The sequence below is a fragment of the Dasypus novemcinctus genome, chromosome 30 (genome assembly GCF_030445035.2).
Source record: "Dasypus novemcinctus isolate mDasNov1 chromosome 30, mDasNov1.1.hap2, whole genome shotgun sequence".
In the NCBI taxonomy this organism is placed as follows: Eukaryota; Metazoa; Chordata; class Mammalia; order Cingulata; family Dasypodidae; genus Dasypus; species Dasypus novemcinctus.
Window position 1 is genome coordinate 18,263,292 of NC_080702.1, and position 72,089 is coordinate 18,335,380.

The 72,089-nt window shown below is 36.4% G+C and overlaps 2 protein-coding genes and 2 pseudogenes across 2 annotated transcripts; 3 read left to right on the top strand and 1 right to left on the bottom strand.

Annotated features, from left to right (window-relative positions):
• Nucleotides 1–10,273: 10,273 nt before the first annotated feature.
• LOC101440423 (olfactory receptor 11L1-like) lies at nt 10,274–11,244 on the bottom strand. The gene is given in 2 exon segments (XM_012525792.2): nt 10,274–10,311; nt 10,314–11,244. Coding segments are annotated over 2 exon segments (969 nt in total).
• Nucleotides 11,245–16,535: 5,291 nt separating this feature from the next.
• LOC105746269 (E3 ubiquitin-protein ligase TRIM58-like) lies at nt 16,536–28,322 on the top strand (annotated as a pseudogene).
• Nucleotides 28,323–31,046: 2,724 nt separating this feature from the next.
• LOC131276684 (inhibitor of growth protein 1-like) lies at nt 31,047–37,939 on the top strand (annotated as a pseudogene).
• A 3,953-nt stretch (nt 37,940–41,892) lies between these two features.
• LOC131276924 (olfactory receptor 2W3-like) lies at nt 41,893–42,833 on the top strand. Its single transcript, XM_058290536.1, is given in 2 exon segments — nt 41,893–42,292; nt 42,295–42,833. Coding segments are annotated over 2 exon segments (939 nt in total).
• The last annotated feature ends 29,256 nt before the right edge of the window (nt 42,834–72,089 follow it).

Here is a 72,089-nt window from a genome sequence, read left to right on the forward strand (position 1 = left end):
TTCTAAGAATGTGCTGTTTAATTTCCTTATCTTGGTGTGAAATCTGGGCTTCTGGCTCTTGTAGTTTTCCAGCATCACTCTACTGTGGTCAAGAAATTATTTTGTATGATTTTGATCTTTCTGAATTTATTGATCCTTTCTTTGTGGCCTATCTTGGGGAATGATCCATGTGCACTTGAGAAAAATGTATATCCTGCCATATTCGGATGTAGTGATCTGTATATGTCTATTAAGTCCAGCTCCTCTTATATACTGTTGAAAGTTTTTGTTTCTTTATTGATTCTCTTTTGAAATGTTCTGTCCAAAAGTTGATAGTGGTGTATTAACGTCTTCCACTATAGTTGTCGAGGCATCTATTGTTTCACCTAATTTTTCCAGTGTTTGCCTCATGTACTTGGAGGCGGCTTTGTTAGGAGCACAAATATTTATGATTGTTCATTCTTCTTGAAAGATTGTCCCTTTCACTAATATGTAGTATCTGTCTTTGTCTCTCACAATGGTTTTGCATTTAAAGTCTATTTTGTCTGATATTTATATAGCTACCCCTGTCTTTTTTTTGGTTATTGTTTTCTTGTAAGATTGTTTTCCAGCCATTCACTTTCAACCTCCATGAATCTCTGGATCTAAGAAGTGTTTCTTGTAGACAGCATATAAATGGGTCATATTTCCTTAACCAATCTTCCAGTCTGAATCTTTTGACAGGTGAGTTTAATCCATTGAAATTCAGTGTTAATCCTTTCAAGGAATTATTGATGCTAGCCATATTTTCTTCGGACATGTGTTTGTGATATTTTGTTTTGTTTTGTTTTTTTCCTTCTCTTTTTGTCTTTTGTTGCTCTTACACTCTCCTCTAACTCTGCCTTTCCTGTTTTTTTCTTTCTTCCTGCAGAACTCCCTTTAGTATTTCTTGAAGGGCAGGGTTCTTATCAGCTTACTCTTTTAATTTCTGTTTATCTGTGAATATTTTGAACTCTCCATCATTTTTAATGCTAGCTTAGCTGGATAGAGTATTCTTGGTTGGAAATTTTTTTCTTTTAGTACTTTGACTATATCATACCACTGCCTTCTTGCCTCCATGATTTCAGATGAGAAATCAGCACTTAATCTTATGAAGCCTATCTTGTATGTGATGGTTCTCTTTTCTCTTGTTGCTTTTAAAATCTTCTCTTTGTCTTGAGCCCTGGATAATTTGACAAGTATATGTCTTGGGGTAGGCCCGTTGGGATTTATGGTGTTTGGGGTGCGTTGTGCTTTCTGGACATGTACACCTATCTCTCTCAGTAGATTTAGGAAGTTTTCAGCCATTATTTCCTGCAACACCACTTCTGTCCCCTTTCCCTTATTTTCTCCTTCTGGGATGCCTATAATACATATGCTTGTGCATTTTGCATTGTCATTCAGGTCCCTAAGCCCCAGCTGGATTTTGTCTACCTTTTTATTGATCAGTTCTACTATCTGTTTGATTTCAGATGTACTGTCTTCCACGTCACCAATTCTCTCCTCTGCCTCTTCTAATGTGCTGGTATTTGCTGAGTGTGTACTTTTTATTTCTTGAACTGTGATATTCATCACCATCATATCTGTTATCTTTTTGTGGATGGCTGCAATTTCTTCTGAATTCTCTCCAAGTATTTTCTTCATATTGTTAATTTCTTCCTTTACTTCATTAAGTTGGTCTGTAATATATGCTTTGAGAGCTTAATTACTTGTCTGATGTTCTGCTCTTCTTACTGGTTTTTAGTTTGTTCATTGGATTCGGCCATGGTTTCCTGATTATTGGTTTGTTTTGTAGTTTTTTTTGCTGTCTGGTCATCTTGTTATCTTCACAGGTTTAATCAGTTCCTTAGCTTCTTTGTCTAGTGTTGCGGATTAATTAATTGTTGTTCATGCATAAGTGTTATGTCTTCTCTTTGACACTTTGTTCTTCTTAATCTATTTTCTTGTTGCTGGCTAAGTTCACTTTGAAGGAAAATATTAGGGCCAGGAAAAGCAAAATGAGTAAGAAAAGAAAATGTATAAAGTAGTATTGTTAATAAATGTTAACAGGGCAACAATGTGAGATCTAGGAGAATAGCTATTAGACTCATATAAGTTGTGCAGAGTTATAGCAGTAAGTAGAGTACCTATAATAATACTGTCAACTGAATATGGGGAAGAATGTAGTATGAATTAAAAGGCCTGTGTTTTCATGAGAGAGGGAAAGAGGAAAGAAAGACAATAATATCAAGAGCAGATAAAAGACAGAAAACAGAACATAGGTATTAGAAATTAAAAGTCAGACAATTTGGTGACCAAAGAAAGGGGGTGGAATGTAAGAGAAATAGTAGATGATGGAGTATAGAAAGATGTGGGGGAAAGGGGATAGTGTAGGTGGCCAAAATCAATTCACACAGAAAAGAGGAAATGGAGGTATGTGGGAACACAGCAAATGTGAATCGTTCCCTGCAGCACTTATTAAATAAAGAAAAGAAAAGAAAAAAGAAGAAAAAGAGAGAGAAAAGGGGGGCAAAGAAAAAAGGGGGAAAGCAAGAAAAAGATAAAAGAGAAAAAAACTAAATAAATGAAAAAGGACCTTGGGGATAAAACGGGAGAAAAGACCAGGAGACAATGCAATATTAGACCAAAAAAAAAAAAAAAGAACCAAAGTTTCAAGCTAGGAATCCTCTTTGCAGTTAAATAAAATGCTTAGGGATCTGACATTCCCCCTTTCTCCCTTCCTCACTTCTCTCTCTCCTAGGGCAGAAGGAAAGCTGGATGAGGGGTCCAGTAGGAGATTCAAGTGGGTCCTTGTTGAACCAACTCAGCACTGAATACAATTACTCTTTATTTCCAGAGTGAGCACACTTACACCTCACCAGAAACCCCAAATATGCTATTGGAAGCTGGGATAGCACCTCCTACAGTCCCTCCCCCTTAGGTTTGCTAGGGGAGATCTAATTGATTTTCTGACTCCACCTTCTCCCAGACCAAGTTTCCTATCCCAGGACACTTAGGTAAATTGGGCTTTCTCAGCAGATTGACCTCTCCTTTCTTCCCAGACTCTCCCCAAGTCAGCTAGTACACTCCTCCAAAGTCAAGGAGAAAAAAAACAAAAAACACAGAGGGCTAGGGTAATCAAGGACCTCAGATGGACCTCAGGGCATGGTGGATTTGGGAATGGGAAGTCCATAATATTGCAGACTCAAGGTGTGTGAGTCTCTGAAGCATGGGCTACCAGGGTTTAGGGGATACAGACGTGGGAACCATGCATCTGGTAAACATGGGTTTGGGAACACTGCAACACAACAAAGTTTTCAGGGATTGCCACAGCCAGGCCGCCAGCTGTAGGGGGAGGGGTCACACCCACAACTTCTGACCTCCATGTCAGAAACCCAAAATTCTACCTCTTCCAAGAATCTCTTCTGTCACTGTCTCCCCAAATTGACATCAAGACACCTTCTGCCCTGCAAGCCTCCAAAACAGACTGCTCAGGGTTTGGGAACACCACAGCACAACAAAGTTTTCAGGGATCACCATAGCTGGGCCGCCAGCCCTAGGGGGAAGGGTCCCACCCACAACTTCTGACCTCCATGTCAGAAACCCAAAATTCTACCTCTTGTAAGAAACTCTTCTGTCACTGTCTCACCAAATCAACGTCCAGACACCTCCTGCCCTGCAAGCCCCCAAAACAGTCCAGTCTAGGAGGACTCTGACCCTACTCAGCTACTTCTTTGCAGGAGAGATTATGAGGTGCACTTACTCAATCACCATCCTGCCCCACCTCCCGCCTTTCTTCTTTTTTAATGTAAGTTTCTGAGGTCTATAAATTTCACTCCTAGCAATGTCTTTGTGGTATTCTATTCACTTTGATATGTTTTGTTCTCATTTTCATTGTCACAAGATATTTACTGAATTATCTTGCAATTTCCTCTTTTACCCATTGATTTTTTAAGTGCATTTTTGTTAATCCTCACATATTTATGATTTTTCCCTATTTCCATCCATTATTGATTTCCAGCTTCATTTTGTTACAGTGAAAGAAAGTGTATTTACAATTTCAAACTTTTCAAATTTATTTAGCCCTTCTTGTGGTCCAACATATGATATATCCTGGGGAAGCATCCACAAGCACTTGAAAAGAATGTATATCCTGATGTTTTGGGTTACAGTACTCTATAAATACCTGTTATGTTCAGTTCATTTATCACATTTTATTCAAACTCTGTGCCTTTATTTATCTTCTGTGCAGATGTTCTATCCCATACTCATAGTGGTATATTGAATCTCCAAAAAATTTTGTAGTGGCATCTATATCTTCCTTCAGTTTTGCCAATATGTACCACATTTATCTTAGAGCACCCAGATTAGGTACATAAGTATGTATTATAGTCATTTATGCTTGGTGAATTCCTCCTTTTATTAATCTACAATGACCTTCTATATCGCTTTTAAGAGCTTTGCATTGAAAATCTATTTTGTTTGTTATTGGTAATCACTATTTAAACTTATTTTGGGTTACTATTTGCATGGATTAACTTTTCCCAACCTTTCACTTTCAACCTGGTTGTGTCTTTGCATCTGAAATGAGTGTCTTGTAGACACCATATATATGACTTATATTATTTTAGTCATCCTGTCAGTCTATGTCTTTTATTGGGAAGTTCAAGATATTAACATTCAATGTTACTACTGTAAAGTCATATCTTAGTTCATCCATTTTGTCCTTCTTTTCATTGTCATGTCTTCCTATTATCTATTTTTTAGCCTGTAATTTATCCATTCTAATAATCTTCCTTCCTACACTCTACTCCAGGTTTCTTGCCCATATTTTGTTTTGTTTTGTTTTGTTTTGTTTTGTTTTCCTTTCAGGGTGCAGCACTCCTTTTAGTATATCTTATAATTCTGGTGTTTTGTAATATAGTCTCAGTATTTGTTTGTTTGTTAAGACTTTAAACTCTCTCTATTGTTTTTGAAAGACAATTCTGCCACATGCACAATTCTTGGCTGGAAATTTTTCTTTTTCACTACCTTAAATACATCATACCATTTTCTTCTTGCTTCCATGTTTTCTGATGAGAGGCCTGCATTACTAGTATTGAGGTTCCCTTTTATATGATGCTTTTCTTTTCTTTTGCTGCTTTCAGAATCCTCTCTTTGTCTCTGATATTTGACATTTGGAATAGGTGTCTCAGAGTACATATATTCATAATTATTCTTTTTGTGTAAATTGTCCTTTCTGGATATTGAAATCTATGTATTTCATAAGGATTGGGAAGATTTCAGTCATTATTTCCTCAAATATTCTTTCTGCCCCTTTTCTATTCTCTTCTCCTTCTGGAATGTTGATAGTGTGTATGATTGTGCATTTTGCATTGTCATTCAATTATCTGAAACTCAATTTCTTTTTTACCCATTCATTTCTTTTTCTGTTTGCATATATTTTCCCTTTCAGGTGTTCTGTCCTAGAAATCACTTAATCTGTCTTCAAGCCATTCAGATATGTTGTTTTTTTTGTTCTAATGTGTTTTTTGTTTTGTTTTGTTTTTTAAGATTTTATTATTTATTTATTTATCCACCCCTTGTGACTTGCTTGCTGTCTGCTCTCTATGTCCATTCACTGTGCATTCTTCTGTGTCTGCTTATCTGCCTTTGTTATGTCATCTTGCTGTACCAGCTCCCTGTGGGCATGGCTGGTCAGCTTTCTGTGGGATTGGGCTAGTTTACCTTCACAAGGAGGCCCTGGGAAATGCACCCAGGATCTCCCATATGGTAGACAGGAGCCCAATTGATTGAGCCACAGCTGCTTCCCTCTTAATGTGTTTTTAATTTCATTCATCATGTCTTTCATTTCCATAAATTGTTACTTTTCCCTACAGGCTTTCAAATTGTTCTTTATGCTCACCCAGTGTCTTCTTAATATCCTTTATCTCTTTTGTCATAATTTCCTTCAAGTCTTTGAATTTATTAGGAGATTTGTGAGACTATCATTAATTGTTTTTTTAAATCCTGTATCTTATCAGGATATTTGTTTTGTTTCTTTGGTTGCACCATCACTTATTGTTTCTTATTATGGCTTGTATTTTTTGTTGATGTTTAGGCAACTGAATAGCTGGTGAATTTACTCTGCTGGTCAATTTCTTTCCCTTGCTTAGTGTTGTTTTTTTCCTCACAGTTCTTTAATATTTTGTTCAACTTATTCTAAGTCTTTAAAATTGGCCTACTTAAGTTGTCAAAATTGGGCCAGGGACTTACTAATGGAGTGCAGATTTTCTCCCAGTCATGGGGTAAAGAGGAACCTAAAATATTCTTCTCCTTGCAATAATATCCTGGCCAGCCAACAGAAGTCACTTTTTGGTAAGCACTTCCAAAGAGACATTTATTTCAATCTCTGCTTTCATTTGTTTCTGGGCTGTCCAGAGCCAAGATTCAAAGTGGGCTCTGCTGGCCAAGTTCACTTAAGGGAAGCCCTCTGACTCACCCTTCCTCTTGTAACTGCTGACAGGAAAGAAGACATAAGATCCCTTCTCAGTCAGCTTCTGTGAGGCAGGATTTTATCTGACTTGATATCTTGAGGCTGGAAGATGGGATATCTTTTTGGCCACCACAGGAGTTTAGTAATTCACCTTGGTTGTTTCAGGTTTTTTGTCTCTCTGCCCCTCACCTTTCTGGGATTTGCACAACACTATCCTGGGCTGCTGACCATCAGAGCTGGTCCCTTGAAAATCTTTTGGCCCTTTCTCTTGTTTTTGTGAAAGAGTTGAGTCTTGTCTTCCTACTTTGATGCCATCTTCCTGGATCTCTTCTACAAATAGATTTTTTAATTACATTCCTCATATCCAAATACATAAAAGAAGCAAACAAAAAACCAAACCAATAACAACAACAACAACAACAACAAAATCTGTGAATAAGATAAAAACTTTAGGAGCCCAACAGAAAATTTGGATTTCAGTCCCATTTACTGTCTGTAAGATCTGAAGCAAATATTGCCACTATGATAGTTGTATAATGTCATGTCCTGGTTGAGAAGATTAAATGTAAATCACCCATGCTTTTCTCAATCTGCATTAAAATGCTGTTTTCTCCATTGCATGACAAATGAAAATTAATTTCCTTTTCTTTATTATCATTAAATTGACTTTATATCTTTACAAATGTGATTTTTTTCATTTTGCACACTTAATAGACACATCAACCTCGTGATTCAATTTGTTAAACTAAATGATATATTATTTATTTCTATTGGTAAATCATGCAGTCCTAGGCTACTTTTCCCAGCTGTGACAATGTACTTTATTGTGACTTCCGTGCAATTTTTCTTTTTTAACAAAAACATTTAAAAATTCTGAAATCATTCCATAAGAAAATAGTACACTTAGTTCTTATCACACAAGAGAATAAAATAACCAATAAAACATGTAATGTTGTCTCCTATAACACTATAACCCAGTAGTCTAGACATTCTTTTTAACAAAACTAAGAATAAAATTCTGTTTAACTTAAACAACATTCAATCCATCATCAAAATCAGGAGTACTCTAATATTCACTAGAGGATGGTGTGAAACCTTTAGAAAGCAGTGACATTTCCAGGCCCCAGCGACGTCTTTGAAAATTCTGACAGCACTGAGTAGATCATATAAATACCTACCTTTGGAGCTCTTGTTCCAAGTTCTGTTATCACTTCTTTATTTTCTGTAATCCTATGGGTTTTACTCTATCTCCTTGCCTTAATGAATTCTTTCAGGTAGAATTGCTTAACATCTCATTCCCCTTGTATTTTCAGGGTCAATTTGTGGACCTAACATACTTCTTGCTATTTAAAGCTTTGCTCAGAATATTAGTTTCACATTCCCTTATAAAACATCTTTTTTAAAAGACTTATGTTATCAATGTACAAAATCCACTCTCCAAGATTCAAGACTACTCCCTTAATCAGTGGCTACTCTTCCTCATATATAGATGAAATTAAGATCATGACTTTCTTTTCTTCTGGTATTCATACCCTCAGCCAGGCTTCCAACCCATCCAGGCATCTTTATTCCTCAGGTCTTTGGCTATCTTTCCTCCTCTAGTTTGTTTATTTCAGTCATCTTTATAGCCATACTTTTCATTTGGTAGAACCCCAAACTGAACCATGTCTTAAATTACTAATTCAAACAACCAAACCCATAAAGATCCATATAACTCACAAGCCCTATATCAACTGCATTTTTTGAACTTTTTAAAAATTTCACCTATCTCTTCACTTACCTCTACATGCATTGTTTTAATGACAATCCAAGACTCTACAGAACACTCCCTTGCTTCTCTATCCAGCCATGCTCACAGCTAAGTGCCTAACCCAAATGATCTCCATCATTCTCCATATGTCTCTGAACCCACAAGTCTAAGTGATCTTAAATGAAAGGGCACAGCCAGGAAGTTCAGTATTGTGACAAGTTGATGATACCCTATTTCCACTAGGAACTCAATATTGCTCTTAAATCCAAGTATTAGTGAACTCTCTCTAATACTTCACAATATGAGTTTTGCACACTTTTGGCAATTTCTTCAAACTAACTTCTCTTATCTATGGCCAAGTAATTCCAGTTTTCCAGCCAGTCTAAAGGTATAGACTCCAGGAGAAAACAAGTCTTCTACACTTCTGATAGCATGAAGCTAATAAATTCCTGTTGTTAAGCCAACCTATTATATGGAATTTGTTTTACCAGGTAGGAAACTAAAACAATCTGATTTCCTGAAGTCTCTCCAATGTTAATCAATAATCTTTTTGTCCTGTGCATATCACATCACCTCTCAAATTTAACACATTAAAAAGAAGCTTTGGTAAGATAATTTAAGTCTGATTAAATGGAAGGCACAAACAAAATACCAATCAGAGATAAACTTTTGCAGTGTAAGGTAGCTGATTCTACCCAAAATCGCAGACATGTAAGCAATTCCCTCCTTATTTCTGATTCCAAAGCATTACTCTTCTATCTAAAGTTCAAGTTAGATGAATTAAGGAAAGAATAACAACACTCCTCAGAGGCCAAGACCAAGAAGGAAAGCAAAATGTGATAATACAAAGATCTGTTTGGAGGAATGTGTGTGAGCTAAAGGATCAAATCATACTTACCCCTGAAGTTCAAGGACTCATGTGGAACATGTCTGTGAAGAGGGTAAAAACTGACATCACTGCAAGGGAAAGATTGAGCAATACCAGAATTTCCAGTCCTGATTTCCTCATGTATGAGGCTTTTCCTCTAAGGGACTACAGCACTTAAACCTAAATTCAAGCTGGACTCCTCTTGCACATGTACTATAGCAATGGCCTAACTAACTCTCCCTGTCTTCCATTCTACTCTATAAACATCAATTAGATTTCAATATTACATAAAGGATTAATACGCTTCCATAATCATCCATTTCTCTTAGTGTAAAATCCAAAAACCCAGTAAATATTGACTGAATAAAGTAAAACAGGTAAGGTGTTTCAGCCTTTAATAAACATTCTTTGATTCTCACTGTTTACAAATAGCATATGGTACTTTAGTGTTCTCCTATTTTCCTTTCTCCCTCCCTCTCTTTTCCCTCCCTCTCTTTTCCCTCCCTCCCTTTGTCCCTTCCTCCCTTCCTCCCTTCCTTCCTTCCTTCCTTCCTTCCTTCCTTCCTTCCTTCCTTCCTTCCTTCCTTCCTTCCTTCCTTCCTTCCTTCCTTCCTTCCCAGAATAATATTAAAGAAAAATCGCTAAAAAGTCCAAGTTATTGTGAATAAATGTTTGGCACTTCACAAATCATTATATGTTTTTCTTACCACTAGAAGATCATTTTGGTTAACATGCACTTCAAATATACCTTATCTCTTTTCATTTCTTCATTACACAAATATTTAAAGAGCAGCAATGGTATCAGGAATTGGATCTAGAACCACTTAATCTACTAGCAGTAGTTAAAATATGTGTAGCTTTCTGTGATAAGGCTACATGAATACAAGAGAATGCTTATAGTAGAATCTTAAAATAATGTTTGTGTAGTCCAATGCACTGGAATTCTACAATAACATTGTCTCAAGAGATGGAAGCAAATGTATAAGGACTAAATTGTCCCATTAATGTTTTTATAGAAGCAATTAATCTTTCTGATTAGGCAAAGAAGCATAAAGTAACTGTTTCCTTAAGCATTTTGGAAATAAATTTGGTACTGAACATGGGATCCATCTTTAAAGACACTGAATCTGCCATAACTTTTCATAGTAGTTAATCCACTGTGTCATCTCTGGACTTTCTCTGGGTTAGGTAAGATTTTCTTTACCTAATAAAGAAAGTTCTTCCTTTCACTTTTCCTCCATCTATACCAAAGCACCTTCTCATGGTTTTTCTAACTGCCTCTTTGAAGTCTTTATTCCTTAAACTGTAGATAATAGGGTTCAGTAGTGGAGTGACAACAGTATAGAAGACTGAAATTAACTTGTTGATTTCTGGTGATGGGTGTGCATTGGGGCGAACATACATTGAGATCATGGTTCCATAGTAGATAGTAACAACAACCAAATGTGAGCCACATGTAGAAAAAGTCTTCACCCTGCCAGAGGTTGAAGAAATTCTCAATATGGAGGACACAATAAAAACATAGGAAATAAGTGTAAGAAAAAAACAAATGCACAGCACAGCAATTGACAAGATAAAGATTGCCATCTCAGTGATATAAACCCTAGAACATGAAAGTTGCATGAGAGGAGGGAGGTCACAAAAGAAATGATTGATCTGATTGGATCCACAGAAATCCAATTTGGAAATCATCAGGGAAGGTAGAAAACCTATTCCAACCCCTGTCAACCAAGAGATTGCCACCAACTTGTTGCAGAACTCAGGACTCATCAGGAAGGAGTAGTGGAGTGGAGTACAGATGGCCAGATACCGGTCATAGGCCATCATAGCCAGAAGGAAGCACTCAGTAGCTCCAAAGAACACAAAGAAATAAATTTGTGCCATACAGGCAGAGAATGAGATAGATTGGCCCTTTGAAAGCAGGTTGGATAAGAGAAGTGGCACAATGGTAGAGGTATACCAGATCTCCAGAAAGGAGAGGTGTTTGAGGAATGTGTACATAGGTGAGTGCAGCCGTTGGTCTTGATTCACCACCACAATGATAATGATGTTCCCTATGACTGTGAGAAAGTAGATGAACAGGAAAATAGCAAAGAGCAAAGTCTGCCATTCAAGGAGGTTCTGGAATCCAAGCAACTGAAACTCAATGACAGTGGACACATTCTGGGGCTCCATTTTCTGTGGAGAAAAATATTTCTGAAAAAGATAACATGCAATGCTTAAAAATCTTCACAAGTATTTCCCATCAATGATTGAAAATTCAGAGATTTATTTTTAATAGATTAGAATTTTATATCCATCTTTTTAGAGTACCAAAGATCCTGGTACAGGAATAGCTTCCTTGATTAAGCATAATTTCATCTCACTTTCATTAGCATACATTCAAAAATCACAAGCCGAATGTGAATATCAGCTCATGGACTCTAATTTGCATATATTTTACTAAGGATATAATGACATAGGCAAAAATAAGAACTGTGATTAACACTTAATACAGAAACTGTGGTAGATTAAATTATGTACCTCAGTTTAGACATGCTTTTAATCTTAATCCATATTTATGTGGGTATGAACCCATGGAAAATAGGACTTCTTGAAGATGTTATTTGTAGATAAGGTGTGCCCACATCAATCAGGTGAGTCTTAATCCAGATTACCAGAGTCCTTATGAAAAGTCAGAAGCTGGGATTCAGCTGGAAACCAAAACGGCAGGAGAAAGGGAAATGCTTTGCATTTGAACATAAAGCCAAGGAACTGCAAATATTGCTAGCAGGCCACAACAGAATGCTGAAGTCTTAGGGAAGAAAGCAAGCCTTGCAGATATCTTAATGTTGAATTTATGGTCTTGAAACTTTGAGTCAATAAATGCTTGGTGTTTAAACCAACTCATTGTGTGGATTTGTGACAGCACTTCATGCAAACAAAGACTGAAACTAATAACAATTACAAAGCCATAAAAACTGAGACATAAAAAGAAACAAATACCTTTCTTTTCTCACAGGTGGTCTTTCTCTGTAAAAGAAGACAGAAACACCATATGCCCTATTGAAATCTTGAGCAATTTCATTCATTCTTACCTCAACTGTTTGTCAAAACCTTGTTGTGTATGTGTATGTGTGGGTGTTTGCGTGTGTGTGTGAAGACTTGTGCTAGGCTAAATTCTTCCTACTCCACTTGTGTCCTTTCTTAGCAAATTAGATAGCACAGTCAGCCAATGTATTCACATTCTCATTTGCACATTAGAATGTTTCCCTTCCTTGCTTTCATTTAATTCAGTCATGAAACCCAGCTCTGATTAAAGTCAACATCAAAAATAAAAGGAAAAAGACCTTAAATGTATCCTTAATGCTGCAGAGCAATCCTCCTACATTTCCCTCATCTATTCAATCTTATGGATTCCTCAGTAACACTGCAACAATTGCAAGAATTCCAGTACTTTCAGCAAAGTAATATTTTATTGAAAAATTGAAATACTTTGATGACAGCAATCTCAAGTTCTGTAAATCCACCTACCACTATTTTTTCTTGTGTGCCCTATGTTTTCCTCTGAGAAAACTATGTCAGGTCTAAGACAAAGCCCTTTAGTTGTAAGCTGATTTTTGCACCTTACTGTGAACTAGAAGGTACTACAAATATTACACTCTCTTGCTCTCCTGAATCAGGAAAGACCCCCTATAGGTGATCATTCCATCAGCAGGCATACATGCTGGTTTTCTCTCCCTGTTAAAAAAAATTTACAAAACGTCTTGCTACTCCAGTCTCCAGCATTCCAAAATACTCAGGATTGGAGAATGAACAATATACTTAATTAGACATTACTATTCTATTACAGATTTATTACTATGCTATGCTAGCAATAGAAAAACTTTTATCATTGATATAAAGGCAGTAGCCATGAGAGGTTCTGATGGGAGGGAGTGGAAAGAATAGTGCAAATGGGGGCATTTTGGGGAAATTGGAATTGTTCTGTATGACATTGCAATGATGGATGGAGGTCACTATACATTTAAAATTGTGCAGGGCTGAGTAAAAACTATAATGTAAACTATAGTCTCTGGTTAGTAGCAATGCTTCAGTATGGGATCATCAGTTTTAGAAAATGTACCACACTAATGAAGGTTGTTTTTGATATGGGAAACTATAAAGGGAGAGGGTGGGGAATGAATACTCCCATATATATAACATATATGTAACATTTCTGTAATCTAAAGCTTCTTTTTAAAAAAAATTACAAAAAATGAACAGTGAGTACCTACTTTTAACATAAGGAAAAATAGGAGCCTGGTTTCGGATATAACAATGAACGCAAAATTGCAGTATGTTACCACAGATTAAACTCTAAAGACTTTTGGCCATGTATCCTAGTTATCTAAAGTCTTTCCATGATACATGTTCAAAGGCACAAATAACCTAAAATTTGATACTCACCATTCTTTGCTTAAATAATTTCAGCAATGAGGTAATCACCAACTCTTGAAACATTAATTATTAGTATTATTTAAATACTAGTTACTTCCAAGTGTTAGAGCTATTGAAATTACAAAGAGCTAAAGATTCATAAAGTACTGAGTCTGTATCACTTACACCTAGTATAATTGCAACCAGTATAATTACATTTAAATTTTATTTTCTTCAAAATTATATGAAAATAAACATACTCAAGGATGTTATTCCCTTGGTCTCTCAAGATCTCTTTATTGGTTACTTTCCACTTATTACAGTTTTACATATCATCCAATTTAGGCAACACTGTTTTTGTTTCTGCATAGAGGGGACATATACAAAGGCTGAATTTGCTGGATAATGAAGAACAATTTATCGAGGTCTAATTAATTTTAGGCTTTAACAACCACCCACCACAACCACCAAATAAGAAAGACATAGCTTTTTTCACTAAGACACTCACACGTTGACTTCCTGCTTAAAGAACACTCCTTGACTATGTTTCATCACCTATCTGTTCACTCCACCTGAACCAGCACAGGTGCTGGATCACTTCCCAAACAATAGGGCCAGAGAAGGCTGTGCAGAGCCATGTGTCTTTCCATACAGTACAGCCCAGAGCTTCATTGCTTTCCTCTGACCCAAACATGGATTGTGCTTTCTTTACTTGAAATGCAATTTGACAATATCTGCTGATGTGAGGCACTGGGTAACACCATTGTCTGCTTTAAAAATTGCAGGTTTCTTAGGGATCTTGCCCTTTTGAGAATTCTGCTCCCAAATATTCTTATGTAATTTTCCAATCAAGTTACTAAACAATGAAGCCAGTCTTCCGAGATTCAATTTTGTACACTGAGGTTTAGATGTTGATAAAACACTAAGAAGATGGGATTTAATTTTATATTAACAATTACCAATCTATACCTAAGTTAATTGTGTGACGGTCAATTTACCAAAAATAACACATCTGAATTTGTCTAAGAATCTGTCTTAGATTTAGTTTTAGAAGATTAGCCAGCAATGAAAAAGTTCACATTGCATCAGTAATATTTCAGTATTGGGGAAAAATAATCCAAGTGTATGGGACTCTCTCTAATTAAGATGAGCTTATCTATTAATATTTCTATTTAAATTAAAATTTTGGTTTTAAAGAAGATATTAAATAAATAAATAAATAAACAAAACGTGTACTTTTTTATTGTTGAATGATTTATTTTATTTTATTTTTAAAGATGCTTTAGATTCCTTAAATGATACATTGATAATATAGGGGATTTCCATATACCCAACACACTTACCTTCCTACCTTAACAGCATCTTTCATTTGTATGATATATTTGCTAAAATTGAGAACACATATTGAAGCACTGCTACTAACCATGGTCTATAGTTCATAGTTTACACTTTGCACCCGCAATTTTTATAGGTTTTTAAAAATGTATAATGGTTTATTCTGAGGGGTGGAAAAGGATAGAATAGTTGAAACATGGGGAATTTTGGGGACATTGGAATTATTCTGAATGACGTTGTGATTTTTGTTTTTAATCATTCATTTCTTTAGCACTTGCTTTGAACCAGGTGCTTTTCCATGCATTTGTATGCACCTGTGATTAACATAAACTTGATTGGGATACATCAGTGACTCACATTTATGCTGATTGGATTATACCAGTAAATCACACAAAAGGTATAGTCTGATGGGATGAGCTGATAACATTCGTTGTTCATTGATGTTTGATTTAACTAATATATGTTTGTCAAAACAATATGATTCATGTGTTTATTTTGTAGAAAACTTGGAGAGGGAAAAAATACAAATATATAAGGTAAACAATTGTATTATTATTATACATAGCTTCTATCCCATTGCTTTGAGAAAATTTCCATCATAAGCATTTTCTTGCATCATGAAATTTTGCAAAACATATTTAAAACACCATTTAAAGACTGCAAAATAGAATCGTATTAGGGGTAAGCTCTTCAGCTCTGATTCTGAATAAATCTTTTAACTTCTATATCTCGACAGAAAAATAGAGAAAAAAATATGATAGCTCTTGCAAAGCAGATTATGGTTTCACTATCTCTGGTAGCCGCAGAAGAGAAATAACTTTTATATGCATCAGCTATAGCTGGATAGATGGAGATGAGAAGGTTTCCAAAGAAAATTCCAGTCTATACCTTCGGGGAACAAGGCAGAGAGCACATGGAGGATGAGCAAAATACATAGGCAGAAGCCAAAGCTTCACAAGTCAGCAAGTCTACCGGAGTAAGAGGAGCTACAGGGCATGGGAGGAAATCAAGGAGTTCCCCTCCAATATTCAATTGTTTCATGAAAGGTGGGGTCTGTTCTCTGTGGCAAGAAGATTCTAGAAGTCAGGTGGATAAATATCCCCTTTGAGAGTGAGGTGCAAATTGATCATTAAAAGCATACATTATGAAATATAAGTTACAATTAATAGTATAAATTGGAGGTTTCAGTTGGTAATAACATCAGAGATAATATTCATAACATAAACTCTCATCTATCCATGATCTATGAAATGACATAATTTTTGAAGGTCTCATTCTGCAGCCTCATCCTATAGATCAACTCTTCTTCACCCAATTTCCAGATGTAACTCAAGTTATGTTTCTAATAGTCATTTATTTCTCAGAAGAACTGTCTTCAGATAATATATTTTATAATATACCCCAAGGAATATTCAACTGTGGCCATTACTATGTATTTTCTTTCATGAAGGAATGGGAATCTAGCACTGGTTCTTATTCTGAATATAAGATTATTTTCATCATATCTCTTCCATATTAATTAACTATTATATTGTCGAGTTAAAAAATAATTGTCCATTTATGTGTATTACCCTTTTAAAATATATTAAAGTTAAACCTAATGGTCAAACAACTGTCTATGCTTTTCAGGTACTGTTTAATTTGATTTTGTATTTCCTGAAATATCTGGCTGGACCTTAGCTACCCGAATACAGGCATATGTACAGATTTCAGCATTCATTCCCAGACAGGTAAAGCTCCAAATGGCTCTGGAAATTGTGAGGAAGGAGATCGAGGAAACTTTGACTCAGGAAGCCAATGTGGGGAAGAAGACTGTTAAATGGAAGGTAATGAGACATTGGGCTTTCAAGAAGCTTGCTCATCCCATTCACCCACTGTCTTCTCCACTCTTCTAACACTCTTGAGCTCCACACACTGAAGAACAAAATATCTCAGTATCATTCTGGATCATCCTTATTCCTAAAATTATATTGTGCGTGTGGTTCTTCTTTTTATCTTTATTTTAATTTTTAGCAAATTTTTAGTGTCTTTTTAAAAAAGATACATAGATCACAGAAAATGTTACATTACAAAATATAAGATGTTCCCATATACCCCACTCACCATCCCCCACCCCACTCCTCCCACATCAACAACCTCTTTCATCATTGTGTCACCTTAATTGCATTTGGTGAATACATTTTGGAGCACAGCTACACAGCAAGGATTATAGTTTACATTGTGGTTTACACTCTCTCCTTGCTACTATCATATCCAATTGATCAATAAATGGCTTTACTGGTTTTAATCTTACTTTAAAATTCACTGTTGTACTCTTAATTTCATGCAAGAGATCATTATGCTGTCACTGTTCAAAAACAATATTTATTGGATCAAAGAAATAATGAACATTTCACAACATTATGACCAATGATATATGCATAATTTTGACAATTTTACGTAGGAGAAGATAATCTGAATTTTCAGCCTCTTTTCTCGGCAATGTGCCTTGAGATTCATATTTCTTCTTTTCTACACCCTCCATTTTCCTTTACCCACCATTTTCATTTATGCATGTGTATGTACAACACATGCATAAATGAAAATGAGATTTATCCCCAAAAGTACGTTTTCAATGGCTGGATATATCTTTGGTTGTCATATTAGCAACAGATTGTCATACTAGCAACACTAGCAACATCTAGTTTTAAACATCTTACATTGTATAAGGGCAGTCCTGCAAAACAAAGAAATATATGGTAAAAAAAAAAAGCCAATAGTGCTTAGTTTGAGAAACTATATATATTTCTAGAAACTGTAATTCCATATATTTATAGAACGTATAATACATATGTTCAATATATTATATAGACTATCCATGTTCTTTCTTCTCCAAATAACTATTCTTCCCTGCTTAATTTTGTTATTCTTTTTCCCTTCTCTTTGAAAATTGTCTCTTGTACTATATCCTCACACAGATATTTCCAGAAGAATCATTTTTGTTTCACTTTTCTTTCATAAAGCTTAGTCCTTTCCAATTGTTATGCACATTGTATGTAAAGTTAAACATTGCTAAACAATTTTTGTTCTTCCCAGCCTTATAACCTAAATCAAGTGTTTCCAACCTTGGCCTCACTAGAGGATTATAAAATAAGAATCTCCATATCCATGATCTGGAATGCCACATTTTTAAAACCTCTTCTAATTAAAGTAGAGAAGTAAAGTTAGGATCCCTGTTTTATGCCAAGTAAGCTTCCACGAACTCTGCCATCAAGAATGTATCCTTGTGAGCCAAATACAAGAAGCACCAGTCATGATAAAAATGGACTCTAAATTCTAATACAAACCTTCTTTCTGTATCTGTGCATATAATTGTATTACTCAAAAAGATGGTGTCAAAAAAGGATGAACTGCAACCAAATCCTTTCCCACTGCACCTTGCTTCTCTTCTCAAATATAAATCCCAATCCTTTCCAATGACTGAATAGAAAACCTACTCTTTAATAACACAATCTTTAATATGGGGTGGGGGGTGAATTGGTCATATTTGCAAGAGTTATGTCTTTCAGAAATCAGAATAAGGAATTTTGAGTTGCTCAATTTTAGAAGAAAGCCAGGAACATATGCATCTAGTAGTTTAGAGTGTGGTCAGAAGAACGTGGCAATGGAAAATTCAAGAAAGGAGTTGAAAGTTCTTTGGGATTGGGGAGAACCATTATTAGAGGTTAAAAAAGATTAATAGTTTACATCCTTTAATCTAATGAAAAATTATAGTATTTAGTAATGGGAGATGGATATGAGAGTTAGAGAAACTGAGAGGATAATTTCACAATGTTTGAAGATACTTTCTGACATATATCAATCTCAAGAGAATAATATTTAGATGCTATAATACTGCATGCTTGTATGTTCCTTAGTCTATTAATAAATTATAGATGTGAGCTTCAGACTAGAAACCAGAATTAATTCCCTGAAGTGAACGACAATAAATCACCTGGGGAACATTTACTATTTTATTTTACTTAGGCAGAGAACCTTTGCCTTTACAGTATGATGATTACCAAATTTCAAAGGGAAGTTTATGTTTTCTAATGTCTAAATCTTTTCTTATTCATTTTATAAAGCTGGTCTTTCTAATCTAATCATAATTCAGATGTTTCTACATATTTCTCACTCTATTGACTAGTCTAACAGCAAATAGTAATATTTATTGTATGATTGTCCTATTCTAGTCACATACTCACTTGACATTTAGCTCTAATTCTCTTACTACTTCTTTTCCACATTTCACATGTAGAACTAATGTACCAATGTTAAAGTGCATTGTCCCCAAGGGTATGGTAAAATGAGCACAAAAATCCATCAGTCTTTCTCAAACTCTGGCTTACAAACGGTTACTAGGCCACATCTTTTATGAATGGTCTATTGTTTCTACATGTTAGAATGTAGTCAAGCTGTCCTCAGAAGTATGGAGTGTAGTGGACTCCAGATGTTGACTTTTCCTGCTACATCATCCAATACATGAGGCTGAGCCTTTTTCCTGTCACACAGGTGCCAATCACTGATGATTTGACATATTATGTCTCTGTAGGAGAAAGTGGAAATGCAGGGGCACTGCTTCAGGTCAGAGTTTGAGAAGCATGGTGGCTTCCTGACCCAAGAGGTGCAACTTCAGCTGAGGTGGCTGGGAGAGGAGGAAGAGACAACGCTGCAGAGGCTGCAGGAGAGCAAGAACAGACTGTTTCAGCAAAGCAAGGTTTGGCAGAGGAGTTGGAGGAGAGGTGTCAGCATCCTGCCCTGGGTCTACTGGAGGTGAGGCCAGAGTTAGAGGGAAGACTGTGAGATTGTGAAGATAAATACAATGACTGTGACATTTAGAGATGGGCCACTTATGCATTTACTTTCTTTTGGAAAAAGTCATTCTGTAATTTATTGGACTGCATTATAATCCCAAATCCTAGCATCAGAATCAGAAGGGACCTTAAAAAATCACATAGCTCATTTTAAAAGATGAAAAGTTCAAATATTTCAGTTAATTAACATCAACTTAATGATTTGCATAATTTCTTTTTTTCTATACTAAGTCAGCTCTTGAACACTTCTTAAAACTTCACAATTGGCCAATGATATTGTCACTTTCCAGTGATGGACATTTTGAAGTCATCCTTACTAACCCATTTCAGGACAAAGAACTAAGTTTGAATCATATTTTAAATTGTCTAGCTTGAAATTTTTACATTAAAATTTAAGGTCAATGCTAATTTCCTAGCCCATATTTCATGAGCATTCCAGGTACATAAGGAGGAATTAATATGGGCTTCTGTCAAGTGTTCAGTCTATTTAGGATAATATAAGAAGCATACGTATAACAAGGAGACGGTCATATTTGTTTGAAATTTTTACATTAAAATTTAAGGTCAATGCTAATTTCCTAGCCCATATTTCATGAGCATTCCAAGTGCATAAGGAGGAATTAATATGGGCTTCTGTCAATGTGTTCAGTCTATTTAGGATAATATAAGAAGCATACGTATAACAAGGAGACGGTCATATTTGTTCTTAATCCTCCTGAGAAGATAATAAGCTTCAAATGAGCTGGGAAAGCTATAGGTATTGATGAATATGTGTTATTGTTACAATGTATCTGTTCTTCTGGACATTCTTTATTCTATCTCATCCCCAAATATTCCTTTGGTGAATTCTGAACTATTCATAGTTTCATTTAGGAACTGACCCACAAATTTCACCTTTTCAGGTATAGATCTGGACACTGAAAGTGACTTGGATATTAATATTTACATATACAATGACTAAATAGTATCTGGCACATAGTGAAAGATTATCAAATGAATGAATATATAAAACATTTTTAAAAATTTTGTTTGTCTCAATACGTCTTCAAAAAATATATATATAGACTAAATCAGGTATAAATCAGAGTCAAACTGGAATTTTCTAAATATTAGACAGTAAATAAATGCAAAAACTTAGCTATTTTCTTTTTTTGAATATATATATGTAAATTTTTAATGAAGCTTCAGATTACAAAAATGTTACATCAAAAATATAGGGGCTTCCCATATGCTCCAACCCCTCCACCTCCCATACTTTCCCACAGGAACAGCATCTTCGTTAGTGTGGTACATTTGTTACAATTGATAAACACATATTGAATTAGCTATTTTAAATATCACATTCATCACCTTACTTTATCTCAAATATCAACTTATTTAAAGTCAGTATTTGTTAGCCCCAAACGTGTGTTCAAAATAATGCATAATACAAATCTTAGGGAGAATATATTCTCAAAAATTTATGTTCATATTTATGTTTTCCTTTTCCTTTCTTCCCCAGAACCAATAAGCTACATTTTACCTCTATTGCCAAGACTAGGTTCTATCATTCCCATAAAGGATAAGGCTTTTATGCTTTGTCAAAATTTAAGCAATAAATATCTTTTTAAATAATCTGTTTTGAGATAAAACATTAATACATATGACTTCCATTTTATCCATTAAGTACCTTACTCACATATTAGTTAATAGCTATGGTGAGTTGGTTCAAAAAATTAGGAATTTATGGTTCTTTTACAGAGATATTTGGGATAACAGTTTATGATTATAACTTTACCTGTTCCACAAATAAATTATGAGTATATTTAGAATCTATTTTTACTCTAATTTTATTTGCAATAGGTACGTAATGTCACTCATTATTAAAATAACAAAGTGTCAAAATTTTCAGTTTGGAAAATATAATAAATGGATAGATGTCAGGGACTTAATCTAGACTTTGTGTATTCTGGTTGTATTCTAACAGAAAAGAACTGATATATTTATCTCAAATTGATGAGAAAATGAAATGACAGTTTATCTTTGGTTTTAGTTTTCTAAAAAAGGAGAATGTTCATTGTTCTCCATAATTTTGTCTTAATAGTTAACAATTTCCAATAATTTCCAAAGAGATTTTTATGTTGAATGTCCACAATCTTACTGTAAGGAAAAAAAAAAAAAAGAAGATACACAGATGGCAATTAAGCCCAGAAAATCATTTTCATTACCATTCATCATTAGGTAAAACCACATTGAGTTCTCATGCACATATCCATTTTAAAATGGATAAAAAAAGGAATAATAACTGATAATACAGAGCACTTACAGGTATGTAGAGGAACTGAAACTCTCATCTGTTGCTGGAAAGCACTCACTTACCCTATGACCTAGTGATCTAGCTCTTTTTTATTTACTGAAAGAAATGAAAACATATATTCACATAAAGAACTATATGATAATGTTTATATTCCATTAATGAAAATAATCATATGTCCATCCACAAGTGAATGGAAAAGATAATTGTGGTATATGTGTTCAAAAGACTACAACTAACCAATAGATAGGGGGAAAACTACTGAATTATTCAACGATACAGATGGATATAAAATACATTATGCTGAGTGGAAGAAGCCAAACTCAGAAAGCTGCATACATTGTTATTCCACTTATATCACCTGCTGGCTCCCCAGACTGGAAGTATATAGAAGTTACTGACTTCAGAGTGGCTGAGGGAACTTTTGAGCATGATGGGAATGTTCTATAGTTTAATTAAGGTTACAAAATTGTATGCATTTGTCAAGTTTATATAACTTGACACATGGAAATGGTAGATTTTTATGCATATATATATTAAAATAACCATAACTTTACAACTACTGTGTAAGGAAATCAATCTTAGCTTCAAAATAGTCATTATCATTATAGGAAAGATTGTGACTAGAAAACAGTGGAACACTGTCCTCTGTAGTATTGGCAATGTTCTGTTTCCTCCTGTTTATTGGTTTATTTTCAGGCCATGAAAATTCATTAAGCTTCACACTCATCATATCTAGACTTGTTTTTATGCATATTATCTATAATGAAACTTAAAAAAAGGAAGAAAATGTTAAAAAAAAATAAAAGCAATTCGGGGGTCTAATTGACACATGGCTGTGTTTTCCTTTCACTTTCAGGGTGTGAGAGAAGTCTTGAGCAGCTTTGTTTACTTTTCAAATCAGTGAGGACGTTGAGAGAGACCTAGGAGGTCAGTGAATAACCCTAGACCTCAGGAGCAACACTGTGCATTTTTCATAAGTAACAGTGTCACACTATTGGAACCAGAGATCATCACTATGGAACTGAGAACAAGATGTCATGTCCCTGGAATGAGGGAAATGCTAAGGAAGTTCCAACATATGTTGGAAAACTGCCATATCTCTGACAGGGTGTTATTGCAGTTTGTTAATGCATCAGTAATGCTGCTTTAACAAAAAGATCCCAGAGGATTAGTGTCTCAAATCAGCAAGGGTTTATTTTTAGATCTTGTATCTGTTTATTACTGGGGTTTCTGGTCCACATCCTCGCACAATGAGGGCCTCACTGTGCATCCCTGGCTGGTAGAGGCTCCATTTCTGTTATGGTGCTGGTTGCCATAGAAAAGAACAAGCTTAGGATGAATCACACACCGCTTCTTTTTTATTTTTTCTGTTTATGTTTATTCTTATGATCCCCAGAAGTTCTTTTATTATTAATTTTTTAAAGAGGCTTTAGATTACATAAATATTACATTAAAAATATAGGGGATTCCTATATGACCCAAACCCTCCCCTTCCTACACTTTTCCACATCGACTGCACTGCTGCTTGAAGGCATCCCTGCTGAAGTGGTGCACATCTTTCCAGGTGATTTCAGTGGCCAAATTCAGTCACAGGACCATGCCGAACTATGAAGTGGAATGGCCTCCTGTGTTCAGAAAGATGAGCACAGGGATATTTGTGAATATTCCTAAAGACAATCAGTCACTGGCATCCATGTAAGCACAATGGACTTGAAACTCTTATCAGCTATAGCATTAAGGACAATAGTAACAATTGCTCTGCATTTCCGTGTTAGTAAATATGGGAGAATATAATTGTTTAGAAGACTAAATAAACCATATTTGAAAACACACGTGCAAAAATCATCAATGTGAAAATGTTACAAAATATGAATTAGGAAGGGGATTGATTTTTTGATTGTCAATTTGAGGAGTGACTTGAATTCTCCAATCCATAAAACCAGGAGTAATCAATTATTTTGATTTGGGAATAAGTGTAATGTCATAAACTAATTGGTTCCATTTGATTTTATTATTCTTTAAAACAGTATAGTACCAATATTTTAAATTTTCAGTTCTTAATCCAGTTCATGCCATGAAATAAAAACAGACTGTTGCTTAATAAGAGCTGTACTATTACAGCAATACAGTTTTGTCCTATAATGAGAAAACCCATCTTAGCATTACTGTTTAATGATTCAACCCATGTTCTAAATGGCAGATAAAATGTACTAACAGTATGCCTTGATGCAAGTCATCAAAACATCCAGATTCAGTGTCTTAATATTTTACATTTCTTTTTACCATATTATGTAAATAATAAATTAATGCAACAAATAATTGCCTATTTAACACCATTCACTCTTCTAAGCCCTGAAGTATATCACTGAAAAAAACAAAAATTTGCACTAATCCACAGCTCCATGTTTAAATTTTTAATTAAATTTAAGTTATACAGAATGTCTGAAGATACACAAAATACTGTAGAAAAAAAAAGAAATTCACCAGAATTTCTGGGGTGGGTCATATAATTTTAAATTTGGTGATCAGGGAAGACCTCATAGGCTGGTGATAAAGCAGAAAATATCTAGAGGAGAAAATATCAGGCAGTAGAAACCAATGCCATAGGCTGAGATGGAAGCAAGCTTGATGTGTTTCAGGAATTGCAGGCAAGATAGTGTGGTGCAGGAGAGTGAATGAGAGGAGAGTCAGAGAAGTCAGGAAGGACCAGGTAGTGCAGGGCCCTGTAGAGAAGCCATTCAAGTGTGATGCTTTCTCTCTGCATGAAATAAGAAATCACCAAAATACTGCAAATGGAGGAATAACAACATTGGATGAATGTTTTAAAGGGATCCCTCTGCATGCACTGATGAGAATAAATGACAAAGGGCTAAGGATTGAAGTGGGAAAAGCAGTAGGGTACCTTTGTGATATTTCTTTGAGAGATGATGGTGTATTGGAACATGTGCACAGTACTAGAGGCTTTGAGAAATGGATAAATCTCAGTATATTTTGAAGGTAGAGTTGACAGGACTTTCTGTTGTGTTAGATATGAAGTGTACCATGGGTTACATTGGGCTCCTCAAAGTAGATATTTATCAATAGAGTTTTCCAAGGAAATAGGACCAAGAGGATATGTGTGTATATGCCACACACACATACGTATGGCATTCTATGCCTCAGTTGTCTCTTGATTTCCTCCCCTCTCCCTCTTTGTGTACAAATTCCCTCTTCTTATAAAGACAGTCTGCATACTGAAGAAAGGGACCACCCTGATCTCGTTTGTGATCATCTTATCTAATAACATCTGTAAAGATCCTATTTTCAAATAGGTTCTTATATATGGGAATGGGGATTTGGACTTGAACTTATCTGTGATGGCTTGAATTTTGTCCCCCCAAATGGTATGTTCAATTTTAATTTCCAGTACCTCAGAATGTGACATTATTTGGAAATAGGGTCATTACAAATGGAATTAGGCAAGGTAAAATGAGGCCATTCTAAGGTAGGGTAGACCCCAAGCTAATATGACAGGGGTCCTTAAAATGTGGTGATAATTTTACATAAACATAAGACAGTGAGAATATCACATGGTGACTGACGCATAGTGTGCTGTGGATTGCCAGCAAAACACCAGCTGAAGCCAGGAGAAAGACATGGAATAGATTCTTCCTAGACTTCAAAGGAAGCATGTCCCTGGTGATATGTTGATTTTAGACTTCCAGCCTCCAGAACTGAGACAATACATTTCTGTTGTTTTAATCCATTCAGTTGTTGAGACTTTGTTAGAGCAGCATTAAAAAAAATAAATGAATAACACAAAATAAAACTAAATCAAAGCATCAGAGAAATAGAAAAGTTATGAATGACTCCAAGATTTTGGATCTCAAGGACTGGCATAATGAAGTTGGCATTAACATTGATGGAGAAAGCTGAAAGGGGAGGCAGAAGAAGAGAAGGTGGGTTAGGCACATGTTGATGTTGTGATGAATGTTACGTATCTGATTGCTGAGGGCAGTTAAGCAGAAGGATTTACAAAGATGATTTTCAAGAAATGTCTAGGCTAGAGACAGGCATTTGGATCAGGAAGCATATAAATGGAATTTAATTAACCCATGAGCCAACACAGAAACAAGTAATAAGTTAGCTTAGAAAAAGACAATAAGTCCATTTTCTGAGATCACCGATTCTTCCAATGTTAGTGATGGAGGAAAAATAAGAAAACAGTAATGGAGACAGGAATGGTGAGTAAAGGGGAAGGGAAGGCATGATTGACTGTTGTCCTAGGAAAGGAAGGAAGGTTTTTCCAGGACAACAGAATTTTCAACATTTAAAACGTTACAGAAAAATCATATAGGATGAACTCTGCTATCTGACCCATCATCAATGGGAGATCATGTTAGTAAGGACACACACAGTTTTGGTTAGGGGTATGAGTCTGTTACCAGGGACTGAGTTTAAGAGAGAATGAAAATAGAAGAGAATATGAGCCAGATTTTATCAAAAGCCATTTCAAGGACTTTAGTTGTAGAGGGAGTAAAAAACGATGTGCTGGCATAGTAATGATATATAAATATAGGTATGATAAATTGGCCTAATACAATTCTATGGCCTATATATCTAATCTATACTATTTATTGCTTCAAGAGATTGGGGAAATCACATAAACTCTGACACGGAAGTCTGGACAGGCTCAGCTGGGCTTTCTGCTTAGGCACTCACAAGATCACATTCAAGGTGTTGGCCAGATTGGGCTCTTTTCTGAAAGTTCTAAGGAAGAATCAACCCCCAGACTCACTCAGGTTCTTGGCAGAATGCAGTTCCTTTCAGTTGTAGGTCAGAGATCCCTGTTTCCTTGCTTAACGTCGGTTGAGGGCAAAGCAAAATTCACTTGAGTTTACTTGCATTCTTCATTCCATGCCTCCTCCATCTTCAAGGCAAACTGAATGTGAATCTCTCTGAATTTCCCTAAGCTTTCTGCTTAGGCACTCACAAGATCACATTCAAGGTGTTGGCCAGATTGGGCTCTTTTCTGAAAGTTCTAAGGAAGAATCAACCCCCAGTCTCACTCAGGTTCTTGGCAGAATGCAATTCCTTTCAGTTGTAGGTCAGAGATCCCTGTTTCCTTGCTTAACGTCGGTTGAGGGCAAAGCAAAATTCACTTGAGTTTACTTGCATTCTTCATTCCATGCCTCCTCCATCTTCAATGGCAAACTGAATGTGAATCTCTCTGAATTTCCCATCTGCTCCCAGTCTTCCAGCCAGAGAAAACTTTTCGAATTTAATGGACTCCTTTGATTAGACTAGACCCACTCAGATAATCTTCCGGCTGTCATATACTACAACAAAATCCATGAGAATAATACTTGAGTATGGTAGTTATGGGGTTCCTCATGGAATTCTGCCAACTGGAGTGCCTTAACTTTGAAAGTAGTGGATTTTATATTAATGTGGTTTTCCTGTAGGTTTTGAGGGAAAAACTGCAATCATTTTAAATGCAGACAATCCCTCCAAATGCATACAAGTGCTTTGGATGTAAATGAAAGGAATGCAAATGGTTATGTACTGGATTTGTTGTATCATAAGAATCATTATGTATTCATTGGGCCATAATAAATCCTGAATGAAGGAACATGCAGAAATAATAAGGGAATATACCAGAAGGTGATAAAAAATATGCTCAGGGACCTACAAGGTAAAATCAATATTTTGCTTTCTTTAGGGATTATTAGAGAGAGATGAATGAGAAACTACGTGACCATTACCTCATTGTCAGAGCTTCCTGAGGTTTTACCATTTTATTCTGTCCTACAAAATTCTTTCCACAGTTGATATAATGCTGGATCCTGTCACGGCTCATCCTAGCCTCCTCTTGACTGCTTACCTGTGCAGTGTAAAGGGTGGAGAACTTTGGAAAGATGTCCCCAACAACCCCAAGTGCTTTGACACATGACTCTGTATCCTGGGTTTGCAGAACTTCTCCTCAGGGAAGTATTACTGGGAGGTCTTGGTGAGAGAAAGAGCAGAGTAGGGGTTAGGTGTCTGTGAAGACAGTCCTAAGGAAAGGGGAAACCACATCATCTCCTGAGAATGGAGTCCGGGCCATGTGATTACTGAAAGGAAGTGAGTACATGGTTCTTACCTCACCATCTGTTCCAGTCCTCCAGCTGGAATGACCCTGCTGCATTGGGATTTTCTTGGACTATGGTGCTGGTGAAATTTCATTTTACAATATCACATATGGGTCTTATATCTACCCATTCAACCAACGATTCTATCGTGTTCTCCAACCTTATTTTTTCGTCTGTGACATGACTTCTATTATCTTGTCACTTATGTTGGAAGCAGAGTCAGAGAATTGGGCATCTATGGATCATCTTGATCCTAATGGTTTTAGACACATTCATTCCTGAAACTCTGTTCTCAAGATACACCACATGCCAAGAAATGACTCCTGGAGTAGAGAGGAGGATACAAATATATTAAGCCTCAAAAGATGGCTTTATTTAGGTAGTATTTAATCGTTCATATGGCAATTTTCCCATATGGACAAAAGAGTATATATAAATATCTGTACTTTGAGGTGCATTGTGCAGTGTTATTTTAGAAATGGAAGAATTTCATCAAACTCTATTTCTAGATGACTCCACAAACTTCCTTGATGAGTATTTCTTCACATTAATGGACCTTGTTTTAAACACCTATTCCTATACTTTAACTGTAATTTCCCATTCTGTTTGATATCCTTTCACTCCAAGTCTTCCATATATTAAGAAGGAGAAATGTCAATTCTTAAATTAGTTGAGAGCAATTATTTATTTTGGTTCCAGTTGTCCCTTCTCTCACTATGTTCCAGCAACAAATTCATAATTCATTTTCTTCTCCTTCATCTCTTCTCCTTCATAAGAGTTCTTTGGTCATATGTGATGTGATTGAAGTAAATTCAACTTCACTATTTAAATACAATTTAAATATGATGATGATGATGATGAAGATAATGATTATGAAATGATAATTTTGGACTTTTTTTTAGTGTTTTTCTCTCTCTCTTTTTTTTTAATGTTTAAAAAAATATAAGGTCCCCATATACCTCCTTCCCCCTTCACCCACTCCTCCCACATCAACAACCTCTTTCATCGTCATGGGACATTCATTGCATTAAGTGCTCCAAAATGTATTCACCAAATGGACTTATTTTTAAAGTTTATTCTGTCACTTCCCAACAAAATTTTTAATGTCACTATAATCTGTTTGCTGCCATCTTTCTCTGTACAATACATAATTATGTACAATATATAATTGAATACTCCAACTCTCCTAAATGCTAGGCAAATATTAATTACTGGCAAAACTAGTTAATCCTCCTGATAATAACTTATTAGAAAGTTTATTACCCTTTAATTTAAAACTTAGGGCAACAATTTTTCTCTTTCAGGGAGCTTTCTTTGATTGACATCTTTCATTTTGCTTCCAACAATATTATTAATATACTTTTATTACTTGACATTTTACCTGTCTGATTATGAGCAAGCAATTCCTCTTGTTGGTATTTTACAGAACATGCATACCCTTAGCCTCTTCTATCCATGATCAGGGTAGGAAAGGATTTCATACACTGGGACTCTGTCATCAGGGTTAAAATTGGGGCAGGTGAATTAGTATGAATCCTGGCTTCAGTGGAAGGTCACACAAGAGTCCTGCCAGAATATCAGAAGAAAGCCTCAGCTATAGACTCCCTTCTCCATGGGATCAGGAGTGAAGCAGCATGATAAAGAAATGCCTCCATGGTGGTTGTTTCCATTCATCAGAGACAAGGGTGCCTGACAGGCAGGAAAGGGACTAATTTGCATGTCTTCTTTACATGGAGTGAACAATTTCTCCCTATAGCCTAACCTCATGCATTTTATCATGGTTTATGATAGTCACTAATCTCCTCCTTCATCCTGTGCACTCTAAGCTTCTCAAAGCTTTCTGCATCTCCTATTATGGCCTCTTTTCCCTCCCTTCCCAACTCCTAAAAGCCTTCTACTCTTCCCTCTGGAATTCTGATTCCTTATCAGCAAAATCCTCTAAATCTATACCTATTTCCTGACTTTACCTTCTTCCTCTAACCTTTCCCTAGAATGCCAGCCTTATATATTCAACTGTTCACTTGACCTTAGAGTAGGTATTTTAAACTCAAAATACCTAAATCTTAACCCCAAACTTCTCCCCATTTCCCTCCCATGCAAAATCAACCATACACCTTTCCATTTCAGTGGATGACAGCTCTATTTTTCAGTTATGAGGACAAAATTATGGTTGACTCTTCTCTTGATTTGACCAGTATATAACAAAATTCCACCAGCAAATCTATTGGCTCTACCTTCCACATATATGCAGAGTTTAGCCAGTCCTAACAACTCCTCTGTTATAGCCTTGGTGTGAGTAGTGTCCACCACTTCTGTATTACTAATTATTATCCTGTAAGTCCTCCTGGCTCTACGCCTACACCTCACCACCTATTTTGAACTTAGCAACTGGACCTTCTCTTTTAATACAAGTCAGTCATTCCACTTATGTAGGCCACATCTTAAAGTGATTTCTATTTCAACTTAGAGTTAAAGTCAACATCTTCACAATGAACTCTAATACCTTACAGGTTGTAGCCCCGTTGATTCCATCTGCACCCGCTTGCTTCTTTTCTACTCTGGCTTTCTGACTGGATCTACAACATCACAGGCATTTTTAGCACAAGGCCTTTCCACCAGCTGTGTTCACTGCCTGCATTTCTCTCTTCCCAGAGGTCCCCTTGACTCTTTCCCTTTACTCTTGCTCAAATTCCAGCTTCTTAGTTAGGACTACTCATTCAATATGGCAACTCTGCCCCAGAGCCCATCTTCCCAACCCCTTCACTGGGCGCAATAGTTGTTATTTTTTGTGGATTACTTCTCAGCATCAAGTATATTATCTAGCTTTCTCATTTATTACGGTTTTTTGCCTTTTCTCAGCAGTAACCCAGCACCATGAGTAAGGGGATCTTGTCCATAATTTCATTGGCAAAGAAAACCTAAAACAATGCTTTGTGCATGATTGTCACTCAATGCCTCTGTGCTAAATGAATAAATGATTGACTATCTGGAGGACAGAATTAAACGATGGACCTAAAAATGTTTTATGAATTGTAAGTATTACAGTAATATTCTTGTTGTCATTGTTATTTATAACTAGAAAACACTGAGTAATAAAACTTAATGTGAAGTTTTAAATGAGTAAAATTAATTTTTCCATATAGAGAAAATTTTAATAGAAAGCTTTTTTTGTGAAGATGATGGATTCCAGTGACACAATAATTTGGCATGACCAGGTGCCTCCTCTAGTTTGAATTTCCAATAGCATCATAATGACACTTTTAAATTATGCATTGCCTCATATTCCGCATGCCACATGTAAAAACAGTATACTACCTTCCGGTTTGGGGAACTTTCTACAAACTTATAGATGGCAAAGACTTTATTTTTAACTACTCTTTCAAGTTTGTGCACCTCCTTCATTTGACTTGTGCAGTAGGGTTACCTTTTCTATAAATGTAATACTTTGGATCTGTTCTCCCCAGTACATGTACACTCCTCACTTGGGAGGCCCAATTTCTTTTATTATTCATTGTACATTTTCAGTTTATATCATGCTGATCATGTTTTTTTAATTTTTTTTTCCATTATGGACATATCCTTAAGCTAACTGACAATCAAATTCCCTTCTTTCTACAAAAGTTAGTTAAACCATCAACTCCTACATTTGAACTCTGCATTTTCCTAAAATGTAACCTTCCACAGCTATGTCTGTACTTTAGCAGAAGACTGGATGATTATTCAGATAGCAAATAGAATGCCCCTACCCCAAATCAGGTGAGTCATTTGTCAAGTGAACCAACTAAATACACTCATTATCCCAGTATGTTGAAAAAGTCCTAAGGAAAGGGAAGATGGAGGACAGTAAAATGTGGGACTGATCTGGAGTGGGAAGTAAAATAACCTCATTAGCAGGCAGAAGGAACTGAGTAAATTTAGACTGGGGATTTTGATTCTTAGGGTCCCAATGGGAAGAGAAATTGGAACACTGGGATCTATTAAATCTGCTCTCTGAGCACCAGCTCCTCTATGCATGCTTTATGTATGCTTCTGCTGCTCTTGTTGGATCTCCTTCCCTAATATTAATAAACATAGAGGAGAGAAGGGTGGAGGTGATTTACATGAGTGTAGATACATAATCTACAAATATGAACGTTCATCTTTATGGAATAGACCCTTTGCTCTCTGAATCTGTAATTATATCTACCCAAACATACCAGAATAACAATTTTATAATTTTTTGTCAAATGGTTCACATTAATTATTCTGATATTTCTCTGACAATAGTATAAACTGCATGATTGCATATACCTGATTTAGTTTATCAGGAGGTTCATGATACATGCTCAATATCTCTTTCTTAGTTGCTAAAGCTAAAGTATAAACCAATGCATGCTGACCTCCTCCTTTCAAATCCAAAAGAAATAAGAAAATAGTTCTCACTGTTAGTTCCAACACTTAATAAAACTTTTGATTAATTGATGTACCTATGAATTTTTTCCATTAACTAGAACAGTGGGTTCTTTCTATTTTAGACAGAACATTATTAGTGAAATAGTGTCAGATTATTTTTCACCATATTTTCAGTAGGTTTACAGGGGGAAAAAGGAATGATCCTACTCCATTTTGATGGGACTAATTATGTCTCAGCTTTTATTGTAGCCACCTAATATGCTTAGGAACAGGAGATGTGGGTAAAGGGTCCTTAAACCTTAGAACGACACACAGATTTACCTACATGAAGCAGTAAATCCATTCTATATCAGGAGACAAATTTTCATAGTTCTAAGTTTTGTCTTGACCTGACTAGATGTTGGAGAGTTTGAAAGCAAGTGGCCCTGCTTTATGCCTCAGGGCACACGTTAAGGATCGCTGTTGGTTCAGAAATTTCCCCAGGGCCTAAGACTGTTGATGAATACAGATTACCATCAGTGTCCCTCCACAATATTTCCTCAAGAGAGTTACGTCCATTATATTATTGCCATAAACTCTTTGCACAAACATCATGTTCCATTGAATTTGTAAAGGAATGGGTGGAGATCAGAAGAGTCACCTACATCAAGTTGGAGCATCTGCATCCACCCAGGAGGGAAGAAGACATCCATTATTGGACTGAGGTCCTCCTACTAAAGCAGGACCTTCTGCTTCCTGACTTTTAATTGTACCTAACAGAAGCCAAGTGAAAATAGTGAATAGATTTCAGAATTTAGAGGTTCAACTATGAGGTCTTCATTTCTCAGTTGGTTTGTTAAATAGAAAAGCTATATGGAATAGGTCAAAGTCATACACAAGTAGAAAATGAGGAGCATCCTCTTTGTTCTTGGAAAGTTCATAGTTAATTATAGACACACTAAGACACAGATGTTTACACACATTTCACACTCACGGTATTCATATCAGAGAAATACCTTTAACAATTGCAAAATGATTTCTAAGGGGTGAAATATAAAAATGCTGAGGAGACAATATGTGGAAATCCAAAATATAATACACATATATTTTTTGCATTGGGTTTGGAGTTTGTTAAAAAAACATCTTAGAACTGTAAGGCAGAAGTGAAATTTGAAATAGATGTGAACATCTAAGAGAAGTCTGTTGTATTATAAAGGGAAAGGAATGGGACAAAGACAAAAGTCCAATGATGAGATATTATTAGGATTAAACAACATAAACTGTGTTATTTTATGAAGCAGAGAAGCTGCACTAAGCATAATGAGGGATAATTTTATAAGCTGCAAGAATTGGAGAAATGTTAATGCTTTGACAGGTAATCTGTTTGATTGGTTGTCTGTCAGCAGCTCTGATTAATTTATTTCTTAGCCATGATATGAAGCTATATGTACCCCCAGAAAAATGCATATTCTTAAATCTAATCCATTACTGTTGGTGAAAATCCACTTTAGCTGTGACCTTTTGATGAGGTAACCTCAGTTAAAGAGTGTCCCACCTCAACAAGATGAGTCTTAATCATAATACTGGACTCATTTGTAAGAGAATGAAATTCAGTCCCAGAAAGAAACACAGAAAATAAGAAACTAAACTGGAACCAAGAATACAAGGAAGAGACAAGGAGATGCTGCCTAGGGCCTTGATGCTTTGATTTGGACATTTTCTAGCCTCAAAACCATAACTTAATGAATTTTCATTGTTTAAAGGAACCCATTTCATGGTATTTGCTTGAAGCAGCCTAGAACTCTAAAACATCATGCAATAAATCATTTAACATCAACAACACCCAAATTAAATTTCTCTGAAACAGGTTACTGCAGATACTTGTGGCTGCAAGAGTCCAGCAACTGGAAAGATTGCACAATTCTGTAGCAAAGACAAATTACAGCCATGTCTTCTGTGTCTGGAATAGTGTTGAGCCATGCAAGGTTTAAGCTGAGAATGCTAAACTCCCTTATGGGAATAAGGGATTCAATAGACTGAAAAAGAAAAGTAAGGAATATTAATAATATTTTGAATGCCAGAGTAGAGGGGCATAAATGTCAATGAAAGTTCATAGAGGACAGTGGCATTTTGAAAGGAGTTTGAAATATATGTTTAGGAATCAATGCAAGTCATGTTAAAATTCTTCATAAAGAGATAGCATAAAGGTCTTAGAGATTAGAAATGACTACTACAAAACATAATGACTGAAGTTAGATTTTATGTATGTGAGATAAAGTGTAGAATTGTTATGAAGATGTTGTTTTAAGATTAAATTTTATTAGATAAAAGAGATGTCTTGTGCAGGTTTCTAATATACATGGAACAGCTCTTAGAGAATATAAAATGAGATCTGAGATATGTTTTCATTTTTCAATCAGTATTTAAAAGGGGAGTGAGGGTTCAACAGTGAGCCCCTGATGCTAATGACTATGCTTGTGAGCTGATAAACCTAAAATAAGAACAAGACCTAGAGCAACATTGTGCCTGGGAATTTCCTCCTGTCAGCCTTCATGTTACTCAAATGTGGCCAGTCTCGAAGCCAAACTCAGCATGTAAATGCAATGCCTTCCCCCCAGCGTGGGACATGACACCCGGGGATGAGCCTCCCTGGCAACGAGGGACCACTATCAACTACCAACTGATGATGCAACTGGAAAATGACCTGATACGGAAGGTTCAATGTGGATCAGCAGAATATCCCTGTCTACATAAAATAACATGACTTTAAAATGCTGTTTGACCTAAAGTAAGGGGGAAATGGAAAGGAGAAATGAGTTTATATGGCTACGAGTTTCTAAAAAAGAGTCTGGAGGCTGGCAGAAGGATTGCCCTCATGCACAACTGAGCAGAGTCAGAGAGACAGATAAAGCAGATACAACCCCCAGATATTGGTTCCTTTGAGGGCTAAAGAGACCCATGGGAGTTATGGTCATGGCCGATGAGGTTAACTACCAGGGCAGATGGCCCCTCTCTGGAAATGGTGTTTATGTGTGATGAATCTGGACTCAGATGGGATCTCCCTTCATAAGACTTTCATGCTAATGTGCTGGAGGTGCAGTTAATGTTGGGGTTTAAGATATATTTAGGGGATTTGAATCTCTGGACTAACAATGTGATAGCCAGGTCCTGAGCCTCAACAGACTCCAGCACCTACAATCTGATTTATTGGACACACTCAGCTAAGATGGAGTTGAAGAAGGACAACCACCACACCATGGAGCCTAGAGTGATTACAACTGAAAATGGGAAGATTGCATCCAGCATCCATGTGGAATCTGAGCCTCCTCTTGACATAGAGGTGCAATGGACACAACCAATCCAATGTCCATATAGAAGAGGTGGCATTGGATTGGGAAAAGTGGACATGGTGGACGATGGGTATGGGGAAAGACAGGAAGAGATGAGAGGTGGAGGCGTCTTTGGGACATGGAGCTGCCCTGGATGGTGCTTCAGAGGTAATCATCAGACATTGTAAATCCTCACAGGGCCCACTGGATGGAATGGAGGAGAGTATGGGCCATAATGTGGACCATTGTCTATGAGGTGCAGAGGTGCCCAAAGATGTACTTACCAAATCCAATGGATGTGTCATGATGATGGGAACGAGTGTTGTTGGGGGGGGGAGAGGGGGGATGGGGAGGTGGGGAAAAATAAATAAATAAAAAAAAATAAAAGGGTATTAGCCATACCGTTACTTACAGGACGTTCAGGGGTTTGGCAAACCATTAGCAGGTGACTGGGAAGACCTGGACTGGCTCTCACTGCCTTCCCCAACTGAAGACATTGATCTCATTTCCTAACTACCTGCCCACACAGCCACACTATTTCTGAGTTTAAAGCTCTTCAAACTTCAAGATTAGACTTCTTAGATGTGCAATGGACACAACCAATCCAAGGTCCACAGAGAAAATGTGGCATTGGTGAGGGAAAAGTGGCCATGGTGGCTGCTGGGTGTGGGGAATGGGAGGAAGAGATGAGATGTGGAGGTGTTTTCGGGACTTGGAGTTGTCCTGGGTGGTGCTTCAGGGGCAATTATGGGATGGGCCCACTGGATGGAACGTGGGAGAGTATGGGCTATGATGTGGACCATTGACCATGAGGTGCAGCGATTCCCAGAGATGTACTCACCAAATGCAATGGATGTGTCATGATGATGGGAACGAGTGTTGTTGGGGGGGGGGAGGGGGGGGTGGGGGGGGTTGAATGGGACCTCACATATATATTTTTAATGTAATATTATTACAAAGTCAATAAAAAATAAAAAAATTTAAAAAAAATGAATAGTAAAAATAAAAAATAAAAAATAAAAAAATAAAAAGGTTAGACTTCTGTCTGCTGCTGTACTTAAAGACCATTGCGGGGGCGGGAGAGGAGGAGAATGAGGGGGGTGTGTGGAGGGAATTAATGGCTCATACGTCCAGCCGTCGGGTTTCAGCTGGGTCTTCAGTGGAAGAGGCCGCTACACTGGCGTCTCCCGGTGGGTATTCAGCGCCGTGGAACAAGCTCTGCCGCAAAGGGAGAAACTCCCAGTAAAGTTTGCTCTTCACCCCGTCTGCCCTCTTGCCCCAGGCGTCCTAGCCGCTGTCCTCCCTACGACCCTTCAGCCATCCAGCAAAAAAATGACAAAACCAAACTGCCGAGCGATCGCTGGCGTGGGCCAGGCAATCGGGGCGACCCCCACCACCCTCTCGCCGCTAGAATGAAATTCTAAAGGAATTGGATGAATATTAGGAGAAGTTTAAGCGTGAGACTGACAGTAGACAGAAGAGGAGAGTTTTACGTTGCATTCAGAGGGCCCTGATTCGGAGCCAGGAATTGGGTGATGAAAAGATTCAGATTGTGAGTCAGATGGTAGAGCTCGTTGAGAACCAGACCAGACAAGTGCACAGTCATGTGGAACTTTCTGAGGCACATCTAGAGATCAATGACACTACTGGCAACAAGTGGAAAAACCAGCCAAGATAAGTCAAAGAATGAGACAATCACTCAAGCAGAAAAGCCCAATAATAAGAGATCCTGGCGACAACGCAACAATGAGAACAGAGAGAATGCATCTAATAATCATGATCATGATGACATCAGCTCAGGAACACCGAAGGAGAAGAAAGCAAAGACATCGAAGAAAAAGAAACGCTCTAAGGCCAAAGCAGAGAGGGAAGCATCCATCCCTTGCAGATCTTCCCATTGACCTGAATGAACCAACGTACTGTCTGTGTAATCAGGTCTCCTATGGAGAAATGATAGGCTGTGACAATGATGAATGTCCCATTGAGTGGTTTTATTTCTCTTGCGTGGGACTTAATCATAAACCAAAGGGCAAGTGGTACTGTCCCAAATGTAGAGGGGAAAATGAAAAAACAACGGACAAAGCATTGGAGAAATCCAAAAAAGAAAGAGCTTTTAATAGGTAGTTTGTGGACATGCATTTAACAGTGAGGAAAACAAAATAAACCAGTGTATTTATTACATTGCCACCTTTGTTGAGGTGTAAGTGTTGTAAAATGTGTATTTTTAAAGAATGTTAGAAAAGAAACCATTCCTTTTTTAGGGATGGGAGTGATTTTTTTTTCCTTTTGTTTTCATTGACACACATGTATAACAAGAAAGTGGCCTGTGGATCAACATTTTAGAAACTACAAATATAGGTTTGAATTAAACAAAAAATAAAAATAAAAAAAATAAACTTCAAGATTAAAACTGCTTTGTACATAAACTAAAATTCCCGCCTTCCAGAAATTGAAAAAGTACATGTAATTAACATGATTTGAAGTGGAACTTTGCATTTTGGAGGAATTCTAGTCATGCTTTTTGATCAAAGTCTATAGGGAGAAATATATTTTACCTTGTAATCCATTTTAAACATGTGCATACTCACAACTATGCAAGTTAAACAAAGGTTTTACAAAAAATTAACTTCCTTTATGCAGAGAAGGTGCTCCAATAAGTCCTATTCATGCAATACTATGATTGAAAACTGTGGGTCATCAGTCATTAGATTTATTTCCTGGACTCTCATGTGTCCTTGTTCACAATATAAAGAGTCCTGCTTTATTTGGGGGATAAATTAGGTCTCTCTAAATAGAGATTTTGTACTCCATTTCCATCTTACTAGCTTTGAGACACAAAGAGAAAATGCTTTCCCTAGACTGATAAATTTTGAACTGCCACATAACTAATGAGTTAATCAAGTGCTAAGTGCAGCCCAGGTATAAAAGATAAAAAAATAGACATTACCAGATATCTCCCCTTATAAGAAGAACATAAGTGAGTGGGGACAAATTCAAAAGAAATACAGTAAAATGTGTTATGCACAAGAATAGACACAAAGTTAGATTAAATATGAAGATTTTGACAGTGACTGCAAAAGATCTTATTCAGTGTAAAATGGGGGTGGGTACTGTCAATACTGAATCGAGATGCTGAGTAGGACACCTACAAAGAAAGTAAAACATTGATTATATTCCTCTCAAACTTTGAATTTTGGGGGAAGATAGCTATCTGTATCTACCCAGAACCATTCAGAAAGTGAATATCTATATTCCATGATAAGACATCTATTTCCTCCATGAAGAGTGATGTGTGCTACCAAGTAAGGGCTTGTTAGCAGCCCCTTCCAGAGCGGCAGTGGCAGGGGGAGAATATCACAGAAAAAACTCAGTTAAGAGGTGACAGGTATGGGGCATTAGTATTCATATTACTCTTTAAATTGTGTCAAATATTCTTGTCAAGAGACCTCAGTAAGACCTTTTTACTTCCACATTTCAATTGGAAAAACTGAACTTAAGTTATCCTGAAACCAAACTCATGGCCTTTCACTGAGGTAAGTCTCATTTTCAGCTTCTCATTCTCTGGTTTCTCTTATATCATTGGATGCACAATTCGAGGATCATGAAATAGTACAAGATTTTATTTTAAGGCGTTGGAATTATCATAATGGTTGGTGATTACTTGCCATCTTTTTTTCTTCCTTCTTTCCTGTCTTTCGATCTTCTTTCCTCTCTTGTTCCTTCTGTTAATCTATCATCTATCTCTCTATCTATCTCTCTATCTATCTATCTATCTATCTATCTACCTACCTACCTACAGATTAAGAAGAATGAGCCAATGGTCCATCCAAAGATGAATGGCAGAGTCAAAGGATATTTTAATCAATTTCAAGAAAACACAGAATCAGTCACTGAGAAAGTTCCTAAATATTATGTGGGTGTGAGACTTTTTAACAAGTATGAAATTACATATTTTTTTAACAAAAATTGAATTTTACTTTACATAATCTTATTATATGCTATGTTTACAGTATGCTTGACCGAAATATGAAGTTTTGGACAGCAGTCAGGCAAATTTACATATATAAACTTATTTAGAAATTGCTTAGTTCTAATTCACAGAAGTGTCATTTTTTATGAAGTCGTTTCTATAGCGGTAAATATGTGCATTGTTTCCAATTATTAACTATCAAGAACAATGGTATAATGAAGAATTTTGAGCAGGAAAATTTACCTATTGTTTTTTAATAATGAAATATTCCTAGATGCAGAATAAATGCATAGAAAATAAACATATTTAATTTTAAGTTTTATGAAAGATTTTTTTAAATAGTATACACAATGTCAAAGTATATATGTATTTTAAATATTGATAATTTTAAGTCCTCTCCAAAGATATTATTCTAGTTTAAATTCCAAAATTTCCTGAGAATGTGTTCATTTCTCCACATTTTTACAATTCTATTACCAAGCTTTTTAATAATGTCCGTCTAAAATGTGTATATAACCATTTTAATTATTTCCTTAATTATGCATGAGAATACTTTAAATATATATGTCACTTGTTTGTAAATTACTTGTTTTTCTGTGAACTGCTTCTTCAAATCATTTTTATTTCTGGTAGTATTTGGTAGTTGCTCAACAAACAATAAGCTTTTAATTTTCATGTTGAATTTTTCTGATAATATTGGTATTCTTTAGATTTTGTTAATATGTTTCATTGAATGCAGATTTTTAAATATGTTGTCTGTCAAATGTATTCATATTTTGCTTCACAGCTCTTGAGAAATGAAACTTGCCTAGTGAGATCGCCTTAAGTCCAAGATGACTGGGGGAAGGAAAAATAAAACGAAAACACATACTACCATGTTTTCTTAACGTCACAATAATAAGACTTTTTCATTAGAGAGTTTGTAGGTTTTCAAAAATCATGCAGAAAATACAGACTTCCCATATACCTGCCTTTATTATTAACATTTTGCATTTAAAAATATGTTTGGATATATGTTAAGGATAGTTTCTTATCTTTAGACTTTTCCATGCAGAATTTCTCTGCCTATTCACATGAGCATATATCCTCATTCCCCATTTTATGACATATTAACCTTTTTAAAATGCATTGAAACACATTTATTTACCAAAAAGTTCTGCATTAAAAAAATCTCAACACACACAAACATATTAACCATTTTACATGAGAAAATTATGAAAAGGTGGATGAAACTTCCAAGATCCTACTATGGAATAGACAAAGGATTGCAGTATGTTTGTACTCTAGTCTTCTATATCTGTGTGTAATAATCATGGTTATTTCCTTGAATATGCTTTGATTTGAATGTGATGCATTCTTAGCATTGAAATTTGATAGTGATTTCTCCAAGTATGTGTGAGTTATTCTATTACTATTCTATTACTATCTATTAAAAATGTTAAGATATATGTGTGTGTATGTATACATATGTATATATATATACTCTCAAGCTTTATATAAGCTTTATATATATAGTATATAGCCATATACTCAATTTATTTATAATAGAATTAATTAAGAGAGAAAGAGGGAAGAGAAGGAGAGAGAGTTTATAGAGAGGGAGAGAGTTTATTTTTTATGTTGCTTTATTAATATTCCAAAGGCTAATAAATTGTTTATGTTCTCAACTACCTTAAAATTACCTCAACAATAATAATCAAATAGTATGTGTGCTTGAGATAAAATATTCTGCATATCACGAGTATTTCCATGCTATTAATTGATTATATTTGGAATCTAATTTGAGTCTTTGAGGTTTTGACAGGAACTTAGGAAATTTGATTCTTGATTTTTCATTCCTGGAGAATCAGTGGTTTATCCATGACATAATTTAACTTTTGCATCCTTGGAATTAAGGAAATTACCACTAGCAGTTTATGATGAATAAACTTAACAAGATTTCCTGGGTTCAAATATAAAATCTGTACCTTTTTAGATAAAGCAATTTTCTTAACATACATGTGCCTTAGTTTCATTTTTAACAAATCAGGGTTAATAACAGTGAACTTGGGTTCATATTGTTATTTTTAGTGTTGAAGAATAAATAAATGTAAAAAATCATAGAGCACCTGGCTCATAAGAGTTTCTGTGGTGTTAGCTGCTATTGTATTATTGATATTTATCTTCAGGTGCAGTAGAGATGATGGGTGGAACCAGTGACAGCACCCAAAACCATTTCATCCTTTTGGGTTTTTCTGACGGTCCCCATCTGGAGAAGATGCTATTTGTGGTCATTTCGAATGCATATCTCCTGACCCTGGTGGGCAACACCACAATAATCCTCGTGTCCCAGCTAGACCCCTACTTCCAAAAACCCATGTACTTCTTCCTTACCCATCTGTCCTTCCTGGACCTCAGTTTCACCACCACTTCCACCCCACAGCTTCTCTCTAACCTTAGTGGACGTGACAAAACCATCAGCTACACTGGCTGTGCTATCCAGCTCTTCCTGTTCCTGGGTCTTGGTGGCGTGGAGTGCCTGCTCCTTGCTGTCATGGCGCATGACTGGTTTGTTGCAGTCTGCAATCCCCTACACTACACGGTAACACGAATCCAAGGCTCTGCCGGGGATTAGTATCTGTGGCCTGGGATTGTGGGGTGGCCAACTCCTTGGCCATGTCTCCAATGACCTTGCACTTATCCCGTTGTGGACGCAGCAGTGTGAACCACTTCCTGTGTGAGATGCCGGCCCTGATCAGGATGGCCTGTGTCGACAGCGTGACCATTGAAGGCACTGTGTTTGTCCTGGCAGTGAGCATTGTGCTCTCACCCCTAGTTTTAATCCTGGTCTACGTCTACATTGTGAGGGCTGTGTTACAAAGTCAGTCTGCATCAGAGAGGCAAAAGGTCTTCAACACTTGTGGCTCCCATCTCACTGTGGTATCGCTCTTCTATGGAAACATCATTTACATGTACATGCAACCAGGAAACAGCTCCTCCCAGGATCAAGGCAAGTTCCTCACCCTTTTCCATAACATTGTCACCCCATTCCTGAATCCCCTGATCTACACCCTCAGAAACAAAGATGTGAAGGGGGCACTGAGGAGACTGCTGCTGGGTAATGGAGAGGTTAGAAAGCAGTAAGGACAAGAAAAACACCTCAAGTCAACAACTCACACCCATGGCCTGAATGCCAGATCCAACAAGGATCACTGAAAAAATCTGGAAGTGTTGGATCCATTCTGGTCTTGGATTATGGCTCCCTACTTATTTGCCTTTCCCTATATTTCTAGAAAAGTACTAAAATTCCAAAACTATGTGTCTCGATGTGTGTGCTGAAGAACATATGTAATACCCCAAACCTCTATATTATCTATAAGTATGTCCAAAGAGCAAAGGGAAATAAAGAATTATAAAGGTGAGCCTCTCAATTTACACCAGAGTGCTAAATAGGAAACAGGTTTTTCTAATCAGAGATATTTATTGTGTGTTTGTTTTTAATTCATTAACTGCATTCTGGGTTTTTAAGCCAGATGAATCACAAGTCTTCTACTGCTGTTGCTCTTGCCTTAGACCAGCTGTGTGTGTCCATTATCTGGCAGCAATTAAATGTGGAAATTCAGCACAAATTTGTGTTTTCCACTTCCAACTTGTGTCCCAAGGTTTTCATACACTCTTGTTTTTTTTTCCTACTCTTACCCAATATTTGTTATTATCCTCAGACTCTTGTCTGAAAGTCTACTGAAACCAATAAATTAATTTATAATAATGATATCTGAGTCATTTATATCTAAAATTATCTTTAAAAATGATGCATAGGCTTTTTAAATCCTAAAGTGTTGATAGTTCTCAGGTATATTTTTCTTACATTATTGAGAAGAACCTCATCCTCATTAAGTTCCTGCAATACATCAGGTATTTTAAAATCATCTGATCTCCCCAGTATTGGTCTGAGAAGATATTTTTCTCAAGGTGAATTGAATAAGAGATGTATTCCATGTTCTAATTTGTAATTCTTGATGTTTCTACTGTGACATGATATATTTAAAGTTTATTTTAATGAAAATATCTAAATTATATAATTTTCAAATGTAAAATGCAATGATAATTACATTCAAAATATTGTGCTACCATCAACTGATCTGCTACCCAAACTTACTCATCACCTGAAACAGAAACTCTGTATTTGCTATGCATTAACTTCTTATCTTTGCCCCAATCCCTCACAACCTATAATCTACTTTCTGTCTCCACGTATTTTCTAATTTTAGGTATTTCATATAAGGTAAATCATGCAATATATGGCATTTTGAGCCTGGTTTATTTTACTCAAAATCATGTCTTCAAGGTTGTAGCATATGCTAAATCTTCATTCCTTTCTGTAGTTGAGTATTATTCTATAGGATGAATATACCATGATTGTACATCCATTTATCTGTTGATGAACACTTGGATTGTGTCTACTTTTTGACTATTGTCAAATTATTGTGACTAATTTTGCTTTGAGAATTAGTATACAAATATCTCCTCAAATCTCTGTTTTCAGTTCTTTAGGGTACATAACTAAAAATGAGATTGCCAGTTAATATGGTAATTCAATATTTATCTTTCTGAGAAACTCCAAAACTGTTTTCCAAAGCAGCTGCATCATTTTACATTCTCACCACCAATATACGAGATCTTCTAATTCTCTGCAGCCTCACCAATCTTCCTTATTTTATGTTTATTAATCATAGCCATCCTAGGAGATATGACGTGGTATCTCATGACAGTTTTGAAATCTTTTGGTTTTTATTAAGTCTTTGGACAGACGAAAGCATGGTCCTGTATATCCCTTATCTTCTAAGAACCTTGCTGCTGGGGAGAAAAACCACACAGGACAAAATTTCACCAAAATAACAAAAAACAAAACCAGCACAATCAAATAGCCAATTAAAGGTTGTCATATACCAAAAACGGGTTGGTTTTTATAATGGGAATTTATTAGGTTAAAAGCTTACAGTTCTGAGACTGTGTAAGTGTGCAAATCAAGGCATCATCAAGAGATGCCATCTCACTAAGTTGTAGCTGTCTGTGATCAGACACATGGTAGGGCATCCTAGCTGCTCCTATAGCCTCTGGAGTACAACCTTGAGCAATTAAGTCTATGGTTCAATCTCTTTCAACCTCTTGAGGACCACTTTCCATGCCTGTGTGCTCTGCTGGTCCCAGCCTCTTGGTTTTCTCTGTCTCTGACACTTTTTTCTTGTGCCTTCTTTCAGTTCTCCATTTATGAAGGACCCAAGCAAGAAGGCCAAGACCCATTCATGCTTCAAAACCTCCCAACTGAATCCAATCTAATTAAATGGGTCCCACATCCACAGTAATGGACCAATTTAAGAATATAATTTTCTCTGGCCCACAAAAGGCTCAAACCAACCCAAAAGGTAATTCTAAACTTAGCTGTCTATGGAAGTTATCCACAGGAGCTGCAAATTTTTACATTCCTACCAGCAATGAATGAGGATTTCTATTTCTTTACATCCTCTCCAATGCTTGTATTTTTCTGATTTTTTAATAGCTCTTCTAGTGGTTGTGAAATGTGGTTTTGATTTGCATTTCCCTAATAGACAATGATTTTGAGAATCTTTTCATGTGTTTTTTTTCAGTCATTTTATATCCTCTTGACAAATGTCTTTTCAATTCTTTTTGTCCATTTTTTAAATTGTCTTTTTATTGTTGCATTGTAGGATTTCTTTATATATTTTAGACAATAAACCGTTACTGATATGTGGTTTCCAAGTATTCTCTCCATTGAGTAGGCTTGTCTTCCATTTTTGTTACACTTTTATGTTCAAAATATTTTGAGGACATGGTATTTATTTTTTTTCTTTTGTGCCTTGCATAAAGTCAAAGAAATAATGGCCTAATAAAAGATCATGAAGATGCTCCCCTATATTTCCTTCCAGAGGTTTTATGGTTGTGGTTCTTATATTTAGGTATTTGATTCATTTTGAGCTAATTTTGTTTATAGGGTGAGATAGGGTCCACCTTTTTTTTTTTTTTCTTGGCCTATGGCTATCCACTTCCTCTAGTATCATTGTTTGAAGATACTGTTATCTCCTAGATTAGTGGATTTTCCAGCCTTCACAAAAGGCTGTAGAAGTCAGGAACTATTTCTGAACTCTCAGATTTCATTGGTTGATATATCTATCATTGTGCCAGTACTGTGTTATTTTACACTGTAGCTTTGTAATAAGCTTTAATGCAAGAAAGTGCAAGTTTTCCAATGCCATTCTTCTCTTTCATGATGTTTTTGGTTAATTGGTACACCATCAACCTTCCAAATAAACTTGACATTTGGCTTTTCCATGTCTGCAAAGTAGGCTTGGAAATATCGATTGGGATAGAGTTGAATCTATAAATAATTTTGGATAGTTTGGACATCTTAACAATATTCAGTCTTTCAGTTGATAAACACAAAATGCCCTTTCATTTGTTTAGGTCATCTTTGATTAATTTTATCAATGCTTTATAGTTCTCTGTGTATAAGTCCTTTACATCCTTGGGTAAGTTTATTCACAGATATTTGAGTCTTTACTTGATATTATTAATGGATTCTTTTTTATTTGTTTCCTTCTCAGATTGCTCATTACTGGCATAATGATGTACTGATTTTTTGAGTGTTAATCTTTTACCTCACCATTTTGCTGAATTTGTTTTTATATCTCGTTCCATGTAGTAGATTTTTCAGGACTCGTTATATATAGGATCATATCATCTGCAAAAATTATTGAAAGTCTTACTTATTCCTTTCCAATTGGAATGCCTTTTAATTCTCTTTTTTCTTTTCTTTTCTTTTTTTGCCTGTTAAGGCTAGAACTTCCAGTACAATTTGAAATGACAGTGGTAAGACTGGGCATCCTTGTCTTTTTCCAGATATTAGAGGGAAAGCTTTAGTTTTTCACCAATAAATATTATGTTCCCTGTGGGTTTTTCATAGATGCCTTGTATCATGTTGAAGAAATTTCCTTTGATTGCTATATTTCAAAGTGTTTTTATCAAGGATGCTGGATATTACCCAGTGACTTTTTTGCATCAATCAAAATGATCGAATGTTTGTTCCTTTGTTTTGTTAATGTGGCATATTTATTAATTGATTTTCACGTGTTGAAGCACCCTTGCATACTTGGCATAAAACCTGCTTGATCATGGTACATAATTATTTTATTTTATTTTTATTTTTAATAAAACTTTTAAAAATTTTTGAAGAAACTTAGATTATATAAATGTTATACAAAAAATATAGGGGATTCTCAAAAGCCCTGATCTCTAGCTGTCTCGCATTTTCCAGCATCAACAACATCCGTCATTACTGTGGTACATTTGCCACAACTGATGAACACGTCTTAGAGCATTGCCACTAAGCATGGATTATAGTTTATATTGTAGTTCACTCTCTCCTGCACATTTTTGCAAGTTATTACATTGTATACAATGGCCTACATCTGTTATTGCAATGTCATTCAGGATAACTCTGCAATACCAAAAATAAATTACACGTATTTTTCCCCCCTCCTCCTCTCAGAACTTCCAGTGGCCACTACCTCCACATCCATGATAAATTACTTCCATTGCTAGATCACAAGTCTGCAACAGAACAACTGTAAGGCTACTCTAGTCCATTATCCATTCCCCAGTCCTGAGGATTCTGTGATGGTGATGCCAGCTACCTGTAATTGAGAGGGAGCTTTGATTTCATGGGGCAGATGGATGGGACTTTTTTGTTTGCACTTGCAAACACTCTGTTGCTTGAGGTGGTCATTGACTATCTTCATCTCCTTGTTAGATGTCTTGTGTGAATCAACATACATCTATAAACTCGACTAAATATAGGTTCAAATAGAGAGGCAGAAGAACTATGTTCAGGGAAAACACAACTGAGTCCAACTCTATCACTCTGGGGAGCATAAATTCCAAAGTAGGGACCAGTGGCAGGATGCCAAACTCCTGAGCTGTCTGCCCTGCATACAGTGTCTGGATGTCTCTAGAGCCTCAGGAACCCTGCTACTTGTGGTAATAATTACTTTGGCAGTCAATGAATTCCTTCTGAGACATGCATAAGCGTAACCTCTGGGATGACCTTCCCACTTACTTTTAAGTCTCTTAGCCATATTAACTCTTTACCTTTCCCCATTTTGCTCAAGGTATTTTTCAAGTTGCATTACTAGTTGGTGCTTGATAGTAATACCTCAGTGCCAGGAATGCTCATCCCCAGGAGTCATGTACCAGGCTGGGGGGAAGGTAATGCATTTATATGCTGAGTTTGGCTTACAGAGAGACCATATTTGAGCAACAAGGTGGTTCTCTGGAGGTAACTCTTAGGCACTCTACAATACCATGTTAAGTTTCAATTTCAAAAATAAAGGTCTCTAAGTACAGCCATCACAATCAAGGAACCAGAAGTGGTCCATCCTCCTTAACTGTTCACTGCTCCTGTACTCAGGGAATTCTTATTTTCCATGAGAATGTGGCAGAGCTGTCCAGGAGGTGAATTAGACATTTCTTTTGTTATTGTGTGAATCTCCACCCACTGTGAAAATGCCCCATGAACATTTGAACACACTCATATGCTTTATAGGTATGCTTCAGGTGAATGTCCTCACATCCATCCCCCATCTCTGACTCACCATACCAATGATCCTCCCCTGCCACATTTGTAACACTTCTGTGATCCAAAACATCTTCAAAATTGAAACCAACAAAATAACCAAATGCAATTAATAGGAAAATGCTATAGTGATGATAGTTTTAAAAATAATAAATAAATTACAAAATATTTAAAGTTTGAAATAATTAAAAAATATATATATTTAAAATGGCATTATATCTTTCATCAGTGTAAGATTATCATTATCTTAAAGTGTTGGTGAATTCAATTTGCAAGAATTTTGTTATGGGCTTTTGCATCTATACTCATAGCAGAAATTGGTCTATAAATTTCAATTCTTGTGTAGTAATTTTATCTGGCCTTCATATTAGGTTGTGTTCCTTCTGACTTTTTGGAATTGTTTGAGCAGGATTGATATTATTCTTGGAATGATTGGGAAAATTTGCCTGTGAATCTGGTTGGACCTGGGTTATTTTTTTGGGGGGGGGGAAGACTTTGTTATGACTAATTCAATTTCTTTACTTGTAATTGTTCTGTTTATATCTTCTATTTCTTTTAGAGTCAGTGTAGGTTTTTTTTGCATTACTAGGATTTTTTCCATTTCATCTAGGTCATCTAATATGTTGTCATATAGTTGTTCATAGTTTCTTCTTATGATATTTTTTCATTTCTGTGTAGCAATATCCCCCCTTCCATATTTTATTTATTTTTGTCTTCTTTGATTTGTTTTTAAATCTACCTAGCAAAAAGTTTGCCAATTGTAATGATCTTTTCCAAGAACCAACTTTTGGCCTTGTTAATGGTATCTAGTTTTTTGTTTTTGGGTTTTTTTTTTCTTATGTATTTTCAATTTAATTGATTTCTGTTCTAATATTTATTAATTCTATCCTTTGTTTGCTTTGGGTTTAGTTTGCTGTTCTTTCACTAGTTCCTTTAGCTTTGCAGTTAGGTCTTCATAATAGCTCTTTCTTCTTTTTGAAATAATCAATTTGGGAAATAAATTTCCCTCAGAACTGCCTTTGCTGCATCCCATAAATTTTTTTTAAATATATTTTTTATTTTTTAAAGATACTTAGATTACATGAAATGTTACACAAATAATTATAAGGGATTACCATATGTTCCACTCCCCACACCTCCCACCCTTCCCCATATTAACAACTTCTTTTATTAATGTGGTACATTTATTGCGAATGATGAACACATTTGGAGGATTGTCACTCAGCATGGATTATAGTTTATATTGTAGTTTACACTCTCTCTTTACTCAGTTCTGGAGGTTATGGCAGGATATATAATGACCTGTATTTGTCATTGCAATGTCATTCAGGACTGTTCCAAGTCTTGGAACAGGACTGTTCCGAGTCCCCAAAATGCCCCCTTATTACACCTCCTTTTCCATCTCCCTGCCTTCAGCACATCCAGTGGCTACTCTTTCTATATCAATGATATAACTTCTTCCATTGCTAGGGTCACAATAACTTTTGGTATGGTGTTCTTGTTTTCATTCATCTCAAGATACTTAATGATTTCCCTTGCAATTTCTTCTATGACTCACTGATTCTTTAAGAGACTATTTAAATTCCATATATTTTTTGGGTTTTCCATTTCTTCAACCGTTATCAATTTCTGGCTTCTTTCCATTATCATCAGAAAAGGTGATTTTTATGATTTATCTTTCTAAATTAATTGAGAACTTTTTAGTAACTAAACTTTGGCCTAACCTGGACCATGAACCATGTATCCTTGAGAAAAATGAATATTCTGCTGATATGATATACGATGTTCTATATGTATCTGTTAGGTCAAGTTTGTTTTTCATAATTTTAAGGTCTGTTTCCTTATTGATCTTCTGTCTAGGTGTTTTATCTATTGATGAGTGATGTGTTTATGTCTTCAAATATTATTGTATAGGTATCAATTACTTCTTTCAGTTTTGTAAATTTTTGCCTCATGTATTTTGGTGAACCATGGTTAGATGCATAAATATTCATTATTGTTATTTCTTCCGAGTGGATTCCCACTATTAGTATACAGTCCTACTTTCCCAGTTATAACAGTTTTAGACTTAACAGATTTTTTTCTGTAATTAATATAGCTACCCCAGCCTTTTTAGTTATTTGCATGGAATATCTTTTTCTATTCTTTCACATTCTATCTATTTCCATTTTTCCATTTAAGGAGAGTCTCCTGTAAACAACACAGAGTTTAATCAAGGTTTTTAACCTAATCTCTGTCTTTTGATTGGGGAGTTTAATCAGATAATATTCAGTGTTTTTACTGTAAATCTGGTATTTACTTCAGCCATTATGTCCTTAGGTTTTTATGTCATATTTTTTCTATCTCTTTTCCTTTACTGAATCCTCTTTTTCTGTATAGGTGATGTCTTGTTATGTATCTGACTGGTCCATTTCTCATTTGTTTCTTTATATATGTATTTAAATACCTACTTTGTGGCTACCTTGGGGTTTACAACACAACCAATATCTATTATCAAGTAATTCGACCAGAAACTAACGTTTCCCTTATTTATATATTTTGTCTCACTTTATAGTTTGCCTGTCCATTATCAGGAAATATACCTTTCTCTTATCCAATTGTATTCTGACTCTTATAAGAATTATAGTATGGAGTTATATGTTGAGGAAACAATATACTTGTGTATTGCTCTTACCCTTTTATTTACCTTTATGGAAAATCTTCACTTCTTCACCCTAATCCAAGCTACTTTCTCCTTTCATTTCCTTTCACCATGAATAAATCCCAGTAGTATTTCTTGTAGGGGAAGTCTTTTGATGATGAACTCTCAGTTTCAGTTTATCTGTGAATATTTTAAACCCTCCATCATTTGTGAATGACATTTTAACCAGATAAATACTGTTCATCTGTCAGTTGTTTTCTCTTTCCGTACCTTAAATATATCATACCACTGAATTCTTGCTTCCTTGGTTTCTGATGAGAATTCAGCACTTATCTTATTGATGACCTTTGCATGAGACATTGCTTTTTTTTTTTTGCTGCCTTCAGAATTATATTTTTATCTTTGGCATTTGTTACTTTGATTAGTATGTGTCTTGGAGTAAATCTTTTAGATTAATTCTATTGGCAGTGCATTGTGCTTCTTAGACATATAAATTAATATCTTTGATATGAGTTGAGAAATATTTGGCCATTATTTCCTCAAATAATTTTTCTTCCCTTTTCCCTTTCCTTCTTCGTCTAGGATACCCATGATACATGTATTTGTGTGTCACATTCTGTTACTGAATCCATGAGACCCTGCTCAATTTTTTCTATTATTTTCTCTATCTGCCCTTCTGACTGTATTATTTTGAATGTGCTATCTGCTAGTTTGAATGTTCTTTCTTCTGAATGTTCGAATTTCCTTTTGTATTCCTCTATTGGGTATCTTTCTCTATTTTGTACATTTCATCCCCCAAATTTTGTTTCTTTTGTAATGTTAAATTCTTCTATATGCTAACACATTGTCGTCTTTATATCCTTTAGCTCTATTGACATGTTTTCTTTTATCTTCTTGAATTTATTCAGGATATTTCTTTGAAATTTTTGAGTAGCTGCAAAAAAATCTTTGTCTACTCTGAAGTTTTAGTTTGTCATTTAAACAGAGACTTTTTTTCATATACCTTACTATGGTTTTTGAATTTTGCACTTCTTTGGGCATCTGATTACCTTGATGCATTAATTCTATAGTTCTGTTTCTCCATGTTGATCTCTTTTATTGAGTAGCTTTGTGTGAACAATCTTTTGTGATGTTTGGTCCAATTTATATGAGACGATTGTAGTATCCCTTAACTGTTAATTCTTTCTCAGCAATGCCATTCAGGATTATCCCCAAATTCCAAAAATGTCCCCATATTACACCTGGGTTCCTTCTTGCGTTCCTCAGACTCTCCAGTGGCCACAGCCTCCACATCAATAATATAATTTCTTGCATCGGTCAAATCGTAGTAAGTCTATAGTAGAATACCAGTGAGTCTACTTTGCTCCATAATTCATTCCCCTATCCTGAGGATTATGGGATGGTGATGCCCACACTACCTCTAATTAGGAGGTGGCTTCAATCCCACATGGCTGATGGAAGGTAATCTCTTGCTTGAAGTTATAGACTCTCTTGATTCCATGTAATAATGGTTATCCATCGTCTCCTACTTGTTAGTTGTCCTGGGTGAGTCCAATGAATAGAGTGGGTTTTGCAACTCAGTTGAGATTCAGGGCCAGGTTGTACATGGAGACCCTAAAGATTTAAATCTCTTGGACATACATTTACCAACTATAATACTAATTATATGTTCAAATAAAAGGGAAAGTAGAGCCATGTGTAGGGAGATCACAATCATATCCAACTCTGCCACACTGGGGAGCATCTATTCCAAAATAGGTCCAAATGGCAAGGCACCAAACTCCTGAGCTATCTGTCCAGACTATAGTGTCTGGATGCCTCCATAGCCCTCAGGAGCCCATATATTTGTGGAAGTACCTGTTTTCGTTATCAATGAAATCCTGCTGAGATGTGCATATGTGTAATCTCTGGAATGAACTCCTAACTCACTTTGAAGTCTCTTAGCCATATAAACACATTTGTCTTTATGCTTTCCCCCTTTTGATCAAGGTCTTTTTCCTGTTGTATTGCTGGTTGGAGCTGAGAGTAATCCCTCAGTGCCAGGGAGGCTCATCCTTAAGAGTCATGTCCCATGCTAGAGGGAAGTTACTGCATTTATATGTTGAGTTTGGCTTAGAGAGAGGCTGCATTTGAGCAACACGGAGGGTCTCAGGAGGTAACTCTTAAATACCCTATAATATCAGACTAAGTTTTAATTTCAAATGTAATGGATCATAAGCACAGCCCTCAATATCAAGGGCCCATCAATAGACATCTTCCACTTGTCATTGCCCCTGTACTTGGTGGATTCTTGCTGTTCAAATAGAGAACAGGGCAGATCTCCCCAGGATGGGAATTTTATATTCTTTTGGTTATTGTGTGGATTTCCACCCTCAGTGAAAATGCTCCATGAACACTTGAACACATTTATATGCCTTATATGCATGCTCAGGTGAACTTTTTCCAAAGTATCTCCTATCACTGATACTGTGCATCAGTGATCCTCCCTAGCCATAATTGTAGCCCTTCTGTGATCCTAAACTTCTTCAAACTACAATATAAGCTATTATCCACACAGTGCAGCAATGCTCCAAAATGAATTCACCAAATGCAATGAATGTGCCACAATGATGAAAGAGGTTTTTTTTTTTTTTTATGTGGGAGGAGTGGGGGTGTGGGGTGTGAGGTATATGGGAACCTGATATTTTTTAATGTAACATTTTTTGGGATCTATGTATCATCAAAAAATACAATAAAAAAGAAGCCAATAAAATAGCCAAATATAAATAATAGTTTTAAAAATATGAAATAAAATTTTAAAAATAAAACATATAAATCTTATGAAATTTGGGGATAATGAAAAATAATGAAAAATATTTAAATTATTTTTGAAGTTTTTCCTTTCACCACTGTAAGATCTATTGTCCTGTATGTAAAAGAATTTTTCTTTCATTTATTCCCCCAGTGTTTTATTTTTCCTTTTTGTCTTCAAAGAAGTTTTACTTTACAGAAAATCATGTACAAAATACAGGGAAATCCCATATACCCAACATCCCTCCTCTTTTCCCCCTTCCCCTATTAATAATATTTTAATGTGAATGGTACATTTGTTACTACTGATGTCAAAATATTGAAACATAGCTACTAATCATGGTGAAAAGTTTACATTATGTTTTAACTTTTGGATGATATACTTTTATGAATTTTTATGAAATTTAACACAACCTGTATTCATTATTGTGATATCATATAGAACACTTCCATCACCCCTAAATGCCTCCTGTACCATTTGTTCTATCCCTCTTTCTGCCATCCCTCCCCCCAGGGACCCATGACAATTACCAAAATTCACTTCTTGAAGGACAAGTTTCATATTTACTAGCAACAGCACTGAGCGCTGGACACACTTTTCTGTCCTCCCCTATCAGGCACTACCCATGCTTCTGACAGACTCTCCTCCCATTTGAGAACATAGTAGGCACCCCAGGATAGAGTCCAACACATTCAAGCTCAAAATTTGGTCTCAGGGGGCAGGGCAAGATGGTGGCTGAGTGAGCGCACCTGATATTCTCTCCTGCAAAGAAGCAGCTGGGCAGCATTTGAAATTCTTCAGGACCAGGCTGTTTCAGGATTTTGCAGGGCAGGAGGTGTCTGGACATCGATTTTGTGGGAAGGTAACAGAGAAAATTCATGTATAAGATAAAATTGAGGTTCTATTACATGGAGGTGGGGGCTGCGCGCAGGACGCTCCCTCCTGGGGTGGGTGGAGCCATGGCACTGGCGCTGCAGCGGCGATTTCTGGAGGCTCTGTGGTACTGGGGAATTCATAAGCCCCGAGCGGCCTATTGGGGGGCTAACAGGGCAGGAGGCCTTTGCAGACTGATTTGGGGAGACAAATGGGAGTTTTATTGTGAGGCGGGTAATATTTGATTGCGGACACAAATAATAGCGCTTCTGGCTAGAGCCCTGCCCCCAAGGCCAGCTGCCAATCTGCAGCACTTTTAAATTATTGCAATAAAGAGACGTCACCAGGAGGCTGTTTCAGGGACTGGCAGGGTGGGAGACGTCTGGAAGCCAATTAGGGGAATATTTTGCAAAGCATGGGAATTTCGATTTCAGACTCTGATATCGGCATTTCCGGCTGGGGCCCCTCCCCCTGGGCCTGGCTACTGATCTGCAGCATCATTAAATTGGCTACAGTGTAGAGGCGCCCCCAGGTGGCAGTTTTGGGGGTTTACAGGGCGGGAGGTGTCCTGAAGTCGAATTGGTAATACAGCCACAGAAGAGACCTGAGAGGGTGAATTACGGGGTTCTGACACATAGGTCAGAGTTTGCAGATGTGACCTCCCCCATAGGGCTGGCACCCAGCTGTGGGGATCCCTGAAGGCTGTGCTGCACTGCAGTGCTCCCAGGCTCCCTGTTAACCATATTTGAGGTTGCCAGGTCTGAGTCCCCGAAACCCTGGTGGCCCACACCCCAGAGACTCACACCTCTTCAGTCTGCAATATCACAGACTTTCCATCCCTGAATCCATCATGCCCTGAGGTCCATCTGAGGTCCTTGAATGTCCTAGCCCTCAACGTTTGCATTTTTTCTTTTTTGTTTTTTTGTTTTTATTTTATTTTTTATTTTTTATTGTCCTGATTGCTAACATTGCATTATCTCCTAGTCTTTTCTCCCATCGTATCCCCCAAAGTCTTTTTTTTCTCTCTCTCTCTCTGGTCCCTCATTTCTTCTTATTTTATTTTATCTTAATTATACAATAGGTGCTGCAGGGAACACCTCATATTTGCTGGGTTTCCTCATCCTCCAATGCCTCATTTCTGTGTGAACTGATTTGGCTACGTACACTATCCCCTTTCCCCTACATCTTGATATCCTCCATCATCTACTATCTCTCCTATATTCCACCTCCCTTTCTTTGATCCCCAAAATGTCTAACTCTTAATTTCTAATAGATTGTTTTGTTTTCTGTCTTTTATCCACTCTTGAAACTATTGGCTTTCTTTTCTCTGTCTCTCTCTCACGAAAACACTAGCTTTTTAATCATACCATATTCATCCCATATTCAGTCAACTATCTCATTATAGGTACTCTAACTACTGCTATAACTCTACACAACTTACATGAATCTAATATCCATCCTCCCAGATCTCATATTGCTGCTCAGTTAACATTTATTACCTATACTACTTTACACATTTTCCTTGCTTACACAATTGCCTTTCCCCGGCCCTAATACTTTCCTTCAAAGTGAACTCAGCCAGCAATAAGAAATTAGAATAAGAAGAACAAAGTGACAAAGAGAAGATATAACACTTATGCAAAAACAACAGCTAATTAATACCCAAGACTAGACAAAGAAGCTAAGGAACTGATTAAACCCATCAAGATAAAATGATGACCAGACAGCAACAAATATCTACAAACCAAACCAGTAATCAGAAAAACATGGCTGAATCCAATGAACAAACTAAAAACCAGGAAGGGGAGCAGAACCTTGCACAAGTAATTAAAGATCTTGAAACATATATCACAGACAAATTTAATGAAGCAAAGGAAGATGTTAACAATATGAAGACAACACTTGGAGGGGAAATTGCAGACATATGCAAAAAGATAACAGATATGATGGGAATGAACACCACAGTTCAAGAAATCAAAAATACACTTGCAGCAAATAACAGCAGATTAGAAGAGGCAGAGAAGAGAATTAGTGATGTGGAAGACAGTACATCAGAAATCAAACAGACAGTAGAATTGATCGGTAAAAGATAGAAAAAGTCCAGCTAGGACTTAGGGACCTGAATGACAATGCAAAATGCACAAACATACATATTATAGGAATCACAGAAGGAGAAGTGAAGGGAAAGGGGTCAGAAGGAGTGTTGCAGGAAATAATGGCTGAAAACTTCCCAAATCTACTGAAAGAGACAGATGTACATATCCAAGAAGCACAGTGCACCCCAATCATCATAAACCCCAAAAGGTCCACCCCAAGACATATACTTGTCAAATTATCCAAAGCTCAATACAAAGAGAAAATTCTAAAAGCAGCAAGAGGAAAGAAAACCATCACATACAAGGGAAGCTCCATAAGATTAAGTGCTGATTTCTCATCTGAAATGATGGAGGCAAGAAGGCAGTGGTATGATATAGTCAAGGTACTAAAGGAAAAAAATTTCCAACCAAGAATACTCTATCCAGCTAAACTAGCATTAAAAAATGATGGAGAGTTCAAAGTATTCACAGATAAACAGAAATTGAAAGATTATGCCAACAAGAAACCTCCCCTTCAAGAAAATATAAAGGGAGTTCTGCAGGACGAAAGAAAAAAACAGGACAGGCAGAGTTCGAGGAGAGCATAAGAGCAACAAAAAACACAAAGAGAGAAAAAAAAACGAACAAAATATGACAAACAAAAGACCAATCAAAATATGGCTAACATAAATAATTCCTTGAAAGTAATAACACTGAATGTCAATGGATTAAACTCACCTATCAAAAGATTCAGACTGGGACATTGGATAAGGAAATATGACCCATTTATATACTGTCTACAAAAGACACATCTTAGACTTAGAGAATCATGGAGGCTGAGAGTGAATGGTTGAAAACAATCTTACAAGCAAACAACAACCAAAAAAAGGCAGGAGTAGCTATATTAATATCAGACAAAATAGACTTTAAATGTGAAACAATTGTGAGAGACAATGAAGGATACTACATATTAGTGAAAGGGACAATCTGTCAAGAAGAATGAACAATCATAAATATTTATGCTCCTAACAAGGGCGCCTCTAAATACATGAGGCAAACGCTGGAAAAACTAAGTGAAAGAATAGATGCATCTACAATTTTAGTGGGGGATTTTAATACACCACTATCAACTCTGAACAGAACATCTCAAAAGAGAATCACTAAAGAAACAAAATATTTCAACAGTATATTAGGGGATCTGGATCTAATAGACATATACAGATCATTGCACCCAAACACAGCAGGATATACATTTTTCTCAAGTGCACATGGATCATTCCCCAAGATAGACCATATGCTAGGCCACAGAGAAAGGCTCAATAAATTCAGAAAGATCAAAATCATACAAAATAATTTCTTGACCACAGTAGGGTGATGCTGGAAATCTGCAAGAGCCAGAAGCCCAGATTTCACACCAAGATAAGGAAATTAAACAGTGCACTCTTAGAAAAAGAGTGGGTCAAAGTGTAAACCTCAAAAGAAATTAATAACTACCTTGCATCTAATGATAATGATAACACAACATATCAAAACTTATGGGATGCAGTAAAAGCAGTATTGAGAGGGAAATTTATATCCATAAATTCATACATCAAAAAAGAAGAAAGAGCAAAAATTGAAGAATTAACTGCACATTTGGAGGAATTAGTAAAAAAACAACAAAGTAACCCTACAGGAGGAAGAAAGAAATAACAAAGATAAGAGCAGAACTAAATGAAATGGAAAATAAGAAAGCACTTGTAAAGATAAACAAAACAAGAGCTGGTTCTTTGAGAAGATCAATAAAATTGACAAACCCTTAGCTAGACTAACAAAGAAAAAAGAGAGAAGATGCAAATACACAAAATAAGAACTGAGAAAGGAGATATCAATACTGACCCCAGAGAAAGACTATCATAAGAGGATACTTTGAAAAACTATATTTCAACAAAAATGACAATTCAGAGGAAACGGACAAATTCCTAGAAACACATAAGCAACCTATATTGATGAAAGAAGAAATTGATGATCTCAACAAACCAATCACAGGTAAAGAGATAGAATCAGTCATTAAAAACCTCCCAACTAAGAAGAGCCCAGGGACAGATGGTTTCACAGGTGAATTCTACAAAACATTCTGGAAAGAACTAACACCAATCTTGCTGAAAGTCTTCCAAAAAATTGAAACGGAAGGAACATTACCTAACTCCTTCTATGATGCCAACATTACCCTAGTACCAAAGCCAAACAAAGACACCACAAGAAAGGAAAATTACAGACCAATTTCTCTCATGAACCTAGACGCAAAAATACTTAACAAAATACTTGCTAATCGTATTCAACAACACATTAAATGAATTGTACACCACGACAAAATGGGATTCATTCCAGGTATGCAAGGATGGTTCAACATAAGAAAATCAATCTATGTAATACACCATATAAACAGATTGAAGGAAAAAAAATCACATGATTATGTCTATAGATGCAGAAAAAGCATTTGACAAAATACAGCACCCTTTCTTGATAAAAACACTCCAAAAGATCAGAATACAAGGAAATTTTTTGTACATGATAACGAGTATATATGAAAAACCTGCAGCCAACATCATTTACAATGGAGAAATCCTAATATCTTTCCCTCTAAAGTCAGGAACAAGAAAAGGATGCCCACTCTCCCCTTCTATTTAACATTGTCTTAGAAGTACTTGCTCGAGCACTGAGGCAAGAACCAGATATAAAAGGCATTCAAATTGGAAAGGAAGAAGTCAAAATTTCATTGTTTGCAGATCACATGATCCTATACATAGAAAACCCTGAGAGGTCTACAACAAAGCTTCTAGAACTCATAAATAAGTTTAGTAAAGTCGCTGGTTATAAGATCAATGCATAAAAATCAGTAGCATTTCTGTACAACAATAATGAGCAAGATCAGGAGGAAATCAAGAAACAAATACCATTCACAAAGGTAAATAAAAAAATCAAATATTTAGGAATAAATTTAACTAAAGATGTAAAAAACTTATACACTGAGAACTATACAAGACTTTTCAAGGAAATCAAAGAAGACCTAGATAAATGGAAGAATATTCCCTGTTCATGGATAGGAAGACTAAATATTATTCAGATGTCTATCCTACCAAAACTGATCTATACATTCAATGCAATCCCAATAAAAATCAACACAGCCTTCTTTAAGGAACTAGAAAAACTAACTATGAAATTTATTTGGAAAGGAAAGAGGCCCCAAATAGCCAAAGACATATTGAAAAAAAAAAAATGAAATTGGAGGAATCACACTTCCTGACTTCAAAACATACTACAAAGCTACAGTAGTGAAAACAGCATGGTATTGGCATAAGGAGAGACACACAGGCCAATGGAATCGAATTGAAAGTTCTGATATAGAACCTCATATATATAGCCATATAATATTCAATAAAGCCACCAAACCCTCTCAACTGGGAGAGAATGGCCTCTTCAACAAATGGTGCCTGGAGAACTGGATATCCATATGTAAGAGGATAAATGAAAGAGGATTACCATCTCACACCTTATACAAAGATCAACTCAAGATGGATCAAAGACCTAAATATAAGAGCCAAGACCTTAAAGACCTTGGAAAGCAGTGTAGGGAAACATCTACAAGATCTTGTAATAGGAAATGGCTTCATGAATATCACACCAAAAGCACGAGCAGCAAAAATACAAATAGATAAATGGGACTACCTCAAAATTAAAGCCTTCTGCACCTCAAAGGAGTTTGTCAAGAAAGTAAAAAGGGAACCTACACAATGGGAGAAAATATTTGGCAACCATATATCCGATAAGAGACTTAAAACTTGCATATATAAAGAACTCCTATATATTGAAAATAAAAAGATAAACAACCCATTTAAAAAATGGGAAAAAGATTTAAACAGACACATCTCCAAAGAAGAAATACAAATGGCTAAAAAGCACATGAAAAAATACTCCAAATCTTTAGCTATCAGGGAAATGCAAATCAAAACTACAATGAGATACCATCTTACTCCTACACGATTGGCAGCTATGAAAAAACAGAAGAATACAAATGCTGGAGAGGATGTGAAGAATTGGGAACACTCATCCACTGCTGGTGGGAATGCAGAAGGATCCAACCATTCTGGAGGACAGTTTGGTGGTTTCTCAAAAATCTAACCATAGATTTGCCATGTGACCCAGCAATACCACTGCTGGTTATATACCCAGCAGAACTGCAAACAAGGACCCAAACCAATATATGCACACCAATGTTCATAGCAACATTGTTCCCTATCGCCAAAAGTTGGAATCAACCCAAATGCCCATCAACAGATGAGTGGATCAATAAAATGTGGTATATACATACAATGGAATACTGCTCAGCTTTAAGAACAAATACACTACAAACACACGTGATAACATGGATGAATCTTGAGAACCTCATATTGAGTGAAGCAACCCAGGCATTGAAGGACAAATACTATATGACCTCAATGATATAAAATAAGCAAGCTGCCTCAGAGATCTAGAGACTGGAAGATAGGCTTACAGGAAATCGGGGGGTAGAGGAAGGATGTAAGCTGACATCTATATGGGTGAAATCTATGATAAGCTGGTGGTAAGTATGTGCACAAGGAAGAGATAAAATGGGGGCATAGGGTTACCTTTGGGTGGGGCTTTGCAGGTTTGAGGGGGGCTAGGGATGTGCGGATGGGTAATATTGCCCAAGAAATTGGGGGGAGGGAGGGGCAACATATGAATATAGGAGATTCTTAGGTGTTGGTTGAAAGTAAAATGCTGAGAAAACCTTTTCAAAATATAATTAGGAAAGTTACCTGTTTAAAATACTCAAAGGGGATAATCTGACTCAGGACAGACTCCTAGGGATTATCTGAATGCTCATTTTGCCAGAGTGGGTTATACCATTGGGTAGAGACCTATATAATAAGAGTGAAGGTAGACCCACATCCTGGGGAGGACTAATGCCATCAAATAGAGGGAACTGTATCTCTCAAGAGAAAGGGTGGCTCCCAGGGCATTAGGGCAGTTAAAAAAGTAAAGCCCTCAACACTGTTGCAAGTATCGCTGAACATGGCTCCTCAAGAAATGAAGATTGACTGTCACTGTGGGGCCCAAGGGGAGAGGGAAATAGATATTGAATAGATGGAACCAAAGTAAATGTGAGGGCAAAAGAAGTGTTTCACAACAGTACACAAGGATGGATATAAAACATGTAATATTACGCCAAAAAAATATAGGGGACAACAGACTAATAATGTAAACCATAATGTAAAACATAGGATAACTAAAAAACTTAGAAAACTGTATAGCCTAAAGTATGAACCACAATGTAAACATAAATATTACCTTGTTTGAAAGGTATTGTCTCAATATCTGTACATCGGTTTCAGTAAATATGATATGAATAAGTTAAAAGATTATCGCTGAGAAGGGAAAAGGTTTTATAATGGATATGTGGGAGTACTATATATTGTATGTATGAATTACTGTGATCTAGGGCTCTTGTGAAGAGAAGCTCAATAATTAGGAAAAAAGAAAAGAAAAAGATAGGATGTAGAATTTTTCCAAATCAATATGTATTCTATATCTAACCTTTAAACTCATTGCTATATTCCATTTTACTAGTAAGGGAACCTGACATTATATTGGGCTTCACTTTTCAGGAAGTTTTGGATCATAGAGTGGTTCAACAATGGCAGCATAGGAATACTGGTTTGGGATGTTATTGACAGGTGATATATGGTTGACAGGGAGTTATACAGGGCATGTGTCCAGGGTGCATGGAAATGTTTGGATATACTCATAGTGGAAACAATTAAAAACAATAGCTGAGAGTGGGTACTGGGTTCCTGGCCAGGGGTGGGGCTCTGTCGTGGTCCCTAGGGGAGCAGCGGCAGTCCCCCAGGTGCAACAGTAAGGACCAGGAAGGAATGAGGGTCCAACAGTGAGCCCCTGATACTAATGACTATGCTTGTGAGCCTATACACCTGAAATAAGAACAAGGCCTAGAGCAGCACTGTGCCTAAGAGTTCCCTCCTGACAGCCTCCGTGTTACTCAAATGTGGCCAGTCTTGAAGCCAAACACAGCATGTAAATGCAATGCCTTCCCACTAGCGTGGGACATGACACCCAGGGATGAGCCTCCCTGGCACTGAGGGATCACTACCAAGTACCAGCTGATGATGTAACTAGAAAATTACCTTGAACTAAAGGTTCAATGCAGACCAGCAGAATATCCCTGTCTGCATATAATAACAGGAGTTAAAAATGCCATTTGACCTAAAGTAAGGGGGAAATGGAAAGGACAAATGAGTTCATATTGCTATGAGTCTCTAAAAAAGAATCAGGAGGTTGTCAGAAGGATTGCCCTTATGCACACCTGAGCAGAGTCTCAGAGACAGATAAAGTAGATACAACCCCAGGTATTGGTTCTTTTGAGGGCTAAAAGGACCCACAGGTCCTATGGTCATGGCAGATGGGGTTCACTGCCATGTCAGTTGGCCCTTCTTTGGAGCTGATGTTTCTGCATGATGGAGCTGGACTCAGATGGGATCTCTTTTCACAAGCCTTTCATGCTACTTTACTGGAATTGTAGTTGGTGCTGGGGTTTAAGATATATCTAGGGGATTTGAATCTCTGGACTGACAATATGATAGCCAGGCCCTGAGCCTCAACAGACTTCAGCTCCTACACTCTGACTTATTGGACTTACCCCACTCCACTAACATGGAGTTGAAGAATGTCAACCACCACACCATGGATCCTAGAGTGCCTACAACTGAAAGCAAGAGTATTGCATCCAGTATCCATGTGGAATCTAAACCCCCTCTTGACATAGATGTGGAATGGACACAACCAAGCCAAGATCCACAGGAAGGAGGAATACAGTAAGGATTAGAGTGGACTTAATGATATCCTATTCATGAACTATTGTGGTTAATAATCAAGAAAATGTGGCAACTGTGTGGAAAAAGTGGCCATGGTGGCTGCTGGGTGTGGGGAATGGGAGGAAGAATGAGATGTGGAGGCATGTCCCTGGCTTGGAGTTGTCCTGGGTGGTGCTCCAGGGACAATTGCCAGACATTGTATGTCCTCCCATGGCCCACTGGATGGAATGTGGGTGAGTGTGGGCTACTGTGTGGACCACAGGTCATGGGGTGCAGCAATGCCCAGAGATGTACTCACCAGATGCAATGGATGTGTCATGATGATGGGGAAGAGTGTTACTGTGGGTGGAGTGGTGGGGTGGGGGTGGTGGGGGTGAATGGGGACCTCATATTTTTTCAATGTAATATTTTTTTAAAAAAGGAATAAATTGAGTAGAATTTGAAAAAAACAAATGTTGGTCTCCACTGACTGATATAACACACTCTAGCAATATGAATGTGCACATACTCCCTTGAAACCTGCCCCAGGTGCACCCTGTCCTGAATGGCATCCACATCCAACTCCCTAAGTCAGTAACCATTCCTTGCCATATTGCCAAAAGAATATTTCCAACATTGTAGTTTCAACTACATACTTGCCAATTCCTTGTTCACCCGCTCCCTCTCCTAAACTATCCCCCAGTTCCAAAGACTGTCAAACCCACCATTCCCACCCCAAAACCCTGACAAATATGTACCACCCAAACCAATAGTATCACTGCACCCTGTCATGCCCTTCCACTGCACAACTGCACACTTCCTTCTTATGATAGATTTTCCCCCTACAGGCATTGGCTCACAAACTTCTTCTCCTTTTCTATTTCCTGTAAACCTAACTTCTAGACTCTACATCTGTGAGCCCACTAAATTTTTAATTGTATCAGTGAGTTCATGAGTTCATGAAATATTTGTCCATCAGTGCCTGGCTTGCTTCACTCAACATAAGGTCCTCAAGATTCATCCATGTTTCCTGTGTGTTAATACTACATTCTGGGAAATGGACTTGGCCCAGTGGTTAGAGAATCCATCTACCACATGGGAGGTCCACGGTTCAAACCCTGGGCCTCCTTGACCCATGTGGAGCTGGCCCATGTTCAGTGCTGATGCACACAAGGAGTGCCATGCCACTCAGGGGTGTCCCCCACGTAGGTGAGCCCCATGCGCAAGGCGTGTGCCCTGTAAGGAGAGTCGCCCAGTGCAAAAGAAAGTGCAGCCTGCCCAGGAATGGTGCCACCCACATGGAGAACTGATGCAACAAGGTGATGCAACAAAAAGAGACACAGATTCCCATGCCACTGACAACAACAGAAGCGGACAAAGAAACAAGACACAGCAAATAGACACAGAGAACAGACAACCGGGGTGGGGGGAGAGGTGAGAGAAATAAATAAATAAAAATTTAAAAAATACTACATTCCTTCTTAAAGATGAGTAATATTCCATTATAGCTATACATCACATTTTTTTTTTCCATTCATCTGTTGAAGGGCACTTGATTCCAAATTTTGGTGAGAGCGAATAATGCTCCTATGAACACTGATGTGCATATATCTGTTCTTCTTCCTTACAATTTTTTTGGGTATATAACCAGTAGTGGGATCACTGGATCATACGGCAGTTCTATTGTTAGTTTCCTGAGCTACTACCAAACTGTTCCCCACAATGGCTGCACCATTCTACATTCCTACCAGCACTGGATGAGGGTTCCCATTCATCCACATTCTCTCCAGCACGTGTAGTCCTCTGTTTTTGTTTTTTAATAACTGCCATTCTAACTGGTAAAAGACAATATCTCACAATTTTGATTTGCATTTTCCTAATACCTTGTCATGTTGAGCATCTGTTCATGTGCTTTTTAACCATTCATATTTTTTCATTGGAGAAGTATATATTCAAATCACTTGCACATTTTTAACATGGATTGTTTGCCTTTTACATTTTGTGGTATTGGTTTCCTTTTTATATGCTAGATATTGGGCTTCTATCACATATATAGTTACCAAATATTCTCTCCCATTGGGTAGGCTGCCTTTTTACTTTCTTGGTAAAATCCTTTGTGGTGGAAATTTTCAAAAATTTGATGAGGTCCCATTTATTTTTACTTAAATTGTTTGTGCTTTGCTGTGGAGTTCATGAAAGGTTTCCTAATACAAGATCTTTTAGATGCTTCTCTACATTATCTTCTAAGAACTATGTGGTCTTGGTTGTTATATTTAGATCTTTGATCCATCCTCAGTTAATTTTTGTATAGGGAGTGAGATGGTGTTCCTTTCTTATTCTTTTGGATAGGGATATCCTGTTCTCCAAGCACCATTTGTTGAAGAGGCCATTCTCTCCCGTTGGAATGGGCTTGATAGCCTGTCAAATATCAGATGATTGTATATGTGAGGGTCTATATTAGGACTCTCAGTTCATTTCCATTTTTCAGTGTATCTATCCTTGTGCCAATATCATGTGTTTTGACCACTGTAGCTTTGCAGTATGTTTTAAAGTCAGGTAGTATGATTCCTCCAATTTCATTTTCCTTTTTCAATATGTCTTTGGCTATTTGGTGCCTCTTGCCCTTCTAAATAAATTTCATAATCAGTTTTTCCAATTCAATAGAAAGTGCTGTGGTGATTTTTATTGGGATTGCATTAAAACTCTAGTTCTCTTTGGGTAGGATAGTCATTTTAATGATAGACTTTGTATCTGTTTTTAGGGAATATTCTTCCTTTTATTTAAATCTTCTTTGGTTTCCTTTAAAAGTGTTGTGTAGTTTTCTGCATATAGTTCATTTACATCTTTAGTTAAATTTGTTTCTTTTGCGTCTTTTAATTGTTACTGTAAATGGGATTTTCTTTCTTGATTTCCTTCTCAGATTGCTCATTTTTTTGTTTACAGAAATGTTACTGATCTTTGCACATTTACCTTACAACCTGTGATTTTATTGAACACATTTATAAACTCTAGAAGCTTTGTTGTACATTACTTAGAGCATTCTATATATAGGATCATGCCATCTGAAACTAGTGAAATTTTTACTTCTTCCTTTCCAATATGGATTCCTTTTATATCTATATCTTGCCCAAGTGTTTGAGCAAGTATATATAATACAGTGTTAAATAAGAGCAGTGAAATGGTCATCTTTGTTTTGTTGCTGATCTTAGAGGGAAAGCTTTTATGATTGCACCACTGGATAAATGTTACCTGTGAGTTTTTCATATATACCATTTATCATGTTGAGGAAGTTAACTTTTATTCCTATCCTTTGTAGTGCTTTTTTTTTTTCTTTAATCAGGAATGTGCGCTGTATTTTGCTGAATGCTTTTTCTGCATCTATAGAGATGATCATTGATTTTCTTACCTCAAATCATCCTTGCATACCAGGGATGAAACCTACTTGGTCATGGGGTAAAATCCGATGTGTTGTTGAATAAGATTAGCAAATATTTTGTTGAGGATTTTAGCACCTAAGTTCATTAGGGAGATTGGTTGGTCTATAGTTTTCTTTTCTTGCGGCATCCTTGGCTTTGGTATTAGTGTGATGTTGGCATAGTAGAATGATGTAAGTTGTTCCCTCCACTTCTATTTTTTGGAAGACTGTAAGCAGGGTTGGGATAAGTTCTTTCCCAAATGTTTGGTAGAATTCACTTGTGAAGCCATCTGGTCCTAAGATCTTCTTAGTTTGGAGGTTTTTGAAGATTGATTCTAAATCGTAACTTATGAGTGCTCTGTTATGTTCACCAATTGTTTCTTTCATCAATATAGGCTGCTTGAGTGTTTCTAGAAATTTTTCCATTTCCTCTACTATCCATTTTTGGGGCATACAATTTTTCAAATTATCCCCTTATAATACACTTTATTTCTGTTGGATCAGTGATGATAACTACTTCCTCACTTCTTATTTTATGTATTTCCATCTTCTCTATTTTTTTTTCTGTTAGTTTAGCTAGGGTTTTTGTCAATTTTATTAATCTTCTCAAAGAACCAACTTTTGGTTTCATTTTTTCTAGTGCTTTCTTATTTCCCATTTTATTTAGTTTTGCTCTAATCTTTATATCCTCCTTTCTACTTCCTTTGGGGTTAGTTTGTTGTTCTTCTTCTTATTCCCCAGATATGCAATTATGTTTTTGATTCTAACTTTTTCTTATTTTTTAATATGGGCATTTATGGTTATGAAATTTCCTCTCAGTACCACTTTTGCTGCATCCCATAGGATTTGATATATTGCAATGTCATTTTCATTTATATCAAATTTGTTATTGATTTCTATTGAGATTTTCCCCTTGACTCACTGTTTCTCTAAGAGTGTGTTTTTTAACTTCCATATCTTTATGCCTAGTCTGGTTCTGTATGCCTTACTAATTTCCTGTTTCATTCCATTATGATCAGAAAAATTACTTTTCTGAATTTCAGTCTTTCTGAATTAATTGAGAGCTGTTTTGTGGTCTAGCATGTGGTCAGTCCTGGAGAATGATTCATATGCACTTGAGAAGAATGTATATCCTGTTGTATTTGGATATAGTGTTCTTTATATGCCTATCAGGTCCAGATCCTCTAATGTATTATTCAAAATCTTTCTTTCTTTATTGATTCTCTGTTGAGATGTTCTATTTAATGATAATAATGGTGTATTACAGTCTTCCATTATAATTGTAGAGGCATCTTTTTCTCCACTTGTTTTTCCAGTGTTTGCCTCATGGGTTTTGAGGGGTTCAGGTTAGGTACATAAATGTTTATAATTGTTCTTTCTTCTTGATAGATTGCCCCTTTTATTAATATATTGTGCCCATCTTTTTTCTTACAATAATTTTGCATTTAAAGTCTATTTTGTCAGTTATTAATAAAGCTACTCCCACCTTTTCTGTTTCTTCTTTGCTTGTAAAGTTATTTTCCAACCACTCACTTTCAGCCTCCTTGCATCCCTTGTTTTATGGTGGGTTTCTTGTAGACAGCATATAGATGGGTCATATTTTTTTATCCATTTTACCAATCTGCATCTCTTGACTGGTGACTTTAATCCATTAACAGTCAATGTTATTACTGTTAAGGAATTACTTATATTATACTCATATTTTCTTTGGATTTAGGTATGCCATATTTCTTTTTTCTTTCTTTTTTTAGTTGTTCTTACACTGTCCTTCACCTCTTTCTCTCCTGTTTTTTTTTCCTTTCAAACTGCAGAACTCCCTTTAGTATTTCTTGAAATGCAGGTTCCTTATGGACATACTCTCTTAATTTATATCTGTGAATATTTGGAACTCTCACTCATTTTTTTAAAGATTTATTTTATTTATTTCTCCCCCCTCCCCCCACCCCAGTTGACTGTTCTCTGTGTCCATTTGCTGTGTGTTCTTTTTGTCTGCATCTGTTGTTGTCAGCAGCATGGGAATCTGTGTTTCTTTTTGTTGAGTCATCTTGCTGCGTCAGCTCTCCATGTATGTGGTGCCATTCCTGGGCAGTCTGCACTTCCTTTTGCACTGGGCAGCTCTCCTTATGGGGCACACTCCTTGCGTGGCAGGGCACTCCTTGCACGCATCAGCACAGCACATGGGCCAGCTCCACATGGGTCAAGGAGGCCCAGGGTTTGAACTGCACACCTCCCATGTGGTAGGCGGACGCCCTATCCACTGGGCCAAGTCCACTTCCCTCTTACTCATTTTTGAATGCCAACATTGCTGGATAGAAAATTATTGGCTGGAATCCTTTTTCTTTTTTCTTTTAGCACTTTTACTATGTCATATCGCTGCTTCTTGCCTTCATCATTTCAAATGAGAAATCAGCACTTAATCTTATCAAGCTTCACTTGTATGTTATGGATCTCTTTTTCCTTGCTTTCAGTATTCTCTTTGTCTTGAGCACTTGACAATATGAGAAGTATATGCCTTAGAGTAGTCCTATTAAGATTTATACTATTTGGAGTGCCCTTTACTTCCTAGACATGTACATCCAACTCCCTCAATAAGGTTGGGAAATTTTTAGTCATTATTTCCTCCAACATTCCTTCTTTACATTTCCCTTTTCTTCTCCAACTGAAGTGCCTATAATGCATATGTTTGTGTGTTTCATGTTGTCATTCAAATCCCCAAATTCCTGATGGATTTTATCTATCTGTTCTACTATCTGATTTCAGCTGTACTGTCTTCCATATCACTGATTCCTCTGCTTGTTCAAAACTATTTGCTTCCAGTTTACTTTTGTTTTCTTGAATTGTGCCATTCATCAACATCACATCTATTATCTTTTTATTTATGTTTACCATTTCCTCAGTATGCTCTCCAAGTGTCTTCTTAACTTCCTTAATCTCTTCTTCACTTCATTAAGTTGGTTCATGATATTTGTTTTAACTTCTCTGATTGGCTCTGATTGGTTCTTCTATGTTCTGCATCTCCTCCTGGTTTTTGGTTTGTTCATTGGACTGTAACATGTCTTCTTTTTCTTAGTGTGGCTTGTAATTTTTTGTGGCTGTCTAGGCATCTGTTTATGTTGATGAGTTTCTTCAGTTGATTAGCTTCCCTCTCTACTCTATGGTTTTATTTTGTTGTTTTTTGGTGTGGTAAGGTGTCACTTGCCACTTCATTATTTTATTTTATTTCCATGCTATTTTCTGTTTCCCTTGAAAAAATTAGGAGCAGAGAAAAGGAAATAGGGTGAGAGACAAATTATCGTAATAATAATAAAAGGCAGGAGAGGAATCACACAAGACCTAAGAAATTGAATAATTAGCAAGAGTAAAGAGTTCAGAGGAGTATGATTAGAAAAGTGGAATAGAAACAATGAAACAAGAAACAGAATAGATGGAAATATATAGAAGGAAATAAAAGGGGAAAGGAAAAAAGAAGAGGGAAAGGAAAAAAGTAATAAATGAAACATACAATAAAAGGAAAAAGAGAGAAAAATACAAGAAAAATTGGAGACCAGAAAAAAGAGGTGGAATGAAAGAACAACAGAAAACAGAAGACCTAAAGCATAGGTAGAGACAATTGGTAAACAAAAGAAAAAAAAAGCAAACAAAGGAAGGGGAAACACAATGAACAAGAAACATGATAACAACTCTTCATTTTAAAAAAGGACAAAGAAGGAAAAAAAAAGATAAAAAGCAGAAATAAACACAGTTAAACAGCCATCTCTCTTAGACTCCTAAGGACTTTCTCAGGCTGCAGGTATTCATCAATCAATTACCCTGATGCCTTCCCTCTGTAGGTTTTGAACCAATTTTTAGTGTTTAAAATAAGGAAAACAAAAAATGAACCTTAACATAAAGAGAATATCTATCTATTCTCTGTTTCAGCTGGATGCCTGATATCCCAGTTGGTCCCTCTTTAAAGAAGAGACAGGAATTGAACCAAGACCTTGTATATGCTATGCAGGATTTCTTCCACTGAGCTAACCTGTCTCCTTAGGTTAACTGGCCTTTCAGAAGGCTATCTGTCTCTTTTCCCTTGAGTGGGTTAGATTCCCTGCAGTCCCCTGGAGTCCTGCTGATCAGTTACCTCTCTGATTTTGTCTCCTCTCTAGTTTAATTCCTCTCTTTCCTAGGTGGCTATGTGTGACAGCTTGCCTGAGGAGATCCCCCTTCTGTAATCCTGTTGAGTCAGGAACCCTTCTAATATTCAGTGGTGGCTTGGCTGGCTAAACTCACCAGAAAGAAACCACTCTCCCCCCTCCTAGCCCCCTCTTCCTTCTAGGGAATCTCCCATAATAATCCATTCAGAGAGTAAGCCAGTGGTCCCACCTAGGCTTTTTGTCCTGAGGGTGGGGTGTATGTGTCACTTTCAGCTACAGGAGCAAGAAACTCATGATTTTCATTCATGTATTGTTTGAAACACATGTAAAAATTGATGATAGCAATTTTTAAAATAATTGTACTATTTTTAACAGTACTTATCTTTGTTATAATTGATGAAAGATTAAAATAGTTCTCTTGTCTAATATTTACAATTTGGTGTATTTTCCCATATACCAGTTATTATTTACACCTTATATTGCTATTTTACATTTGGTTTAATTCAAGAAAGAACATTCTTATACTACTAAGTACAGTTCATCATCTACGGATTCACTCTGTTGTATAATCCTTTGTTTTATCTTAATTTTTAACCAATAATATATACATCCTAATGTTTCCCTTTAAAAAAATTCACCTATATAGCTCAGTGCTTTTGATTACACTCACAGTTATGTCCTATCATCAGTATCATCCATTTCCAAACCTTTAGCATTAGCCTAAATAGAAATTCTGTAAAAGTTAATGCCCCGTATACTATACCCAGTCTATTTCTGGTAACCTATATTTTAGAATCTAACTCTATGAATTTAATTATGATAATTAGTTCATTAACAGTGAAATCACAGAATATTTGTCCTTTTGTGTTTAACTCATTTCATGCAATATAATGTCCTCATGGTTTATCCATGTTGTCACATACATTCGAATTTTTTTTTCATTTTTATGA